General features: G+C 31.5%; 6 protein-coding genes and 1 pseudogene across 7 annotated transcripts; 5 read left to right on the top strand and 2 right to left on the bottom strand.

Moving 5' to 3' along the window:
• The first annotated feature begins 2353 nt into the window (after nucleotides 1-2353).
• On the top strand, nucleotides 2354-14906 carry LOC114398076 (kinesin-like protein KIN-14L). Its single transcript, XM_028360213.1, has 20 exons — nucleotides 2354-2493; nucleotides 2589-2685; nucleotides 2866-3023; nucleotides 3190-3342; nucleotides 3447-3687; nucleotides 4273-4379; nucleotides 4567-4638; nucleotides 5011-5118; nucleotides 5340-5414; nucleotides 10754-10835; nucleotides 11213-11308; nucleotides 11417-11590; nucleotides 11694-11800; nucleotides 11997-12178; nucleotides 12301-12462; nucleotides 12562-12812; nucleotides 12999-13162; nucleotides 13355-14007; nucleotides 14313-14497; nucleotides 14607-14906. Exons 2-20 carry the CDS (start codon nucleotides 2622-2624, stop codon nucleotides 14675-14677), a joined length of 3105 nt encoding a protein of 1034 aa, XP_028216014.1. The 5' UTR covers nucleotides 2354-2493; nucleotides 2589-2621; the 3' UTR covers nucleotides 14678-14906.
• A 1981-nt stretch (nucleotides 14907-16887) lies between these two features.
• On the bottom strand, nucleotides 16888-19569 carry LOC114399374 (beta-1,2-xylosyltransferase XYXT1-like). Its single transcript, XM_028361563.1, has 3 exons — nucleotides 18877-19569; nucleotides 18721-18798; nucleotides 16888-18411 (listed from the first exon to the last, which is right to left on the bottom strand). The coding sequence occupies exons 1-3, from the start codon at nucleotides 19085-19087 to the stop codon at nucleotides 17108-17110; spliced, it is 1593 nt and encodes a 530-aa protein (XP_028217364.1). The 5' UTR covers nucleotides 19088-19569; the 3' UTR covers nucleotides 16888-17107.
• A 16547-nt stretch (nucleotides 19570-36116) lies between these two features.
• On the bottom strand, nucleotides 36117-39012 carry LOC114399248. Of its 2 annotated transcripts, XM_028361395.1 has the most exons (6): nucleotides 38749-39012; nucleotides 38538-38626; nucleotides 38119-38386; nucleotides 36794-36854; nucleotides 36477-36538; nucleotides 36117-36385 (listed from the first exon to the last, which is right to left on the bottom strand). In XM_028361395.1, exons 3-6 carry the CDS (start codon nucleotides 38200-38202, stop codon nucleotides 36311-36313), a joined length of 282 nt encoding a protein of 93 aa, XP_028217196.1. In that variant the 5' UTR covers nucleotides 38203-38386; nucleotides 38538-38626; nucleotides 38749-39012; the 3' UTR covers nucleotides 36117-36310. The 2 variants fall into 2 exon arrangements, with proteins under 2 accessions (XP_028217196.1, XP_028217197.1); XM_028361396.1 differs by lacking the exon at nucleotides 38538-38626.
• A 3738-nt stretch (nucleotides 39013-42750) lies between these two features.
• LOC114400258 (disease resistance protein RGA2-like) lies at nucleotides 42751-45821 on the top strand. The gene has a single exon (XM_028362611.1). It carries the CDS (start codon nucleotides 42811-42813, stop codon nucleotides 45418-45420), a length of 2610 nt encoding a protein of 869 aa, XP_028218412.1. The 5' UTR covers nucleotides 42751-42810; the 3' UTR covers nucleotides 45421-45821.
• A 3903-nt stretch (nucleotides 45822-49724) lies between these two features.
• LOC114400257 (disease resistance protein RGA2-like) lies at nucleotides 49725-52927 on the top strand. Its single transcript, XM_028362610.1, has one exon. It carries the CDS (start codon nucleotides 49840-49842, stop codon nucleotides 52459-52461), a length of 2622 nt encoding a protein of 873 aa, XP_028218411.1. The 5' UTR covers nucleotides 49725-49839; the 3' UTR covers nucleotides 52462-52927.
• Nucleotides 52928-56126: 3199 nt separating this feature from the next.
• Nucleotides 56127-58986, top strand: LOC114398470 (alpha carbonic anhydrase 4-like; the record flags this gene model as incomplete). Its single annotated transcript, XM_028360669.1, has 6 exons — nucleotides 56127-56345; nucleotides 56935-57041; nucleotides 57163-57265; nucleotides 57916-58074; nucleotides 58169-58222; nucleotides 58605-58986. Coding segments are annotated over 6 exons (732 nt in total), but the record flags the coding sequence as incomplete, so codon positions are not given.
• Nucleotides 58987-62589: 3603 nt separating this feature from the next.
• Nucleotides 62590-63045, top strand: part of LOC114399403 — a 2950-nt pseudogene continuing 2494 nt past the window's right edge.

Here is a 63045-nt window from a genome sequence, read left to right as displayed (position 1 = left end):
AAATCTTAAAAATATTTATATCATATAACTAAGTTAAATTCAATTTTCATAAAATCTAATCAATATATTATTTTAATACAAAGTTTTTTGTTTAGTACATAAAATTAAATGGCATTGAAGTATACCTTTAAACGTTTTTCTGTTATGCATTTAATTACTGGTGTGATGCCTCATATTAACCATTTTTAAAGTGGGTTCAAATTCAAAACCAGCATATCTCATTGTAATGCATTACACTAAACACGAACATCATTTTTGGGGCTAATAACTATCAAACCTAACACAACTGCGCAATTACAACTAAAGATGGATAATATATTACCTATAATGATGATCTGAAGCAACCAAGCATCTAACTGATCATGATATTTGGCTCAACTGAGCTTGCAAGATATTCAATGATGATAAATTGATAACGAGTCTTTCGAGATTTAAACTTTTGCTTAATATCAAGAACGGCCAAAGAATAAAATAATTAAAGTTTATATTTTAGAGATATTAATAAAAAAAAAATATTTGCTATTAATTTTTATAAGGTAAAAAGATCACATATATTTGACAAAAAGTCACATATATTAACAAAAATGTTTAATATATAACTTTTTCTTTTAAAATAAATAATTTTTTCTTTAAATTTATTTTAGATCTTCCTAATCAATGGGTTGATTCGGTTTTATATTCAAATGGAGAATACTATCGGTTGACTATTTTTTTATTCCTTTATATTTTGGTCTTTATTTTTAAAATGTGTGTATATATAACTTTTTGTTGATTAATTTAAAACTTTAACTTTATTCTTTGATCAATTCTAACATAAGACAAATAATCATGTTTAAACTGGAATCCTATAAATAACAAAACTATACTAAAGTTATATAGCTCTCCAACTTAATAACATTGATAAAATTAGAATAAATTTACATCAATTAATCCACTAATTCAATAGTTTTAAGTAACATTAACTTTTATTTTCTCCACCTCTCATGTTACTACTTACAATTATAAATTTTTATGGTTGAAGTTTTAGTAAACAATAATCTTGAGATAATTTTGTTATTAAAATATAATGTGGATTTCATAATAAATTGTATTTTCAATTACTAGTTTAATATTAAGTCAAAAATTTATGAATCAATTTTTTATTAAATTATATGTAAGATTAATCTGTTGCATTTTTATACATTTAATGACTAAATTAAAATTTTTCTTCTCTTAAAGATTAATTTGTCATCATCTTACATTTTTATAAAATGTATATTTACCCAATTTTTATAAATTAAAAAAAAAAAGAAAAAGGAAACTTAGATATATATTTTGAAGTTCATAGTTGCACATGGTAAAACATTTGAAATAAAATTAGATAATAAATACGAGAAAAAAAGTATTTTGATTGCACATGGGTCAGATGCGAATAATTTAATACCTATTTTCTTAATATCTAAATCTTTTAAAATTAATGTTCATAATATTAACCATCAATTTAATTTTAATAAGAGTGAATTAGCAATAAATAAACTTTATTTTGGGTTGAGATAATAAATATTCCAAAATATTCCTGCATGTAATACTATAAATAATAAATTAAAATAAAAATGAATAAAAAATTAAATTAAAGTAATTGAACAACTTTGACCCAATATTGATTAACAATATACAAAATTAATACTATAAAAGTCACTGAACAAGTTTGACTCATGATTTGTTTATATAATAATGTTTTTTTATTTGAGTATTTTAATACAAGAGACAAATATTTATTTAATATAATTAGTAATAATAAATAAATATTGTAAAATATATGTTATATTATAACTGAAATTGATAATAAAAATTAATTTTAAACATATAAAGTTATTTTAAATTGAAAAAATAAATGATTAAAAAATTGTGCATACTTATAAAAGTAAAAAAAAAAAAAAAAGCTAAACTGATTGAGATAACTTTTTTTGTTAGTTTCACTCTTTAAGTTATATATTATAAATATATAGTGTAAGAAAAAATTATTATAATTATTTCAAAAGTAATAATTAAATATACTTTACAACAGCCAGACAAACTAAAAATCATTATTTTTTTTTACCAATTTAACCCGAAAATACTTATATGTAAGATTTTATTTCCATATATACACCGCACAAAATCTGACCTGATTTCGAGTATTTCCAATCAGAGAATCTTCGCCGTTCGATAAGTTGACTCGGTATGCAAAACCGACGGAGCGTAATCGCTTTGCGGACCCAAAAGATGTGGCCTACCATTTTGAATTCAAAATGAAAGGTAACGTTACGATTCCGTAGCTGAGGTTCGGAGCCCAAAGCTAAGCCCCACTCGCTGTTATCTGAACCAAAGCAAAAAACCCCATTTCTAACTCCAGAAAACAACTACTCGACTACTCTCTCTCACTTTTCTGGGTTCTTTTTGAGTCCTTTGCAACAGACCCTCTTACAAAAAGATCATTTTTTTGGGGTACTCTTCTCTGGTTCTTCAACTTGGGTATGTGTTTTGGTTTCTTGAACAAAAATCCTAACTTGGGTTATGCCTTGTTTTGTGTGATCATTGGTTTTCACTCTCATTTTTACAACCCTCAGGAACCTGGTTTTTGTGGTTTCTTTTTATTAATCATGGAGGATGGTTCAAGAAATAGGACTCATTTCAACATGACTTCACGAAAAGCCGAAGAAGCGGGTTAGTCTGTGTTTGTTTTCTTTGGTCATTCATTCTTGTCATGGTTCACTTTTGTGTGCTTGTTATGCTTGATGATGATTATTAATGTTGATTTTTTTTTCTTTTTTTAAAAAAGAATCTTCTTTTCCATGTTCCTGTGTCATTGATTTGTCTGATAGAATGTTACAATAACTTATGCAGCTTGGAGACGCTATGAGGCCACTCAGTGGCTAGAAAGTCAAGTGGGTCCTCTTGGTATATCAAACCAGCCTACTGAGAGAGAACTGATTTCTTGCTTGAGAAATGGTCTGATTCTTTGCAATGCCATTAACAAGATTCATCCAGGAGCAGTGCCTAAGGTACTACATTACAATCCTATAAATGAATTTTGTTTACTTGTCATATATTGAATTGCCTGATCAATTAATAGCAGGTTCAAATTGGGAACTTTGAGTTTGCCATTTTTATTCTCTCTTTTTCTCACCACAACTGCTTATACCACTTTCTGATGATATTTTTTTTAAGGTTGTGGTTGTGGACAATCAAGTGCCTTCACAATCACTTACCTGGGATTCACAGCCTTTGCCTGCCTATCAGTATTTTGAAAATGTACGCAATTTTCTGTTTGCGATGGAAGAATTAAAGCTTCCAGCTTTTGAAGCTGCTGATCTTGAAAAGGTATGCTATTTATACCTGTCCACAGTGCTTGTTCTGATGTATGTGCAATTGGTGTCAAGCATTTGACTATAGATGAATTGTGTATGTTGGTTATTTGTTTTCAGGATAATCTCGAGATGGGATCGGCAGCAAAAGTGGTTGATTGCATTTTGGCACTTAAATCGTTTCAAGAGTTGAAGCAGATGAACAATCAGAATGGATACATTAAACACATAAAATCTCCTTTGCCTATGAGAATGCATACAAGAGCAGCTGCGTTCTCCTCTGATGCTTGTAGGCACTTGGATTTGTCTTCCAAATTGGAAAAAATGCCTCCCGCTGAGTGTAATTTTCCGAAAAGAGAAGGTTTAATCCCTTGATCTTGTTAATATATTTGTGTGAGCTGGTTTGTATCTGTGAGCTAATGGCTAGCTGCACAGTATAATGTAAACTACCAAAGTTTGCCAGTTGCACTTGGGAGGAAAATAAGTTTGGAATGATTGCTCTCTCTCTCTCTCTCTCTCTCTCTCTCTCTCTCTCTATCTATCTATCTATCTATCTATATATCATTCTAACAATAAATTATTCATATCATTAACAGTACATAAAGATTGCTTGAAAAAGAAACTAATTATATGATTGGATTATTTCAAAGCTTAAACTCAGTGAACAAAAGGCTGGATTGTTTTTTCTTCTTGTGTACATCTTTTGAGCTAATTTACTTTAAATCCTTGAGTGAAAACACTGTAAAACTCTAACTGTCCAACACATCATCGTTCATCTCTTACTATTAGAAAAGGAAATGTTATTCTACCTGTTGATGAGAAAAAACATATATTTTCTTTTTGTACCCTGTGATCAGTCAATTGTTATTAGTTTATCCATTTAGACTTTTTGATTAACTGTCCTTGTATTCTCTTGTGCACTTGGATAATTGTATTTTTCTTGCAGAAATTGTGGAATTACTTGCCAAGCAACTGGTTGACCGTATGTTTGATGCCAAAGAAAATATCGATGGAAACATTATTGCTTCTCTCCGTAAAGAACACCTGGTAGCGGTAAGTTACAATCATCATATAAACAAAGAAATTTAATGAAAGTATATCATTTAATTGAATACATTAAAAATTTAAAGGTTTTTACTTTTTCATTTCAATATTTTCTATGTTTAATCCTTAGCTGGTGCCTAGTTTGCATCTGTCTTAAACAATATTAACGCTATTTTTTTTTTTGTCTTTACTGTAGGATCCAATAAAGGTATTTAATCAGATAATGGCATGTTGTAATGGGGAACAGCCACCTACAAAGTTCAATGAGGTTAGTTTGAGTATATTCTTAGTTCTTAATTATGTAGGATTATGATAAATAATTGCAAACAATCATACTTGGTTTTTTATCCCTAGAATCAATATTGTGGTCAGAATGATTTTTTCCCAACTGAACAAACTCATCACCTGTCGCTCCCATTGTTATAGCCAACCTGACCACTATGCAAAAAGATGACTGAAATATGCTTTTATACTGAAATATAGGATTATTGGCTTATTTAATTATGTTTATTTGTCTTGCTAGCCTTGCTTATTCTTTTATGATGATTTTGAAGATTCTGAAAAGGACGATTTCATGTAGTAATGTCAATATTTTCTTTTGCTATGATATTCAACAAAATGTCTTCTTGACCTTATGCAGTTGCCATTGCTTCCAAAGGATTCTGCAAAAGAAAAGGATAACTTACCACCTCATTCCACTTCAACACCTATGCAATCAGATGCTTTATCTGCTCCTGACAGTTCTAAGGTACTTTTGTTTTTTCTGTAAGAATATGGAATTTCAGTAAATTGATTATCATAGTTTGACATGTTAATGTATTTCCCATTTTTTATTTTCGCTAATATTTCCCCATCTGAAAATTTTGATTTTTTGTTTTTTACCACATTTAGATCATCAATATTGTTACAAACTTGATATACCTTTTGTCACATTTGGATTTTAACTTTCCCAATGTATATTTCATACAGCATTGCCAAGCTTGCCCCAGAAAGTGCAAGTGCAATCAGGTGCATCTTTTAGACAGGCAGGAAAAAGAACTACTGGTAGGCATTTTTTCAGCTTGTTTGCACTCAACCAATGCATTGAATTTTTTTTTTTATTAGAAATAAGGTTAGAGCTATGTTCAGTTGAGGAGGGGAGGGGGGGGGGGGGGGGCAGTTTTGTAATGCCCCTAATTGCTGACTTCTCGGTGGCAATTTAACAAGTAGCAGAAAATTTTATCACAAAAATATTGTGTACTTCACTACTTTATATGTGGTCATATTTATCTAACTGGAACTTTAATTTCTTTTTATCGTATACACATTTATGTTCAATCATAATTAGAGAACAACAATATTGTATACACGTTGTTTATGTTCAGTTGAGGACGGGAGGGGGGGAAGTTTTGTAATGCCCCTGATTGTCGACTTCTCAATGACAATTTAACAAGCAGCAGAAAATTTTATCACAAAAATATTGTGTACTTCACTACTTTATATGGTCATATTTATCTAACTGGAACTTTAATTTCTTTCTATCGTATACACATTGTTTATGCTCAACCATAATTAGAGAACAACATACCAATAGATTCTCATTACTATCTTGAGAATCAAATTAGCAAGCCAAGAGCTTCTCCATGGAAGTCATACAAGATCTATTTCAAGAATTTATAAAATTTGCGTATTAAGAGAGATGAGAGAGTGAGGTAGAGAGAAGCAGGGGGTGGGTGAGAGAGAAAAACAAAGGATGCGTGAGTGAGAGGTTATGTCTCAACTACGTCAAGAAGGGGTACATGCAATTTGATGCGATGACTACAATGGCACGATGGGGGAAGGGAAGGAACAAAAATTGGAGGGATGCACCAGACATATACTCATTCTACTTCACACGGTTTCCAGAAGACATAGGGGAAAAGGACCTATGGTTCAAGTTCAAGAAGTGGGGTGATGTCAGGGAGGTATTCATCGCAAGGAACAGAAACAAGAGTGGTTGGAGATATGGCTTTGTGAGATTCAAACGAGTCAATAATGCCTGGAAATTAAAGAGACAATTGAATAACTTGGTCCTCGGGGGACTGAAATTACACGTGAATCTTCCGAAACATGGAAGGGAATGGAAACCGACAGAGAGAGTTAACAAGGAACATCAGCATAAAGAGGAGGTGGTCATAGAGAAGTTGCCAGTGAGAGACAAAGGTAAAGGAAAGGAGATAGCAGAGCATATGTCACTGGCTAGAGGATTACAGAAGTAGAATCCCCGACAAGTGACAGCATTCGGATCGTATGCGAAAGTGGTTGCAACAAATGGCAATAAAAATATGGCAAAATGATGGACATCGAAGTATGTGCAGGCATCAAACATGACATCTCGCTTGTTTGTCCAACTAACAATATCAATGGAAAAGAAGACATGGCTAAGTAAATGTTGGGTAGGTAGGCTAGGGAACCTAACAGCATTTGATAGACTAGAAGAAGAACTTATGTAAGACGGAGGCAAAGATATCAAACCAAAGTACCTTGCTGGCGATATACTGCTACTCACGGGGCTCAAAGATACAGGAGCAGAAGATTTGTGTAGAGAAAGACTTGAAAGCGGGCTATCTATGTTCCATACCCTGGAGAAATGGAGCACAAGTCTAAGGCTTGGATTTAGGATGGTCCAGGTTATGTGCTGGGGGATCCTGTTACACGCATGGGATGTGGAAAACATCACAAAGATCACGGAGGGGATTGGCGAGGTGGTGGACGTTGACGAGGACGAAGATGATCTCCAAAGACTGGATAGAACACGAGTTTTAATCAAAACACCATGGCCTCCTACAATCAATCACATTGTAGCAGAGGGAGCTATGTAGAGTCCTCTGAATCCTTAGAGAAGAGTGAGGTTGGGCTGGACCGAATGTCGAAGGAAGCACAGGTAGATGACGAGTTTCTGGTGACCAACATGGAAATGGGTGCAGATGGAGACGAGCCTGACAAAAACATCGGGTTGCAGCAGTTGCTCATTGGTTATTGCACAAACTCAATAACCTTGGTCAACTCATTATGGGCTAGGCGAAGAAAAATATGAACAAAAGGCTGACACATTTGGTGCTTTCAGTGGAAGCCTGGCCCTAATCCAGGAGGTCATATAGAGATGTGGATAGGGAGGATAAACGAAAGCAAGGCCAAACAACAAAGGATGAGGCCATAGAGGTGGTAGGTGTTGCATGTTTTGACGAGAAGGGAGAAAGGAGTAATAAAAATAGGAAGATTGGGGAAGAAAGGGGCCAACACTTGAAGACAAAATTTGAATTAAAAGAGATGCAGAGGGATGCACGTGAGTTAGTACAAGAATAGGAAAAGGACAACTCCATATCGGGTCCCATCGAAAAAGCACCTACTGGAAAAATGCACAATAATTTGGGCCTTAAATTAAATGGGCCTAAACATATATGGTAGGTTTATACAAGAAACAGGGGGTGTAAAAAATAGATTGGGCACAAAGAAAAAGTAGGCCCACAAGAGGGACAGATGATATAACTAAATAGCAATGAAGAAAAGGAGATCAATAGAAGCCCAAACAATTATACTCAGGCAGCCTTTCCCCAATTAAATGGCACAACAACAGCAAATTCAGCTTCAACACCCAGAAGCATTGAGATGGTAAAAGAGGTTGCAAGTAATTGGGACATGGCAAAAAACATGGGAGTAAACTTCAACAAGCAAAAGGGAAAATGATATCCAAAATGGTCAGCATAGAGGAAAGGGACAAGGGTGTAGTTCAGAGGATGGAAAGCAGTGAAGGTGATTGATGAAGATAATTACCTACTATGTAAGGGGTTTGGGGAGAGGTTTATAATGGGCTTCAATCAAAAAAATGGTGAGGAAAGAACAAGTAGATATGTTTTGCTTACAAGAGACTAAGAAGGAAGTGATAGACAAAGCCCTATGTCAAGCTCTGTGGGGTGATGCTGAAGTCAGAAGGGAAATGCAGCCAACAATTAATAGTGTTAGGGGAATCTTGTGACTTTTGAGTAAGGAAACTTTCAAAATGGATAAGGTGACTGGTAATGATTTGGAAGGGACATGGGCTGGTGATGGTGAAAAATTGACAATAGTAAATATATATTCACCATGTGATACAGCTGCCAAAAGAATTCTATGGGATCAAGTCAGGAAGCTCAAAGCTACAAGCAGAGGGGGTATCTAGTGCATTTTAAGATATTTTAATTGTATTAGAACCATCAGAAAGAGTTGGAGTGTGTTAAAGGGTGCAAGGCAGGGGTAGCATGAAGAAATTTAATGATTGGATTGTTGAGTTAGAGGTTGAGGATGTGCCTTGTGTGGGGCGAAAATGTAAAAGCAATCAAGGTCATGTTGAGGAGCTTTGAGTCGGTGTCGGGCTTAAAGATAAACTTTGCCAAAAGCAGATTTGGGGTGATTGGGAAGTCTTATCAACGGGTACAAAATGCTGCTAATTATTTAAATTGTAGATTGTTTATTGTACCCTTTTTGTATTTGGGTATCCCTATTGGGGAAAATCCTAGGAGTAATGAGACAGATACAATAGTCCAGAGATGTGAGAGAAAACTATCCAAATGGAAACAAAGGTACCTCTCTTTTGGGGTAAGGGTGACCTTGATAAAGTCAGTCTTAACTCAATTTCTATCTTTTTCTTCTCTTTTTTCAGGATCCCGAAGAAGGTGGTCGAGAGATTCATGAGGCTGCGCGTTGGTTCTTGTGGGGGGGGAAACTCTGACCAGCAAAAGATTGTCTAGGTGAACTGGGAGACAGTTTGTCTCCCAAAAGAAAAAGGTGGATTGGGCGTCCAGGATTTGGTGAAATTCAATTATGCTTTACTTGGAAAATGGCGGTGGAACCTCTTCCATCACCAAGGAGAATTGTGGGCGAAAGTCTTGGATTCCAGATATGGAAGCTAGAGGAGTTTGGATGAACCAAGAAGAGGGTGGTGGGATTTAAGCATTGTTTGTGATTCATGTGAGGAGAGGGTGGTTGGTTCAAAAGTGGGACAAAATGAAAGATCGGATGTGGGTCAAAGATGAAGTTTTGGGAAGATGGGTGGCTGGAAAAAGTGTTTTCATTGCTAGAGAAATATCCACGAATGTACAACATTTCTCAACAGCAATAACAATACATCCAGTAGATGGGGGGGCATTAAACGGAGGATGGGAATGGCAGTTCTAGTGGAGGAGACTATTTATGGAGGGGGAGATAGAAATAACTACAAAATCTATGGAGGACATAGAAAGCGTGGTAGTACAAGAGCAACAAGATAGTTGGAGTTGGGGGGCGGATCCAAGTGGGAGTTACATAGTGGGGAGTGCTTAGAAACTGCTCAGTAGACATACAACAAATGAAAATGATGATGGAGTGTTTACTGATTTATGGAAGCTAAAAGTCCCAAGTAAAGCATCAGTCTTTGCTTGGAGGTTGATTCACGATAGATTTCCAACAAAGGTTAATTTGAAGAGGAGAAACGTGCAACTGAATGATGTATACTTCCCATTTTGAAGAAATTACAAAGAGGATGCGTCCCACCTTTTCTTCAGTTGTTTTAATACCATGCCACTATGGTGGGAAGCGCCATCCTGGCTAAACATAGTGGGTGTTTCCCCAGAAATGCAGAACACTTCCTTCAACATTCCCATTGCTACCTCAATGGTATCAGACTTCAGCGATGGCAAAGTGGGTGGATTTCTTTCTTTGACCTGGTGCATATGGTATCATAGGACCAGGATTGTCTTCTCAAACGAAAGCTTCAACGGCCAAAAGCTGATGGATGACGCGATATTTTTCTGCTGGACATGGCTTAAAAATATGGAAAAAGGATTATTCCTTTTCATTCATGGTCTAGCTAGCAATATCATCAGGGTTGGGTTTTGTATTCAGGGGGGAATGTTCTATAGTTTTCTTTTTGTGGTTGGGAATCTAGTTATATTCAGATTTATGGCTGCCTAGTTCTTGCACTACAACTTGTATTAGGACACCATAGCTCTACACATAGTCAATCAAGGATGTAAATACACCAGTACCACTTGTACTGATTTTACTATTATAATACATACTACTATTTTGCTGATAAAAAAAAAATTCAATCATAATTTACATTATGCAATTCTTCACATTCAACACAATAGATGCAATAAACAAGAGTGATATTTGATGGAATAAACTCATTGCCCTGATGGTTAAGGAAATGTGTACTTTTGATGCCAGGTCGTAGAAATCTGGTTATTTCTGATATTCTGTTCCAAGTAGTACCTAGAGAGTAGTATTGAGATATCTATGTTACCAAAGGATGTACATATATACATCTATGGTAAAATGCATAACACAGCCTGCAACAGAGGTCTATTGCATTTATAATGTTTGTAAAATCGTGTTTTTATTTTCAGGATCTCAAGGCTTTGAAGTTGAAAATTAAGAAAGAGTTTGAAGAGATGCAGTCACAGTTTCAAGGATTTTTTAATGATATTGGTATGAATAATTGACCTTTTCCAGTTTATTGATTTTTATCATAATTGTTTGCAAAATAAGATATAGTTGTTTTTCTTTACTTACTTTGAGTGGTTATATCTTCATCACTTTTAAAGGGGATGCCATGCTTAAGTTAATGAGACAGGCATTCAACCACTTTATATCCCAATGATTTTAAATTTCATTTTTCTGTTATTGAGCTTTTGGGATGTCTCAGTAGAAGATAAAAATTAACAAGATTATAATCAAGTTATAGAAATGCATTGGTGTTTTAAAAGATGAATTTCTTTTGTGTACCTGTTTCTATAAAACAGCATTTGCCTCAGAAAACTCTGTTGATATTGATAGTCTGGAGTTGTGTTGCTTCATGAATTCAGGGAGTCAAATACAGGAGATGTCAACTAAAGCTCTTGGATATCACAAAGTAGTAGAAGAGAATAGGAAACTATACAACATGGTTCAAGATTTGAAAGGTTGGTGTACTTTTAGTTTTGATTATGTTTAATTTAAAGGGTCGTTTTCTTTTTGAGTACTCTTGACCATGAGTTGATTTTGTCATCCTTTTCAAATTCAAAACTCAGGTAATATTCGAGTTTACTGCAGAATCAGGCCCTCATTCCGGGCTGAATCCAAGAATGTTGTTGATTTCATTGGGGAAGATGGTTATCTATTCATTTTAGATCCAACAAAAACACTAAAAGATGGAAGGAAAGTATTTCAGTTTAATCGGGTTTTTGGTCCAACAGCTGACCAAGGTAGAGTTCCACAAACTAATATTACTGAAATTTTTGCACCATTCTGACTACCTTTTTCTCTTTCTTTACATCTCTTTGTTCAATTTTACTGTTTTGTACTCAGATGAGGTTTATAAGGATACTCAACCATTAATTAGATCTGTGATGGATGGGTACAATGTTTGTATTTTTGCTTATGGTCAAACTGGATCGGGGAAGACTTACACCATGGTAAGATTCTTAATATCATCTCAATTGATTTTAAAAGAAGAAAAATCAGTGTAAAATTGCATTTCAGATAGGAAAGATACTATTATTGCACTATTATCTTGGCTGTTGACCAATGCAAGAAACAGCAATGACTGTCTATTACATTTGCAAATTGAAAGCCAGGATGTTTCCATCTAATATTTCTTTCTTGCTGCAGAGTGGTCCTTCAGGTGGAGTGACATCAAAGGATATGGGAATCAATTATCTGGCACTACATGATTTGTTTCAAATGTCTAATGAAAGGAAGGACATCATAAGCTATGATATTTATGTGCAAATGGTTGAGATTTACAATGAACAAGTTAGAGACTTACTTGCAGAGGACAAAACAGACAACAAATATCCTTTTCATAGGGTCAAACATTTTCACACTACTCATAAGAGATTAGGAAGAGAAAGTTTTATTTCTAGTCTGTTGATCTTAATATTTGCAAATAATTTATCTCCTTAACTAACCTCAAATTAGAAATCCGGAGCTGCAATGATGACGGGTTGAGCCTTCCTGATGCTAGATTGCATTTGGTGAAGTCTCCAACTGATGTTCTGACCCTCATGAAACTTGGTGAGGTTAATCGTGCCGTCAGTTCGACTTCAATGAACAATAGGAGTAGTCGATCCCACAGGTGAAATTCTGCTTTTCAGGAGTTCTGCTAACTGAATTTTCTTATATAAAGTAGTTGGGTTTATTTTAGGCACTGATAGGGCTGCTCAATGTGTCTCAGTGTACTTACTGTGCATGTTAATGGTAAAGATACATCTGGGAGCTCCATTCGCAGCTGCTTGCACTTAGTAGACCTAGCTGGAAGTGAACGAGTTGACAAGTCTGAAGTTACAGGGGAAAGACTAAAGGAAGCACAATTTATTAACAAGTCTCTTTCCTGTTTGGGAGATGTGATCACAGCCCTGGCTCAAAAGAATTCTCACATCCCTTATAGGAACAGCAAACTCACACTTCTTTTGCAGGACTCCTTAGGTGCACACTAGTATTCTATCATTTTCATTCTCTCTTCCACTTTCTTCTCTATTGTGGAATTCCAATTCTCATTTTTTGGCTATGAGATTTGTCACAGAAAGGCCTTGAAGACTCTACCTTGATTATTTTTCCACATGACAGTTTGTTGTTAATATATGTGTTTTCTGTTGGAAATTTCTGAATTAGGTGGACATGCTAAAACATTGATGTTTGCTCATGTGAGTCCGGAAGCAGATTCATTTGGTGAAACAGTGAGTACTCTAAAGTTTGCTCAGCGGGTTTCCACTGTGGAACTGGGGGCAGCCCGTATGAACAAAGAAAGCAGCGAGGTTATGCATCTTAAAGAACAGGTTAGAATGTCTAGTTAAGCCACAGCATTTTTTTTACTTCATGCATGCTGACTTAACTTTTCTTAAGCCTGAGAATTGGACAGTCATTCAGTAGCATAGCCATACATAAGAATTGAAATTTTGAGAGTTTGTGTTCTAAACTCAAATGGAGTTAACCTTATTCAGTTTTCCTCTATTTTACATGAATATTAGGTTGAGAACCTTAAGATTGCATTGGCAACCAAGGAAGCTCAGAGAGTAATGTTCCAAAGAATTAAAGAACCACACACTCCATTAGAGAAGCCAAGACTGGTGTCTGAGAAAACTCCATTGCGCCCACGAAGACTTAGCATTGAGAACTGCAGCGCTGTAAAGACTGATAAATCCGTGAATCATGAGGATAGAAGTGGAGCCAAATCACCACTTTTGTTACCTCGTTCGAGAAGATTAAGTTTGGAAGGAGGTTCAAAAACTATCAAGAAAGATAGTCTACCAAAAGTATCAGATGATACAGTAAGCAAAGCTTTACAGTACGAGTCAGTGTCTCGACAGAAATATCACCCAATGCAAGATCCAGAATCAGTATCAAAACTAAACGGCCATTTCAGCAGTGGCAATTCCAGGTCAGAGTTGCATACCAGAACCCCTCGAAGTCCTACAAGCATTTCCTATCAAACGAGATTGATAAAAGTAAAAGGTGGGATGCAAGTTCATCCTCTTAAACTGCCTCAAACACCTGAACCACCAGTGCTGGATGGAAATGATGCACATGGCACGAAGGTGATGGGTAGCACAAATGGAAAAGGATCCCAGATAAGAAAATCCTTGAGAACAATTGGGAAACTGATAAATGGCCCTGATAAGAGGTGTGTTTTAACTTTATTACTCCTGAGCCCTATTTCGATAAATTACTCCATAAGTACTTATAGAAGAAGAAATTAAAAAGGTAAGACAATGGTTAATTAGTTAAATGGGAAATCTTCTATAAAATTTATGTGCATAAGTTGATTTTAATTTATGGGAGCAACTCGATTCGTTTTTTCTTATTTCCTCTTCCTATAAGTACTATAAATATGTTTATCCCTCAGAGAATGTTAATCGTAGTGTTTTAAGTTTCATTTTGGTAGTGATGGAGTGTTTTACTCAATCTTCCACTGTGAAAAATATGCAGGAGCCAACAAAATAATATGGTTGAAGTCAAGTCACCCATCAAGGGCACTGGTCATACAAATCATGTAAAATCACCAATTTCAGCTGCTGAGAAAACTAAAAAGAGGCAATCTCTAACGGGGACTCAACCACCACTGTCAAATAACTCCCGTAGATCTTCACTTGGAGGGAAGCCAGTAGTAGCATGTAAGTTAAACCTGTAGAACTGCCATTTCCCATTTCTCAAGTGATATGAAAGATAGATATTCATGATATAGCAATATACTAAGTCCATAGTTTTGTGTCATACCTGAAGATGACAAGGACGGAAATGCTAGAACTCCTCCTTCCCATTCAGACACCAAGACTGCAAAACGGTGGCTGTAGATCATTGCTTCGACTCAAAGCACGCCAACATTGCTGACTTAGTTTAGGACAAGCAGATTTTGGTTTAGGACAATGTACAAAAAGGGCAACAAAGTATTTGTAGAATACTCAGATATGATATTTCAGTGAGGCTATCTGTCTTTTCCAAAGGGGCATTCTTGTAATAACAAATTCAAGAAACAGAAACAAATTAAAAAAATTCATGTTCATTCATGCAGCCTTAAGTTCACCCTTTATATACTCAAGCAACTTGCAAGGTTGTTTAACCAACAAGTGGTGATAACTAACTTACATCATGGATTCCAACAATATTTATCAATGTAGGGGATAATTAAATTTATAACATCATAGTTTTTAGTTATTGATTGAACCATGTAATGGTGGGCAAGTTTTGTACGTAGTTTGGAGCCCAATTCCAGTTGCCCACATGCTCGAATCTTGCACTAGAGGTTTTTCACCATTCCCATGCGATCAAATCACATGATGGTTCGAAATTGAGTCATTTTCCCTCGTGAATAGTGAAAGTCTGAACTCTGAAGTAAAATAAAAATGGACCATTAACAACCTAATTTCAACAATGGTTTTATTTGTTATACACCATTAATCATCACTGTAATTCATTAAGTTAAACTGATAGATATTACATAAAACAAGGTAAATGCGTGGAACTGTCGTGTTTATTGAGTAAATTGTTTTTCTTCTTTATACTTTGTATCACATTATTAGCATATAATATTTATCTCGAAAAAACACTAGAATTGTGTTTAAAATTCTCCACTCTTACTTTGTGTTAATAAATGATGAGAGAATAGAGTCCAAAATTCATTTGTTGCAATACCTTTTTTTAATTCCCTGGTTTACCAGAAAAAAAATTGATTAATCCGAAATTTAATTAAAAAATAAATAAAATTTAACCAAAAATTATTTTCAGATAAAATACTTAAAGCATTCAATAAAGGTCAATAGTGTATTGTTCACAGTTTGTTACAAAGCACCTGAGTAACGACATAGTTAACAAATTCGCTAATCCGGATAATGTTTTGTTTTGATATTAATCATAGTACAAAAAACTCTTAATTAATTTTATAACAATAGAATCAGGATATGGTGCGATGTGATATCTAAGGTAATGTAGCGTGCCATCCCTTCATAGTTTATTACCGTTAGTGGTCCCCACTGAATCTGCTTAACATGTCGCATGTGTCCACAATGAAATTGCCATACTGAGATCCAATAATGCCTGCAACAGAAGAATCATCACATGCACACAAACGTAAGTACACAACCCTCGAGGATAACCTTGGCACCATACAAAAGTGTCATATGAGTTTCAAAAATGTAGTTGCTTGTTGGTACAAAATACTTGTTCTGGTGCATTTCTTAAACACCATGAACTGAAGCACCTTCAAAAGAAATTAGTTCATATTCTCCTCATCATAAATGAAAGCATCAGATAGTTAGTGTGGCAATTTTAAAAATGTCACTATAGGTCCAACATTTAAATGGGTATCGGTAGTTAATTTTCTCGAATATTGATTAAAAAACTAAAAAAATATTTATTCTAAAAATAATTTTAAAAAATCATAAATAATATAATTGTGTATATCTTAATAATTTTTTTATTTTTGAATCACTATCCTAAGACATTGGCCAATATTTGTCCTCTTGAATTCATAATTTCATATGCACTTATTACTTAACTTGCATGGTTTAATTGCATATAGCATATAGGTGGCAGCTTTGCACAGTTGTTATAAGAGCTTTCTCATATTCCCCTGTGCCCTTTTAAAAAAAATTAATTAGAAAATGGAAATAATTTAATTTGCATAAATCACTCTAGATCTTCAATATTTTTTGTCACAACCTAGTAACACATGAATCCGAAACATGTAGGTCAAAGCGTCAATAGCATATTTACTATTTAGGTCCGAAAGGAACATGCATATAGGCCTACCCAAGAAAACACCTTCAAGAACAGATTCTAAATAACGAAGCATTTAGTTTGTTACAAAAAAAAAATGTACATAGATATAGCTCACATGAATCGGTTTAAAACCAAAGAAGAAAAAAACTTCCTCTTCTCAATTATAGTTGTCAATAATTTCAATCAATAACACTCTATGTTTGGCAAACTGCATTATCAAATTTAACCTCTCAATAAAATTTGAAACTACTACAACATTGGAGGATTGAATCTGAAGAGAAAAATGTAACACAATTTCTTTTTTTCACACACAAAAAAAATGAGAGAATCACAAGTTGTAGCTTTTACTTACACATCCCCTAGTATACATTTCTATATGCTTGCTATACAAAACATATCGCACTAAGAACTTTTCAGGTTGCCTTTATATGCATAAGAATGTTCAACATTTTAAGAAAATTATTTTCACATGATGAATATCGAGAACCAAATGAAACCATTGGAATTCACATTTGTTGGTGTTGGAGACTCAGTTTTGATTTGGAGAGTGTATACTCATAAGCTCGATGTAACCTTTTTCTGAATCTCCTGAGGTCTAACATGACATTTTGGCTGTCAAGATAGATCTTCTTTGTGTATTCCCACCCCTTCTTGTTAATGCTTGTAGGGTCTCTCAGAATAGGATCATTTTTATCATATTTTTCATACAAAGTGCTCTCTCTAGGCAGAATTTGATAGCCAATGTATTTCAAGCCAAGCTTCCTTGCAGGTTCCCCATAATAAGTTTCTGCAGCCCATGTGGTACCAAGAGGAACCACTTGAATAAACACAGAACCAGGTCTCAGGAACAGAAAATGTGTCATAGCTGCTCCATGAACACCAATCATGACATCACTTGCATTAAGAGACCTATAAACCTTTGCCAATTCTGTTGTTCTGTCAGGCTTCAAAACTTGCACCAAAAACCCAATTTCCTCTGCCATCTTCACAAGCAAATTCTCATTAGTTATAGCTCTTGACCCACTTCTAGAGAGAATAACCAACGTAGGTTTCTTCGTTGGATTTTCTTGCACTTGTTGCCTAATTATATACTGTTGTTGTGAGGCTTCTGATGATTCAGATGATGAGACTTGTTCTCTCAACTTCTCTTGTGCTTTCCTTTCTTCGTCTCGAATTAGCCCCTTGATCCTTGGCCAATAAGCTTTATCCAAAAGGTTTCTAAAATCAGCAATGCTCTTGTTACCCCTCATCAGTGCAGAATCCACAGTTAGCTCATCATGGATTCTGAGACCAACTATGGCTTCTGGGAAGCAATGAGTCCTATTGTCTCCTCGAAAATCAATTGGTGGAAAATCCGATAGACGAGAAAGGACGTCTCCATACTTCATGATCCACCAATTATGATACTCAAGAATCACAAACACAACCTTCTTCTTGAAATGCTGAGAAGTAATGTACAAAGGTATGATTCCATCATTGAATTCGTGATAAACATTGCCAGTGTAGCCCCCATTAGAGAAGAAAACTGCTGGAACATCATGTTGGACATCACAACCACCAACACCTCCCAAATTCAGATTCTTCGGGACGAGGCTTAATTCATCAATGGTGTCCATAACACTTGTCTCCCATTTTCTAGTATAAGGCTTGATCTTTTCATGTTGAAGTTCCTCTTCAAAATTTCTCGAAACATTGTTGTTGCTCCTTGAATTGTAGAGGAAAACTGAAGAGGAAGCAGAGTGTGTCCTTATATCACCTTTCATCACACAAACATCGGAACGATAACCACTTCTATCACAACATATAGTTCCTGCGTCATCAAAGAAGCACATAATATTATTTGGAGCAAATCAAACAACAGAACAAACTTAAATTTCTAAAATTTATTATTAAAAAAGTAAGTCAATTATTAAAACCAATCAATCATAAAAACAACTTCCACATAATTTTGTTATCTATAAACTAATCCAAGGAAAATAAAAAATGTTTACCCTTTTTCAACTATTATGTTTGGTAAAACACGTAAAAAAAAATTTTAAAAAATAATAAAACAACAACAACAACACAGGTGAACAAAAAGAAGAAGAACTAGTTAGAAAGGAACATGAATATTACTTACCAGTAGAAACAGAAGAGCAAGGAGAATCATTTGCATCAACTCCATCTCGGTTCACATCATTTTCGGTTGCAGGAGAGTCTGAAAAGCAAGAAAAGAAAATCAGCACAAATAGTAACAAAGACAAACAGAAAAAGGAACATGGAGTAAGGTACTTACACAAGAGAGATAGAGGGAAAGAAGGGCCAAGGAAAAGAGGAGCAAAGACGTAGCAGCAAGAGAGGAAGGTGATGAGGAAGAGGAAAGACAACAACTTGGGCCTGGTTCTCTTGTAGTAAGCAGAGGTTGAGCAATCCAACATGACGGTGTTCTGTGACTCTTCGTCAGTGTTGGTCTTTCTGGGTTGATGGGAGCGATGGTAGTGGACCATGGTGGTGTCCAAAGTTGCAATATTTGTCACTTTTCACGGTGTCAGGTTGAAAGAGAGAGAGAGAGAGAGAGGGACAATTTTAAAAAGTAGTACAAAAGGGGTGCACCACAAGAACTGGGAAGTGTGCAAAGCAAAAACTCTGTTTACTCAGAGTGGCTCTAGAGAGCTACAGGGTTTGCTTGTTGAGAGAGATGGAGGTAGAAGAAAGTTGTTTGCTTTGTGATGGTTTTTAGTATATGTATTTATTTGTGTTACTTATTATGAATGGAGGAAGAGAGAGAGAATGTTAAGGAAGGAATAAAGGAAAGGAAATGAAGAAGAAGAAGAAGAAGAAGAAGAGAGAAGAAATGAAAAAGAGGTTTTCCCTTGCTTGTTTTCTTCAAGTTGAAGTGGCTGGGCTGGCTGGCATGACGAGTAGAAAAGAAAAGAGGTGTTTGATTTGGTGGGGGAACTAACAGGGTTGCTTTATTTCTATGTTGTGCTTCTTATTGGCAAGGAAGAGTTGATTGAAAAATTAAATTTAACAAATAAAATAAAATAAGATAAATGATAAAAATAAACTTTTTTCAAAAATAAATGATTAAATTAAAAAAAATACAAATTTAATATTTTTTAAAGATAAAGAATCAAATTAAAAAAATAAAGAAAAATAAAAATTATTAATAAGATATTTGAAATATTGAGATATCAAAATAGTATAAGAGGAGAATGCCAACAGGAAAACAGGTAACAGTCGACTTGGTCAGCCGCGGTTGAATGAATGAGTAGCACGCGGCTAACCAGCCTAAAGATCGCTAGCTACAAATAGAAATATACTATACCTGTTAAAGCAGACAATTTATTACATATTCCTCAACCACCATAATTTCCATTAATTTTTACATGATATATGTAATTAAGTGTAATTACTTTTTTCTTATAAATTACAACATATACTTGTTCTATATAAATGTTAGTTGAAACTATAGATACTTATTGGCCATGAACTATTTGCTAATTTTTTATTAAATCATTTTGAAGTTTATAAAGTTGATAACTTAGTTTAAGACTAGTTGAAATTTATATGCTTTTAAGTTATTTAATTGAAGAAAAAATATTTAACAAATTAGTTGATGAAATAGTTTGTAAATAAAAAAAAAGATATAAAAGAATATGTTTATATAAACAAAAAAAATTGTGGATTTTATTAGCTTTTGAATATCAAATAATTTATTAGAATTATAAATATATAGTGCAATAATTAAATTAATAATATTATATGAAAAATAAGCTCGAAAAATAGTGGAAAGAGAAATAGTAAATAAAATAATTTACCTTTATTAAAATAAAGAAAGTAAAAACAGGAATTGTATTAACATAGTAAAAATAACTACTTAACATGCGAATTAAATAATAAAAGATTATTTCAACTTAATTAAAAATTTTAAATTCAAATTTTGACATGTATTTATGTTAAATACTTGGAAAAATAACTTTAATTAATACATGTAGTTTATAAAAAAAACGTAATAAAGATTAAAAAAAAGTTACAAATTCCCTTTAGTAACTTATAAATTACAAACCAATGAAATAAGTTTTAGTTTCTATAAAAGGTTACCAAACACCTTAATTTGATCAACCAACGAGATTGTGAGTTGGTCAAAAGAGTTAAAAACACTTATTTCTCATACCCTCAATCTTAAAAAAAATGTTAAGACATCATCATAGAAAAATGAATCCTATCTAGAGCCATACCCTTACACTCAATTATGTATGACATACCAAGAATGTATTAATCAAAAAATCAAATTCAAGGAATCATGAGAGAGCATCAACCAAACCCATGGAAGACGGAAAGAAGAAAACAACTAAGGAAACTTATAGGATGGGAGATCAATTATTCCAAAAGAAACCTTCAACAATAAATGAGGGGATTAAGTCCCACCACAAAAAACTCTCTAAAATGTTCAATCTCTTGCATACTTAGATTATAAAAAAATTATTTTATTTTAGGACAACCATTTTTTTATGTGATTTTTTTTAAAAATAACAAACATAAATTATTTATTTATTTTTTTTAAATACGACTTGCATACTAACCAATCATTGATTTAGATGAAACTAAACTCATTTCTCTTAACTAAAATCTTAAAATTTAACCATATGTTTTTAGTTAAATGTTGAATTATATATTTTAATTCGTGATTCATCATATTATTTATTATGTCTATCATTTTCTTTCTTTATTTACTTTTTTCGTTATTCTATTTTTCCTCCACCTCAATCCACATCAATTTGGGTAGACTTTTAATTTATTTTTTTACACTTAAAAAATAGTATGCTTACCGTACATATAGGTTGGGTCCTCGGCATAAGAGGTATGTAGCACCGCACTTACAATAACATGGTACAAGTACTTTTATGATATAGAACTCAAAATTATAATAACCTATTAATCAAGCTACCATGCACTGTGATACTCTTAATCATCCAATTTGTAAGTATAGACGATTTTTTTTTTTTTTACTGAAGTATCAATGAAATTTATTATACAGAATTTTGATTCTCGATAAAAAAAAAAAAATAAAACCTTTACGTATCTTATATTATACGTTAAGTTTTTTTTTATCAACTTATATTATTATTAGCTTAGTGTCCCGTGTGATTTACGAGTACTAATTTTATAATTTATAAATTTTTTATATATTGTAACTTTTTAATCTATTTATCTATTGTATTTTAATTAATCAAAATATATATTAGTATATATGTATATATAAGCACACAAAATAGTTAACAATATTAATATACAATAAAATATTAGATATTATAAAAATCATATTAAGATTTTATATGGTGTATACTATATTTTTATATACATGCATCAAATTTGTGTTTTTTTTTTATAAAATTCCGTATTTCATAAAAATGTATCCCATAAATTGTTTTATATTTAATATATTTTATATATTTTCATATTATTAAAATTATATATTGTTAATCGAAGAAAATTAAACATTAGTCAAATAAGTTAATTTAAAATATGAAAATATTATTTAGTTGAATAAATAAGAAATAAATTGATTTGAACTAAAAACTTATTTTAAATGCGTGAATGTTATTATTGAAACTTCAAATGATTTTTAATATTTGAACATATTTTTATTAAATAATGTTTAAATATGATTCATGAATTTAATATTTTTATAATTCATTCTTATAAATTTTAATTATATTATGTAAATCATGAGTTTATCTTTTTGCTTTGCAAAATTTATATAACTTATTGCCTAAAAAGGATAAATTGTTACTAAAAAAATACTAAAAATGAGTTAAATAAATTGATTGATGATTTTTCATAGCATATTATTAAGTAATTGAATCGATATTAAAATTGATAAAAAATAAATAAAATAATTGATTAAGAATATAAATTTTAAAAATAGAATAAAAATCTGTTATTAAGAATAAAATTTTTATAAATAAAACTATTTACATTTAATATAATAATAATTGAATATAATTTCAATAGAATGAATAATAAATTAAATAGAATCTATTTACATAATAAAATAATATTGATTTGAATTAATAATTAAATTAAATAATATTATTTAATATTTTTAAAGAAAATGAGTATAAAGTTATTATGTAACTCATAAAATCAGACACCATCTATATATATATATATATATATATATATATATATATATAATAGATTACTGTTATTATATTATACGTCAAGTAACGCACATCGAATAAGATGAAACAGAAGATTTATTTTCACTCGAGAATTTGTTTCTTCTTGTTTAAATAATAAGAGAAAATCCTGCAAAAAGAAAAGGACAAAAATAAACGTGAGATATTGCATTTTATTTGTTTAAGGGCATAATAAGTACTATAGTTCGAAGTTCGAACCTTCTTGTTCTTGCGCAGTGGGATTCTCAAATTCTTTTCTTCGTGAACGTAATTTCTTCTCTTTGCAAAATGGAATGTTATTTATTGCGCCTTTAAGGGGCGTGAGCAGCAAATCAATATCCAAGTCAACTTTTTTTCTTATTTGTTCAAAATGGAAGGTAAGTCAAATTTATAATCAATAATTTATTTTCTACATTAATTATTTATGAGAAAAATAGTTATATATTAACATTGTAAAGAGTTTTCTATCATTATTTTATCATAATTCATTATATAAGATAAGTTTATTGATTTTTATGATAATTATTTTAAAAATTATATTAAAAATAATTATGATGGAATAATAGTATAAAAATATTTTATATTTTCAATACATAATCAACAAATTCTTTATTTATTAATTCAAATATGACTATTTTTTCCATTTAAGAAATAAATTGGTTTGCTTTTACTGCAAATTCAAACAAATCGGAGCGTTACAAATTATTAAAAAAGTAGTTACTAAAATTTTAAATTTAGGTTTTTAAGCTTTCCAATCTTGACTAAGCACGTGCCCATATTATCTTCAATAATCCTCTAGTTATTGTTTACTTTATTTTTATGACGTGAGATATATCTTTTATTATATATATATATATATATGGCTTACAATCAATAAAAAAAATGAAAATAAGAAAATGAAAAGATTTAGATCATAAGACGGATTGGGGGCGCGGGGGGGGGGGGGGGGGGATGGCATAACTACACCTGGAGGGAATGCCATTAATTGTCACACCCATCGATTCATTTTTTCTGCTATGTGACCATTTCGCTTCTTAGGTTAACGATGCACATACTCACACATTTAGGGTGTATTTGATTTGTATTTTTATTTTCTGTTTTTATTTCTTGTTTGCATTTTTAAAATATTAGAATTCTGAAAGTATGTTTGATTTGACTTCTTGAAAATTAGTTTAGGCATTTCATCTATTCAATAAGAATGTATGCCCTGAAAAATTGGTTTAGGCATTTCAACAAATACCTTATCAGCAACAAAAACCTTTTAACCCTAGCACACAAGACTGTGTCGTCACCACCCTCCACTGTGTTGTCGAAACATCCCTATTCGCCGGCGTTGCACCTCACCACCAACAAGTAGTTGAGGATGCCACGAAACCTACCCAAAAGGGAACAAAATCGTTGAAGCCCCAACATAACCACTAATTTAGGTTGCAATAGGATTTTGGTGTGATAGGTGGCGGTGCATGATGTTTTGATAGTGGAGGTTGGGTCACCGACGTTTGGGTTGATGATTGAGGAGGACACGACGGTGCAATCGATTTGGATTATGGTTTGTGTTTGGAGGTGTGGGTGGTGGTCGTTTGTGGCATTGATGATGGAGTTTGGAAGTAGGTGGTGGTGCGTTGTGGACTGGTGATGGTTTCAGGAGATAAATGTTGAAGGAGAAGAAGGTAGGGGAAGGGTGGGTCCAGAGTATCAGAGACGAGGCTGCTAACGAAGTTGGTAATAATTATGACTCATGCAACCACGTTTTCCTTTTAGAGAAAACATTGAAAACGACAAGTCCTTGTTTTTAGTTTTCAGCCTTTTCTTGAGAATGTTTTTACTGAAAATGTTTTCAAAATTTAAAACAAATACATTTTCAAATGCATTTTTTGTTTTTACTGAAAATGAAAACAGAAAATGGACAAACCAAACACCCCCTTAGGATTCCTAGTTTAACGATGCAAATACCAACACAATTAGGATCCTTAGATAAACAATGCACACACCAACACACTTAGGGTCCCAAGGTTAACAAAGAGAAGAAGTGGAAACGAAATCGATTTACGTGCACGTAAGGTTTGGAAGATAAGAAGTCGATGCCAAAGGCCAATTAGACGCACAAGAGGTCTCGATGTTGTCTTATGCGCACATGACATTTGGGACAGAAGTCGTGCCAAAGGCCAATTAGACGCACAAGAGATCTCGATGTTGTCTTATGCGCACATGACATTTGGGACAGAAGCCGGTAGTCTATATATATATATATACACACCTGTGTAAATTGTTTTTAGTTGTATTTTGGTCTTTGGGCTTTGTTAGTCCATTTTTCAAATTTTGTCTGGATATGTTTTTTTTTTTTTTGTAAAGTATTTTGTTGCGAGGGGGAAGTTTGGACAGCGACTGAATTGAAATTTAATGGCTACTATAAGAATTATCTATATTCTATAACGAGTGTAACAATTTTACCTAGCAAATGAGAAATAGATAACTAATTATAAAAAATTTAAGTTGTAATTATGGGTATTGGTATTGTAATATCTAACTCTATTCATACTCATAGAACATATTTAACCCTTTTTTGAATAATTTTTTATCATAAATATTCATATGAGAAAAAAAAGAAGATAAAAAAAACTGATTTTCTCTCCTAAATTAACATTAACTTTTTTTTAGAGGCAAGTTAAAATTAACTTATGCACTACCTTTTATAAAAATAATCTCATTTAATTTTATTTGTTTTCTTTTTATCTTTTATTGTTCAATTATTTATCATTTGTACAATAAAATATATGACCGTGTTTTTTTCAAAATTGATTTGACCAAAAATATACTAAATAGCAATTATATTCAAACAAAGAGGATGGTCTAGTGATCACCATTCACCAAACTAACTCGCAAGATAAGAATATTTATATACGAATAGATTATTATGTTCTTTTTTAATATTATCATTTTCAATGTAAACCTAGAAAAAAAAAAGGTGAATATACTACAATACAAGTAATACACACATAAACACTTAATAATGAAATTAAAAGAAAGATAAAGATACATTAGATATGCTATGAAAAATATATCGAACACAAGAAAAAAGAAATTTGAGTAAGAAAGACGACAAAATAATGGTAATCGGGAAAGTTAGAGCCGTCACCAGAAGGAGCAACCGCAGCTGATAGCAACTACTGGCCAACACGGAGACCGTTTCCAAAGCCAAACACTCAGGTCTGTCAAAACCTATTGATTATGCTATATATGAATGGAAGATGCATCATGATTATAATCTATTTTATTGAATACCTTATATTTTTAATATTAAATTATTTAAGAAAAGGTTATATGAATTTGAGGATTAGTGTTAATTAGAATGTGGATTATAATCCTAATTTAATCATATAAATCTGACTTATAAAATAAAAGATATCTTTTACTTATATTTATTATTTTTATTATATTATTAGTTAATATTGAATCTTCAACCACTGAATGAAAGCAAGTTAGGTCTAATAAAAGAGATTAATTCTAAACATCATGACAAATTAAAGTTTAAATCCCAGTTTGAAAAGCTAAAAAGAATCCTATAAATTTGGGAAACTGCATAAATTGTTCAAACTTCAAAAGCAAAGGAAAAGAAAGGACACGCTAATTGAGGTATCGATGCCGGGATATATGTAACGCGGTGACTACGGGACATATCAGTCCTCTTTTCGTCGCAAACTTTAGTTTTACATCAAAATTCTAAACTTTTAGGAATTACTTCTATATCTTTTCGTATTTGTTTAATATTTTACAAAATAAGTATTAAATAAAGAAAAAATATATTAATTAGTATCTTGGAATATTAATTAAAGAATTAAAAGACTTTTTTTTATTAAAATATGTAAAATTATATTATCTAATTTTTTTTACATTCTTCTATAATCTTCACAATAATTATTTTTCTTTTAATTTTTAACTAATATTCTAGAGATACTAATTAGCATACTCTCAAATTAAATTTAAATATATTTAATATCTTAAAATATAAAATGCATTTTATTTTTGTTTAATAATGAGTAAAATAGAAGAAAATTTAGAATTATTGATTAATTTAAGAAATAATCATTTAAGTGATTTATTAAATTTAAGGTTATCAAACTCGAGAGTTTACGAAGACTCATGGGAGTTTCATGAACTCGACTCGTAGATTCAACTCGCAGACTCGTAAGAGTTTACTTCATATAAAAATAATATCAAAATATTTATAAATAACATACTAATTAAATATTTCAACAATATAATAAAGCTAAGCAGTATCACAAAGTTCAGAATATTTAAATAATCAAGTCTAGTAATAATACATCACTAGTAGACAATAACTTGTAGAAGTTATAGTAGTGGTAGATCATTCTCATCGAGGATTTGATGTTATTAAGTTTGGTATTATTAAAGTTAAGAATTTTCTATTTGAGAATAATAGGCTAAATAAATATATGTTGAATGTTAAACACATAGAAAACAATAAAAAATTACTTACATTTTGGTCTAATTTTTTTAACTTGCTAATCTGTTGACTCGGTGGTAAAATCGAGAGTCTACAGAGTTTACTGAGAGTTTACAGAGTTTACTCATAGTCTATTAAAAAAAGAGTTTACTCAATAGTCAACTCGTAAAGTACAAGTGGACTCATAAACTCATAAGAGTTAGCGAGTTAACTTGAAAGTTTGATAACCTGATTAAATTAATTGACACCACTTTATAATTAACTAACTCATTTCTTTACGTAAAAAAAAATAACTATCTCATTTCTTTGAACATTATATTGACTCGTATTTTCCCCCTAGATATTAATGTAGAAGACCTTTTATTTTATTCAATAAAAAAAATGTCCGTGTTTCTTTGGCTCTGGCGAATTCGATGGATAGTTCTACATTGGACAGTGTTCAAATCCTAACTAGAGGAAAATATGTGCTTGACCATAGAAAAACCTCCATTCATTGCCAATTATATGTTGTTTTTTTTCTGGAACCAATAATATGTTGTTGTATCAGAAGAAAAAAAAGAAATACATATGAATAAACTTAACTAATATTCTAGTCAACGCATCGAAACAAAATGAATCTTTATTTTATATAACTAAAATTTATATAAATAAATTATATTAAAATATGTAAATTGTATTATAATTAAAGTATATAAAATAATATTAAAAGAGATAAGATGTTTAAAAATATATATCTAAACATGCTCTAGTAAAAAAAAAAAGAAGGTAAAAAAAAATCATTAAAGAATTACAACAAAAATGATCTTATTGAATAAGTATTTTAAATTAATTATATAAAGAGAGGGGTTAAAAAATAAAATTTATTTTAATATGTATTATATTTTGATCAGAAAGATTAATCTTGTACTTAGGCGACAAATATTCTTAATACGTGGAATCTAACTCAACTCAATTAGTTGAGCAGGAAAGTTAAGCATTTTAAATTCTTATTATTTGTTAATTTAGATGCGTGATTTATTATAAATAAATTTTTTCTTTCATTTTCAAGAACGAAAAAATATATATTCTTAACATGTGATAAGTTAAAAATTGAAGTGAGAAAAGTAATTCAAGATATTCGGAGCCGACGTGAACTAAGATCCTTCGTAATTTCCTAATAACGTGGGGGAGTGGGTAGTTTTATTTTATATAAATAAAAGTTTTTACAATGTAATTTAGCTCCTTGATCACCACACCAATCAAACTTAGTATTTCCAACATTTTTATCTTTCCTTTTTAGATTTATTTACCGCTTTCAACCATTTACAAAGCTTTCTTTACTGCAATATTAATCTCATAAAAGAAGTATAACGTAGCCAACTTCATTTTTATGCCAACTAGAAACAAATTTGGCGGAGTGAACTAGAAACTCAAGTGAGAAAAATAATCTCTTCCTCAAATCATTCGTCTTAAAAGGATAATCGCGTTAGTAATTAGTCGTTTTAACCAATGATTAGTTGAATATCTACATAAACAATTAATTATGTTTTAACTATAATTTTCCTTATACTTGCTTTTTCTTAACATTTTATATTTTATTTATAGATGAATTATTTTTTCGTTATAAGTACTTTTATTTTCAATTTTATTAAATATTTTCACATTAATATTTTTTTTTATTCATGAAAATTAAAGATAGTGTCAGGATATTTATAATAATTCACCGGTTTAGTTCATTCAATTGAATCACACTCCTTAACCATGCACTATACGGATGATGTACTAATACTAATATACTATATTCTCTTTGCTCAAGCTTTATTTTCTTTCTTTAATCTTTATATATATATATATATATATATATATATATATATATATATAAGGAAGTAGGTGGAAATATTTTTGAAAATACAATTTTTTGGATAAATGCTTGTTAATTAGTAATTCAATGAAAAAAATGTTTTATTTTAATAATTAATGCATTGGTGGTTTTTTGTGCAACAATTTGTGGAATATAATTTCTCTTATTATTATTTTCAAGTTTCAAACGTTTATCAAAATATTTGAGAAATGAATAGACACTACAACTGTGATAATAATGTTTCTGACGCATAAACAAAAGCATTATCTGGAAGTTCCTCTTTCTCGGTGGGTTTGGAAAAAACAAAAACCTAGGTTCTCTTCATCAATTTCTCTTCTTCCTTCTTTGATTTTGTTTTTTTTTCTTTGTAAGAGGTTTCATCACAAATCTACAGCATACATCAAGACCAAAAGCATCAGAGGACTAAAAAAAAGTTTGAAAAGTTTTCAATTTTGTATGAGTTTAGGGGTGTTTTTTCCATGGACTCTCCAAAACCTTAAACTTCAAAATTTTGAACACTTCTTATGTGTTTTTATGTTGGCAATCTGTTCCTATTTGTTCTTTTTTTTCAATAGTTTTGAGTGGAAAGTCGTGGTCTGCATTAAGCTTGAGTCATGTTGTAAAATCTTATGAGCCTTTTCTCGCTATCAGTGTACGTACGACATCATTGGAAGTTGCTGCTGCAAGCTAGAACATGCACGTCGATGACCACGGTCTCTTTAGACTGTGATTTGAAAAAATGAATCGATTATAATGCTTATTATCCTTTCTTCTATATTTCCCTCATTTTTTTTAATGTCTCTTAAAATTATTTGTTCATATAATTAATTTTTCATCCTTTTGTTTTTCAGCATTCATTACTTTGCATTGGTTCAACAATTCACTCTTTTCACGGGATGATGTTTTATCTAAAAATTAAAGAGGGATAATGATATATGATATTGAATTTGAAATGAGGTATTTTTGCTCTATTCAATGTGTTTGGTTACTGATACAAAATACGTTTCCTTTATATACTGCCTATTGATACAATGTTAGATATCGAAAAACAATTCATTTGGTGCTTCTCTTGATTAAAAATCGATAAAGGTGATATTAAATTTTCTAATATTAGGATTTTTTTTTTGTCTCAAGCAAAGGTCTCTTCTCTATTATAATCTTATTACACGTTGATATGGAAAGACAATCTAAATGGTGTTTCTCTTGATTAAAACTAGATAAAGGAGAACAGGTTGGAGTTTCTAAATTGATGAAACATTATATCCTTGAAATACGATTGTATGTTAATTTATAATTTTTAATGTCTTTTTATTTCATCTTTGTTTCTAACATAGAGGGATTGCCAATTCACTAATTGGTTTACATCTTTTGCTAAAAAAATTGAGTCACATAAGGGTAAACCTTTTTTTTTACTCAAATATTTTTTATAAATCTTGATATCAATTTTGTTATAAATGTATTGATGCATTTTATTTATAATATAATTATATATCTTTTAAAGCTTTGTTATTGAATTTGAAGGGGTGTATTTTTGTCCTATTAGATGTGTTTGGCTACTGATATAAAATGAATCTCTTGCTTGCCTACTAATACTAATACAGTGTTAATTATACAGTGTTTCTTTAGACTTAAATTACCATATAAAATATAACATACGGAAATAAATATTTTTATTCAAATAAGTTGTAAAATTTACTCTAAATTTATAGTGATAAAATTTTTTACTAAATATTTTTGTTCAGTCAAAATTAAAAGTTATTTTATACAATTAATACGAAGATAAATTTAAAATTAACTTACCATATAAATTATATAAAATATAACAAACAAGGATAAATATTTTTTACAAAAACAAATAAAAAATTACATTGAATTTACAAGAATAAATTTTTTACTATTTTTTGTTCAATTAAAGTTAATTTTTATTTTACATAATATATATATATATATATATATATATATATATATATATATATATATATAATTATAGAAAATATCAAATATCAACATAATTACTACATAAATAAAAATAAACATAATCACTATTATTTTTTTCATGCAAAATTAGTGTCTAAAAATTGACTTTTAAGCAAACAATTATTTATTTTTTATTTATTATCTTCTTACTTAAATAAATTGTTCATTATTTTCTTCTATCTAAACAAATTTTTAATTTTATTTTATACATTGATATGCATATATAAACATATTAAAATACAAATTATATATAAAATATAGCACTTATAATTTTTATTTATTTATTAAAACAAGTAGAAAATTTTTATTTAATTCAAAGAGATGCACATGTTGCATTATGTCACATTAATATCTAAGCTATTATGTTATGTTATGTGACATTAATATCTAAGTTATTATGGTAAAATTATATATATATTTTCAGCAAGAATGAAGATAAAATATAGCACATTACATACAATAAAAATCTAAATAAAAATAGTCCTAAAGTCTAAATCTAGTTAGGGATAATAAAAGCAATCCATCGCCATTGTTTAAAATTGAAATGTCCTGGACTAGCACCGAAGTTATTCTGAAAGTGTTTTAGTTTCTTTTTTCTGAAAAACATTTTCTCTGTTCTAAAATATTATTTTTTACTTAAAAATATGTGTGTGTACTTCTGCAGCAATGAACTACTGAGTTATAACTCCTTAAAAGTTAATTTGAAGATTTGGTACTGGCAAAGATGCCAAAGTGAGAGCTTGATTCCATTATATCATTCTTCTGGGCCATCATCGTTATTGTGATCGATGCCTTTTCCGATTAAACCAATGGAAAAGATCCAAAGGTTGTTATTTGTTGGGTGGTTTGCGTGCTAACATCTTAACGAATAAGATCTGCAAGCATATACACAATTTCTGCATAAAGAAAGTCACGAACAAATTGTTGGGTGGTATGATGAGAGCAAGTGTAATGCTTCGTGTGAGAGAAAAATGAATTTTAGGTTGCATTGCCAGGAATAATTGTTGGCGGGAAAGACAAAGAGAAAGGGATTTTGGATTATTTTTCTTTTCAAAAACTAAAATGACATGTTTACCCTTTTATTTACACTGATTTATATAAAGAAATGTGACTTTTTTTTTCAAATAAAAAGGTGTTATCCACAAACAAATACAACACTTATTAGTGGGTCTATGTTTAAAAAAATTATATATAGTGTGTTACCCACAATATACAACACTTATTAGTGGGTCTATGTTAAAAAATTGTGTTACCCACAATAAATACAACAGTTGTTACCTAAAATGAAAAGGATAAGCATGGATTGATGGAGTATATATATTATATGGAGTAGCATGCCACCGCTCATAAAGCGGCAAAATGTTGAAGACGAGAGGCGATGATGGCGGCGTCCTTTCTCCTACTCTTTCTCCCAATGTTTTGACTTCAAGACCATTTGTTATTGAAAGTTGAAACAACAATGGAACATTTTTATTTTATCATAATATAATTTGTGTTTCTAAGTAGTTTTTTGTGGGAGAAAAATTTGTTCAAGTAGTTCTTTGATGGTTTCTATCACACTTACTCATCAGTGACAATACAATATTTTATTTTATTAGTAATTTATTTGGGTATTTGTTATATCTACTTTTCTTCTTTCTTTATCCACTTCTTTTTTAAGTAAATAAAAAAGTCTATTTTTTGAAGAATAAATTAAAAAGGAAAGTTAATAAACAAAGAAGAAGAGGAGTGAACATAACAACTGTCTTTTTGCTGATTTATTTTTACAACTCCCATTAAGTTTTATTTAAGGTTTTCTAATATTCCAAGGCAGGTCCAAAAGGGTGCTTAAACAATCCGAGTCCAAAATGCACATTCAACGTCCAGCAGCTCCGCCGTCTGCTACCTTTTTACAAGTTAAATCTAGTTGTTGTATAGTTATATCATACAAGTATATTATATCATACGCATGTACAATTGCGTATTTGTCCATAGGTTAAATTCGATATGTAATTGTTGGAATAATTGTTGGAGACTCAAATGATAGATATACAAACATGATAACTTATATGCTGTTTTATATCTCAATAAATTTATGAACTTTTGCTTGCATTGTATTATTTGATCTACTTAGCGGAACTAATAACATTGAAAATTATGTAAGATTATATATAAAATATCTTTATTTAGCTCTCTCTTTAACCCTATAATTATTTTGGGTTAGCATCAATTATGTATCACATGGAATTAATTTTTAATCTAATGAATTAAAAAATATTATATAACAATTAATTTTCAGTATAATAGACTCACATTCATGATTATGGTTTCACAGGGACCTGAAATTCCAATTGTACGAAACACAAAGATTCAAGCACAAAACATATGTGCGCAGTCATCACATATCACATTTCTATCAAACCAAGCAATCAACCCAATGATATAAATAATAAGTTAAACAATGTTCCAATTTAACTTTTTTCCACCAAACTAGTTTTTACCCAATCAAATGAGGATCTTAAAGTTATAGCACCATGGTAATAGCTCATGTAGCCAATTAAAAATTTAAAAACTCATTTCCCCAAGTACCATGGTAATAATTTGTTATTATATCTTGTTAAGAGAATACTTTGTTTTGTAAAATAATCAGAACATAGTTTTTGAAAGGAAAGAAAAAATTATTTCTCACCATTGTTCTAATCTATATCTATATTAAATCCGTCCAAACTAATGTCACTTGTCATTGTATGGTGCACTACAGGTTCATTATATTTTCTCCTTTTTCACCTTTTTATTTTTATTTTCACTCTCTCTTTGCTGTGCAAAATACATGTTACTTATCTAGTTTTGTTTTAAACCCGGAGCCAGAAGTATACTGATTTTAGAACCAACGAATATGTTTTGTCATCATTCATTAAGAGAGAAGACTCATGTTATACTAGTTGGTCAAAATACAAGACTGGCTCCTCATGCGAGGACCATTTCCAAAACGGTAAATATGGAAAAAATAAGAGACTCAGAACTCAGCCTATTATTCCCGCATCACATGATAAAATATAAAAGCTTCAAGACTGTTATTATCTGACATCAGTGAGAAGAAGTTAAATGCATGACTTAGTGTTAAAATCAAATAACATAAGAACACTTAATTTCTAAGAACAAAACGGTGCAACCAACGTGTTAAGGCAGTGATAAATACTTAGTGTTGAAGACAAAAATAAGAGCTTGATTTATTTATTTATTTATACCAAAATCTCCTCCACCAAATAATTTTAAAAGCAAATGAATCATTTTTCCACCATGATTCTATCTATTTTTAATATAATTGACCATTGTATGTTTTACGAAGTATATAATTAGAAAAAATAATTGAAAAATCAAGGTCTGAATTGTGTTTTTTTTAAATTATTATATGAAATTTCACATGATAAATATTTTAACCAAGTATACATTCAATATATTAATAATTTTTTTACTTCACTTTTCATCAAAATTAGAAGTGATTAATTTGATGATTATTAAATAAATGTATAACGAAATTGTGTTTTCTGTTATTTTTTTTTCGCAGCCCTATATAAACAATCAAAATATAATTTCGTTGCACAAATATATAATGGTGGTGTATTTCCATGAAAATGATATTTTTGAAGAAGAAAATTTAAAAGTACTTGGAAGGTCAATAGCAACGGATTTGTGTTTTCATTGTTTCTTTTTTTTAAGACCATAGTATGTTTGACTCTTCTTCTTCCTCTCCACACATCACATCCTCAACCATAACTAACTATCATCAAACACCACCAAGAAGGGTTGGGGTGGCACTGAGAAGGAGGGGTCACAGCACAGGGAAGATGGAGGGAGAACTGAGAGGGATAAAATGATTTTTCTCAGGTGTAGAGGCCAACAACAAATGGGAAAGGCCCAATCAACTCCTAGGGTTGAAGGGAGAACTTAGCCCATGTATTTCCATTAAAGTTATTTCTTTTTACATTTTTTTAATCTTTTTTTCTTTTCTTTTCTAATGTTTTTTGTATTTTTTAGCAAAAGTATCCTTATTAGGAGCTAATTTCCAGAAGGCATTTTTTGAAAATCGTTAGAAGTCTCAAATTAGTTTTGGAAAACATTTTTATGGATATCTAGATGTCTCAACAAATTCTTTATGGAATTCATTTAATTCTTAATAAAAAAAAGCGTATTCATATCGGTTGATTAATCAACATGCATCGAACAAAATTACATCAATTAAAAAACATATGAAGTTTAGACAAAAAACCGGGGGTTTGTTGTAAAACCCATTCCAGACTTGATTAATCACTCTTTGTTCAAAATGAATATGATTTTGTAATTTTCTAATTGTTACAAAGTCATATAAATTGAATTAATTAGATTCAATTCTTCTTGTTAAATCTCATAATAGTCATTCACCCGAGATGGATCTGCTTCTGTTTCGACATTCCTTAAGTGGGCTTGGGGCCTTTTTTTTCAGCTATTCAATGGCCCCTTCCAGTAATTCTTCTGAGTTTTGAATAGTTCTCAAGATTGTTTGTTTTTTATTATCTAATAAATCACTAAATGAAAATAGACTCTTTTCATTCATTTCAAGATGTCTAGATGTCTTCCCGAACCAAACACTAATCTTCACATCATTTGCCTCTCACACTCAATGGGAAATTTACTCATTTTTTATGTAATATAATTATTACTTATTAGTATATAGTTCTCTTCTCCAAATGGATTGTTTGAACTAAAGAACAATACTTTCTAAAGAAAATATTTTTAAGAAAAAAATATTTACTTAAAAAATAGAAAGTTATCTTTTTATTACAAAAAAAAAACAGTTTAAACAAGAAAAAAAAAACAAAAATATCTAATTTTACTAATTTTTTTTTTTAAATAAGCTTGAACAAACCAGCTCAAACTGCAAAGTCATCAAACTATCATCATAACCACTTAGAAATGCTAATAAAAGTGTCCCATACAAATAATTGTGTTTGCATCCAAAAAGTTAGATGGAGAAAATTATGACACAGAACATGCTTGCTTTTGCGAGTACAAAAGATACTTGCACGATCAGTTGTTAATGATATGGCATAAACATACACAATGAAATCGTCATTGTTTCATTCAGTTTAAATTTTGACTGATTATTAGGTTTATGTTTACACACTCCCAAGTCTATATAACTGGCCAAAATCGTTCAAATTCTAAACAAGCACCAAACTCTTCTAAGGATATATTTTTGGAAACTTACTCACAATCACATACAACAGTTGGTTGATGGCCACTGTCAACTAGAAACCCTAGGTTGCTTGCATCCATGATCAGGCAAAAGGTTATCAGATGCAGCTCTTTTTGGTTTCAACTGAAAAAATACAAAAGGTTATGGGCATCAAGCATGTGCAAACCTAACTGCACCAAAACACATGTGTGTTTAACCATCAAGAGTCACTAACCTTCTCCTCAGCATGTTGATAAATGTGTCTCACGAGGATATTTTTGGCTTCTGTACTTATCACTGTTTGAACAATTTTCAAGCAAAACTTTCAATTACAAAACACCAGTCAGTCTACCCTAACAAGACTTGAGCTAGACAGAAAATCAGTTTAAGTAACAGGTTTAATGCATGTAGTTTGGATTTTCCTCCAAAAACATGATGAAGGTAATAATCCAAAGGAAAAATACATTTTTCCAAAAAATGATCAGTCAAGTAAATACGGGACAAAGCATGGCTAATTTGCTGGAGGAATCATAAGAAAGTTCGTCGTGTTACCTTGATCAGGTGCTGGAAGGGTCCTGCTGTGCGTAGGATGGTAAGTGGGTAGCGTCATTCTCTGTATGAAATTAGAGAAATTTCATCTTCATAACGCTTATAAAATTATATATCATTAGGTGACCCATGATGCACTTTAGAACAAGAATAGAAGTTGCATAAAAAGAAGTTGGCCTTAAATATGTTGGTTTATCCCAGACTTGATTAGAAAAAGGTAAGGAATAAATGTGACTCATTCAGTGTGTTAACCTCCAAGATCAAAGCTGACTCATGCTTGAGCTTCCTTCTTATCAAATGCAATGGATTAGAGAAGCATATCACATATCACATATTGTTAAACATAAAACAAGAATTTGTATGCACGGTGTAAGCAAAGGTACCAAATGAATCCAATGATCTCCTTCATTTTTTCAATTTTCAACCGCTAAATTTCATGGGTAATATGTATGTGCTTGTAAGTTTGTAGATTAGCAATTAGCAAATCTATGGAAAAGACAAGAACGACTAAATTTGTGTCAAGGTAACACGGAGACTGATTAGAAATAAAAGTAGAACAATTATGTCACTGAAGAATTAATTGTTGCTACAATATTGAACAGCAAAGTCAAGTTTTGCAGTACAATTTTCAGAGTCACAAATTAAAAGAGACAGAAAGGAAAAAGAAAACCACCCCATGCTGGAAAAGTTTCAAACTTTAAAATCCTTTACGGAAACTTTTGCAGAACCGCACAAAATAAAGAGGAAAAATAAAAAAAGAATAACAGTAAAGTTATTGAGATTAAATGGATATGTTCCCACATACATGCTACATATAACACCAATGGTGAAGAATTCAATCTCGGGCACAACAAATAGCACAATGCTGTTACTCTATTATGAATTATGATCATTCTAAGTAGTAGCAATAACATTTAGAATGTCAACAAATACTCTACCTTTTGACAACAAGAAGCAAACTTAAAATTCTGAAGATTGCAAATACAGGTTTTCTATTCTACACTTCTCTAGTCTAACTCTACCACTTACCATCTTAAAAAATGAAGAAATATTCTCAGATTTGAATGGTGGAATTCAAATATGCAAGTGTGTCAACAAGAAGAAGGTTGTTAACAACCAAATTTTGTCCTCAAGGGGGTTGGGAAATAAGGCAAATATCCCTTCCTTCACTGATATTTCAACGGGGGATCGATGCAAATAGAAAGCATTAAACCAAAAACTCAGCATCGCACAATCAGACTTTCAACAATTGAGAAAGCATACATTTGCATACTTGGAATGAGTAATTATTACTAGGATTATCAATTTCATATACAACAACAACTTACAGAAGAACTAGAAGGATCGGAAGGTCGAAGCTGACTGAAGTTGTGAGGATCAAAGGATGGCCAATTACCAAGCAGAGAATCCATAGAGTGCTGGCTGTTGCTCCAAATTCCAGAGAGAGAGAAATTAAGGCGTGAAAAAAGAGGAAAAGGATGAGGAATTTTCACTTCACATATGTGCACTCATTACATAGGACACCACACCACACCACTTGTCCAAACTAACTCCAAACCCCATTCTTCGTTCCCACTTGCATTTGTGGCTCATAAACTGCAATTCATGGAAAAGGGACAAGTGAATAATACCCTTTTGAAAAACAATGAGAAAATTCCCTAAAACTATCTTTCCAATGTATGAAAATTCACTAAAAATTGGAACTTTAATTATCAAATTAATACAGAATACAGATTATTAGGCTCACCATGAACTCATCAAAATGAAAACACACATACAAGAACACTGAAACCAACAAATTGAAGATCCACTGTTGGTTGAATAAACCACCTGATACTGGTAGGAGAAACCAAATTGGAAAACAGCAATAGGGGCATATGTGGAAGCGTGAGAAATAATCAGAATCCAAACACAGTAAAAAAGTTGGCTGCAAAAAAATGGTGAGTGCGAGACATTACCTCGTGAAATTCTCAGCAGAGGAAATTTGAGATGTCTCGGGAACGTGCTCAACTCAAGTAATGATAGTGAAATGAAAGGAAAAGGTGGGGGCAAAATGAAAAGCTGAAAATTCCAGCCACCCTTACAACTTTTTTTTGTTGGGAAGAAGATATCTTGTAGTCGAAAATGAAATTAACTCATGATTATTATTCACTCCAAATTGCAAACTTATACCACCAAACCTATGGACTATAATATCCTCTACAGTAATGCCAACATTGTCCCAAACAATTTATCTGTGTGTGGGTTTTTTGGAGCCTATATAGTAATTCATGGGAGCAGAATATAGTGGGAAAAAAATGACACTGCAGTTTCATAGTATTACCATTGCCACACCAAAAATATTGTCTTACCACTGATTTTTCTTTTTTAATTTTACTTTATAACAGAAGTATTACGTTAATTATTAATAAAATTTAAGGAAAGGTCAGGATATTCTGCTGTAGTAATGTCACTGCAGAGGATCATTCCTAGTAATTCATGTATATCAAACATTGAAATTATCTAACTTACCTCAAGTAAAAAGGATAAATAATCTTATAACATCTCATTGGCGCAATGATATTTACAACAATCAAATGAAGTTGTTTAATTCTATTTTTACTTTAACATCTCTTATATTTTTTTTAACAACGTAACAACTCTCATATATTTACTTTATCTTTCATCGTGTTGAATTTCATTTTATTTCTAACTTTCTATTCTTTTTCATCACATTTGTCATTTTCTTTTTTTTCTTTTCTTTTATATAATTATATCTCTCTAAACCCAAAATAGAGTCTACCTTTGTCCAAAAGTTCGAATCTCTCCTTTTTCTTTAAGGAATATACTTTGAATAGTATACTTTCACTGTTGACTTATTTTTAGATTTAGGTAATGAGTTTAAAAGTTATGGCTAAAAATTTTCAATAGAAAAAAATAAAATAAAACTGATGGCCATCTATGTTCTTCAAACACCGCATGCAATTGATAACAAATAAAGCTCTTGCAAAGCTGTGGCTTATTTCCGCAATATGTTTGATGGATTGGGTTTCACACAAGGGTCACCAATCACCATCATGTTCGGTAAATTTGTGAACTAATAAATGAATACTTGTAAAACGTTAACAAACTCTGATCAATTCAAGCTACAACTATATTATTGGGCACCAAGATTTATTTGAGTTACTTTTTCTATAGTTATTCAAATTTTCTTTTCCAAGAATTGACTGTGCTTTATTTAATTAGTTTGAACCTGAAATTTTTATACTTCCTTCCTTGTTACTTATGTTCACCCCCAATTTAACGAAGTTGCTTAAATAACTCAATAAAATGTCTAAATTAAGTTAATAAAAATCAAACAAACTATTATCGGCCCAACTTTGCCAACTGATTTTGCCCATCTTAACACAGTAAGCCCAACTCACAAAGAAAAAAAAAATGTCACGATCGACTATCCTAATTTTTAAGTTTATCTAAATATTATTTTAAAACACTGAGACTCGTGAATTTATTTGTCATAAAAATTATTTAATCTAAGAGTATACTAATAAGAGATGCTTAGAATTTATTTGTCTAAAAAATTGAGACTCATGAACGCATGCATTTTTTGAGTAAATATTTTTCTACGCCATTTAGAAACTCATAAACACAGACAAATAATTGGAATATTTAAAATAAATACTTATGATTCTCGGTTATCAAACACGCCTTCATTGAAGAACCAGAAGAGCTGGAGGAAGAAGAGGAATAGAATGATTTGTTGACACATATAAGCATTTTTGTCCTTCACTCTGTTCCCTTGTCCATCAAGTTAATGCATGCGTGTGTTTTATTTTTCACTGCCTATTTTATGTTGTGCTTATTATTTTGTTGTTGTCTTTTACTCGCATATATTTACTGTGATCTCCACTGCCTGTTATTTTTATACCGTTATTTTGCTGATGAAGAACTGCCATATATTTTTTGTTGTTTTAGCATTTTATAAGATAATTCTGTTAACATTATATTTGGTGTTGTTGGTTCATAATATCATTGTTATTATATTGGTTGGTTAGGACTAAAGTGTTATTTCGTGGTTCATAATGTTGGTTCTTTGCCCATACAGCAAAAATAGTGGTTAATAAAATAAAAGACAAAATAATTTGGTAACTAACTAGCTAACCCTGTAATCACCGAGGCACTTGGGATATTAGACACTGCCATCTTGGTAAATTATAATGCAAAAGACATCCACAAACAATTAATATCCATTTTGGTAATTTTATTTCAAAATTAATTTTGATAGTTACTTTTCAAATATCATTAAATGTGAATTTTTTTTTTAATATATATGTATCAAAATAAAAATCACATTATTCTAAAATTACATTTAATTGGAATTAATTCTATAGAATAATCAAGTTGATCTCAGAATCAATTATAAAAATATTGATCCAATAACAAATTTGTTTGTTTGTTTCTCTCTGTGTGTATTTTCTTGTTGTTCTTGATGATTCTCTTATGGTATGTTTGGATGAAGTATTCAAAATAGTAAAAATAATTTTTAAAGGATTTAAAATTTTTAAGTCTAAATTTTTATATTTAGATATATCATGCTAATTGAAATTTGAAATTTAATCAACTAAAATTTTGAAATTCTAAATTCTGCCTATAGAGAGAGAATTCTAAATTCTATCTAAAGTGTAAAAATGATTTCTGTTAACATCTAGATAGAAATTTAATTAAAAAATATAATAAATTAAATTAAGAAAAGAGAATTATGAAACCATCAGTGAATAATCCAGAGATTTATAAAATAATATTTTGGACATGAAAATATGTTTAGAATATATGTGAGGTATTTTGTGGAATTTTGTTGGTCTATTTATAAATTTGCGTACGTACTAATGGATAATTGACTGAGTTCAATTAAAAACACTAACTAATTTAGGCCCAAAAACAGTAAGAAAATTGAAGCAACAAGGGTGACATGTTAGTTGTTAAACAGAAATGAAAAAATCATAAAAGATGAAGTAATAAAAGTACTGTTGTCTTAAAATGAGTATAAAATTAATTCGTTTAATTGCAGCAATGTATAGTATATATCAAATTTGCAGCACATTTGAGTGGTAGTGGAAACTTCATGGCCAATTTCACGAGTCTGTAACTATGTTGATGGGAGTTTTTTGCCGGATACTTCTCATATGTATTGCGGCCATATGGCCTCATGGATAATGGCAGTTTTTCAACCTATCATAACGTAGGTGATGCTTTCAAGGCGGAACTTTCACGCAAACTGTAAATAGTAAGTTTTGAAAGCTAATTACCATAAGCTAAAATATGATTTATCTATACCATAAATAAGTTAACAAATTTTATTTTGAGTACTTAATGAAAAAATTTTATTCTAAATTCCCAATAAAATATTTTTTTTTATTTTTTTTTCTTATATTTGATTTTAAATGAACAAAATTTACTAAAAACTCAAATTAAAATTTATGAAATTTATCAGCAACTAAAACAAAATATTAAAAATTTAACGATAAATTTTTTACTTTATCATAGATTTAATCTAATTCTTTTATTGAAGATCTAAAATAAAACTAATTTATGAAAATCTAAAACATATTTTTCTCTTGATTAAATTGATAAGTTCATATGATAAATTTGTTCTAGACATTAAGAGTTTAAGAATTTTTGTAAACTAAAAAAGAGTTTAAGAATGATTGTTTATAGGATATTGCGTATTAGAAATACAAATGAATCAAATATATATGTCGTGAAATGAAATTAATAGAAAATTTTCAAATTAAGAATCATGTTTAATTCAAAATTCACCCTTTTATTTTTGTATGCAAATATATATTATTTATATATTTATTTTTGATTGTCAAGTACCCCCACCCACGTGTTTTGTTTGTCAATTACATGAGCTGTAAATGAAATTATTGCTCCTGGGGACCACCTTAACCATTGGCCACAAAGACTAGAGTTGACGAGTGAAGACTTGTATTTTTACTTACTTCCGATCTCTGGTGTTGGAATTGCTGATAACACAAACCATGGCTGAATCATTTATCTTCAGCATCGCTGAGTCTCTCATAACAAAGCTTGCTTCTCATGCTTTCCAAGAAGCTTCTCGGGTGGTGGGTTTGTACGACCATCTCCGAGACCTTAAAAAGACTCTCTCATTAGTTAAGGCAGTGCTGTTAGATGCTGAGCAAAAGCAGGAGCATAACCATGTGCTTCGGGAATGGCTGAGGCAGCTCAAAAGTGTCTTCTATGATGCCCAAGATGTGCTCGATGAATTTGAGTGCCAAACACTGCGAAAGCAAGTGCTCAAAGATCATGGTACCATCAAAGACCAGGTAAGCCACTTCTTCTCAAGTTCTAATCCACTTGTTTTTCGTTCCAAGATGGCTCAACAAATCAAAGATGTCAGCAAGCGGCTAGACAAGGTTGCAGCTGATGGGCAGAAGTTTGGTCTCCGAATAATTGATGTTGACACACGAGTTGTTCATAAGAGAGACACGAGTCGCATGACACACTCCGGTGGCGTGAGTGACTCAGATGTGATAGGAAGGGAACATGATAAAGAAAAGATCATAGAGCTTTTGATGCAGCAGAATCCCAATGATGATGATAAAAGTCTCTCTGTTATCCCCATTGTGGGGATTGGAGGCTTGGGAAAAACTACAGTCGCAAAGTTTGTGTTTAATGATAAGAGGATAGACGGGTGTTTCCCATTAAAGATGTGGGTGTGTGTTTCTGATGACTTTGACATTAACCAACTCATCATCAAAATCATCAATTCTGCAAATGTTGATGATGCTCCTCTTCGCCAACAAAATTTAGACATGGTCGATCTGGAGCAATTACAAAATCAATTGAGAAGCAGACTTGCCGGTAAAAAATTCTTACTTGTCCTGGATGACGTATGGAATGATGACCGTGTTAAATGGATTGAGCTGAGGAATTTAATAAAGGTAGGGGTTGCTCCAGGAAGTAAAATTCTAGTGACTACACGTATTGATTCCATTGCTTCCATGATGGGGACTGTTGCCTCTTACAAGTTACAACGCCTTTCTCCGGAGAATTCATGGTCTCTTTTTGTCAAATGGGCATTTAAAAACGAAGGCGAAGAGGAAAAACATCCTCATTTGGTAAATATCGGAGAAGGAATTGTGAACAAATGCAAAGGGGTTCCATTGGCTGTGAGAACATTGGGGAGTTTACTATTTTCAAAGTTTGAGGCAAATGAGTGGGAATATGTGAGAGACAATGAAATTTGGAATTTGCCACAAAATAAAGATGACATTTTACCTGCACTTAAATTAAGTTATGATTTCTTGCCCTCCTATTTGAGGCAATGTTTTGCATTGTTTTCACTTTACCCAAAGGATTATGAATTTCATAGTGTTGAGGTAGCTAGGCTTTGGGAGGCACTTGGTGTCCTTGCACCACCAAGAAAGAATGAGACACCGAAAGATGTTGTCATACAGTATCTGGATGAATTACTGTCAAGATCTTTCCTTCAAGATTTTGTCAATTTGGGCACTATTTATCAATTTAAAATTCATGATTTGGTGCATGATCTTGCTCTGTTTGTTGCAAAAGATGATTGTCTACTTGTAAATTCCCACGTTCAAAATATTCCTGAGAATATTCGGCATCTGTCTTTTGCGGAATTCAGTTCTCTTGGAAATTCATTCACCTCAAAATCGGTAGCCGTGAGATCTATAATGATTCCAAATGGTGCAGAAGGAGCCAACGTTGAAGCTTTGCTAAATACCTGTGTGTCAAAGTTCAAATTATTGCGAGTTTTGGATTTAAGAGATTCGACATGCAAGACTTTGTCACGTTCTATTGGTAAGTTGAAACACTTGAGATCTTTCAGCATTCAGAATAATCCCAACATCAAGAGACTCCCCAATTCTATTTGCAAGCTCCAAAATTTGCAATTCTTGAGTGTTCTGAGATGCAAGGAGCTGGAAGCATTGCCCAAAGGATTCAGAAAATTGATTTGTCTTCGGCATTTGGGGATAACTACAAAGCAACCTGTTTTGCCTTACACTGAGATTACCAATTTGATCTCCCTTGAACTTCTGTCTATTCAATCATGCCATAATATGGAGTCTATCTTTGGAGGGGTGAAGTTCCCTGCTCTTAAAGCATTGAATGTTGCTGCCTGTCATAGTCTGAAGTCTTTGCCACTGGATGTTATAAATTTTCCTGAATTAGAAACTCTGACTGTTAAAGATTGTGTTAATCTGGACTTAGATCTGTGGAAGGAACACCATGAAGAACAAAACCCCAAGTTAAGGTTAAAATATGTTGCATTCTGGGGCTTACCACAGCTGGTGGCCTTACCTCAATGGCTTCAAGAAACTGCCAACTCCTTACGGACCTTGATTATTTCAGACTGCGACAATCTTGAAATGCTTCCGGAGTGGCTGTCAACTATGACTAATCTGAAAGTACTTCTTATATATGGTTGTCCAAAGCTTATATCTCTCCCGGATAACATCCATCACCTGACCGCACTTGAACGTTTGCATATCTATGGTTGCCATCAATTATGCGAAAAATGCGAGCCCCATGTCGGTGAGTTTTGGTCCAAAATATCACATATCAAACACGTCTTCATTGAAAGACGAATAAGGATTTGTTGACACATATAAGCTTTGAAGCTCCTTTGGCAACCCCTGGACGTGGATCAGGAATGGTCAAACGTGAAAAAAGAGGAGACCATGATGTTTGATTTATTCTGTTGGACGTGATTCACGTATTGAAAAGGTACTCTGGAGCTGCTTCCGCGTCATGGGAGAATCAATTCTCAGATTTCAATGTTGGTCAAACGTGCTGGATTTTTCGTTTTTGTCCTTCACTTTTTTACATTGTCCATCAAGTTAATGCATGCGTGTGTCTATATTTAGTGTGATTTCCACTGCCTGTTATTTTGCAGCAGAACGGCTAAATTTGGTGTTGTTGTAGCATTTTATAAGGTTATTCTGTTAACATTTTATTGGGTGTTGTTGGTTCATAATATCAGTGTTATTATGTTGCATGGTTAGGACTAAAGTGTTATTTCGTGGTTCATAATGTTGGTTCCTTGCCCGTACAGCAAAGATAGTGGTTAATAAAATAAAAGCAAAATAATTTGATAACTAACTAGCTAACCCTGTAATCACCAAGGCACTTGGGATATTACACACTGTCATTTTGGTAAATTATAATGCAAAAGACACCAGCAAATAATTAATGTCCATTTTGATAATTTTACGTTCAAAATTAATTTTGATAGTTACTTTTCAAATATCATTAATTAAATTGTAAAAATCAATTTTTTAATATATGTATCTAAACAAAAATCATATTATTCTAAAATTACTTTTAGTTAGAATCAATCCTATAGAATTACATTGATCTTAGAATCAATTTTTTGTTGTTTTAGCATTTTATAAGGTTATTCTGTTAAAATTATATTTGTTGCTGTTGGTTCATAGTATCATTGTTATTATATTGGTTGGTTAGGACTAAAGTGTTATTTCGTGGTTCATACTCATAATGTTGGTTCTTTGCTCGTACAGCAAAAATAGTGGTTAATAAAATAAACACAAAATAATTTGGTAACTAACTAGCTAACCCTGTAATCACCCAGTCACTTGGGATATTACACACTGCCATTTTGGTAAATTATAATGTAAAAGACATCCACAAATAATTAATATCCATTTTGGTAATTTAACGTTCAAACTTAATTTTGATTGTTACTTTTCAAATATCATTAAATGTGAAAATTAATTTTTTTAATATATATGTATCAAAACAAAAATCACATTATTCTGAAATTACATTTAATTGGAATCAATTCTATAGAATAATGACGTTGATCTCAGAATCAATTATAAAAATACTGATCCAATAACAAACTTATTTGTTTGTTAATTTCTCTTTGTGTGTTTTTCTTGATGATTCTCTTAATATGTTTCAAATTCTTCGTAAGCATACCATTTCACATCAAATTGTGCTAATTGAATGTTTGTTTGATGCATGCCTCTTCGATTATATTCTTTTTATCTTCCACTTTTTTTCTAACGAAAACTGAAAATAAATTTGAGATTAAAATTATAATTTTATCTTAAATGGTATAGTAATAAGAGATGCTAATAAGCACTGAGACCCGTGAATTTATTTGTCATAAAAATTATTTAATCTAATAGTATACCTATAAGAGATGCTTAGAATTTATTTGTCTAAAAAATTGAGACTCGTGAACGCATGCATTTTTTGAGTAAATATTTTTCTACGCCATTTAGAAACTAATAAACACAGACAAATAATTGGAAAATTTAAAATAAATACTTATGATTCTCGGTTAATAATGTCTCTTTTTTTTCTATTGTTTTAGAGAGGTGTTTTATGAATAAAATTAAATAAACAAATATAATTTTGAACATCCGTCACTTTAGTTCTCCTATCTTAAAATAAAATGATTTAGTTCACATGATTCTCGGTTAATAATGCCTCCCATCATAATACTTTCACTGTCAATGTATTTCGTCTTCTTAGTGAGGATTTCTTTCATGAATTTGATGTAGACTGGCATCTGCAATAAGGCTTCCCCAAATGGCATGGTTTTTTTCAGATAACATACATCACCTCACCACACTTCAATATTTGTACATCGGTGGTTGCCCTGAATTATGCAAAAAATGCCAGCCCCGTCTCGGAGAGCTTTGGTCCAAAATATCACATATCAAACACGTCTTCATTGAAGAACCAGAAGAGCTGGAGGAAGAAGAAGAGGAATAGAATGATTTGTTGACACATATAAGCGTTTTTGTCCTTCACTCTGTTCCCTTGTCCATCAAGTTAATGCATGCGTGTGTTTTATTTTTCACTGCCTATTTTATGTTGTGCTTATTATTTTGTTGTTGTCTTTTACTCGCATATATTTACTGTGATCTCCACTACCTGTTATTTTTATACCGTTATTTTGCTGATGAAGAACTGCTATGTATTTTTTGTTGTTTTAGCATTTTATAAGGTAATTCTGTTAACATTATATTTGGTGTTGTTGGTTCATAATATCATTGTTATTATATTGGTTGGTTAGGACTAACGTGTTATTTCGTGGTTCATAATACGTTGGTTCTTTGCCCGTACAGCAAAAACAGTGGTTAATAAAATGAAGACAAAATAATTTGGTAACTAACTAGCTAACCCTGTAATCACCGAGGCACTTGGGATATTAGACACTGCCATTTTGGTAAATTATAATGCAAAAGACATCCACAAACAATTAATATCCATTTTGGTAATTTTATTTCAAAATTAATTTTGATAGTTACTTTTCAAATATCATTAACTGTGAATTTCTTTTAATATATATGTATCAAAATAAAAATCACATTATTCTAAAATTACATTTAATTGGAATCAATTTTATAGAATAATCAAGTTGATCTCAGAATCAATTATAAAAATACTAATCCAATAACAAACTTGTTTGTTTGTTTCTCTGAGTGTGTGTTTTCTTGTTGTTCTTGATGATTCTCTTATGGTATATTTGGATGAAGTATTTAAAATAGGAAAAATAATTTTTAGAGGATTTAAAATTTCTAAGTCTAAAATTTTTTATTTGGATATCATGCTAATTGGAATTTGAAATTTAATTAACTAAAATTTTGGAATTCTAAATTCTGGCTATAGAGAGGGAATTCTAAATTCTATCTAAAGTGTAAAAATAATTTCTGTTAACATCTAGATAGAAATTTAATTAAAAAATATAATAAATTTAATTAAAAAAAGAGAATTATGAAACAATCAGTGAATAATCCAGAGATTTATAAACTAATATTTTGGACATGAAAATATGTTTAGAATATATTTGAGGTATTTTGTGGAATTTTGTTGGTCTATTTAGAAATTTGCGTACATACTAATGGATCCATTGACATAGTTCAATTAAAAACACTAACTAATTTAGGCCCAAAAACAGTAAGAAAATTGAAGCAACAAGGGTGACATGTTAGTTGTTAAACAGAAATGAAAAAATCATAAAAGATGAAGTAATAAAAGTACTGTTGTCTTAAAATGAGTATAAAATTAATTCGTTTAATTGCAGCAATGTATAGTATATATCAAATTTGCAGCACATTTGAGTGGTAGTGGAAACTTCATGGCCAATTTCACGAGTCTGTAACTATGTTGATGGGAGTTTTTTGCCGGATACTTCTCATATGTATTGCGGCCATATGGCCTCATGGATAATGGCAGTTTTTCAACCTATCATAACGTAGGTGATGCTTTCAAGGCGGAACTTTTACGCAAACTGTAAATAGTAAGTTTTGAAAGCTAATTACCATAAGCTAAAATATGATTTATCTATAACATAAATAAATTAACAAATTTTATTTTGAGTACTCAATGAAATTTTTTTATTCTAAATTCCTAATAAAATATTTTTTTTATTTTTTTTCTTATATTTGATTTTAAATGAACAAAATTTACTAAAAACTCAAATTAGAATTTATGAAATTTATCAGCAACTAAAACAAAATATTAAGAATTTAAGAATAAATTTTTTACTTTATCATATATTTAATGTAATTCTTTTATTGAAGATCTAAAATAAAACTAATTTATGAAAATCTAAAACATATTTTTCCGTTGATTAAATTGATAAGTTCATATGATGAATTTGTTCTAGACATTAAGAGTTTACGAATTTTTGTAAACTAAAAAAGAGTTTAAGAATGATTGTTTATAGGATATTGCGTATTAGAAATACAAATGAATCAAATATATATGTCGTGAAATGAAATTAATAGAAAATTTTCAAATTAAGAATCATGTTTAATTCAAAATTCACCCTTTTATTTTTGTATGCAAATATATATTAAAATATATTTATTTTTGATTGTCAAGTACCCCTGTTTGTCAATTACATGAGCTGTAAAGGATATTATTGCTCCTGGGGATAACCTTAACCATTGGCCACAAAAACTAGATCGAGCTGTAAAGGAAATTATTGTATTTTTCCTTCCGATCGATCTCTGGTGTTGGAATTGCTGATAACACAAACCATGGCTGAATTATTTATCTTCAGCATCGCTGAGTCTCTCATAACAAAGCTTGCTTCTCATGCTTTCCAAGAAGCTTCTCGGGTGGTGGGTTTGTACGACCATCTCCGAGACCTTAAAAAGACTCTCTCATTAGTCAAGGCAGTGCTGTTAGATGCTGAGCAAAAGCAGGAGCATAACCATGAGCTGCAGGAATGGCTGAGGCAGCTCAAAAGTGTCTTCTATGACGCCGAAGATGTGTTGGATGAATTCGAATGCCAAACACTGCGAAAGCAAGTGCTCAAAGCTCATGGTACCATCAAAGACCAGGTAAGCCACTTCTTCTCAAGTTCTAATCCACTTGTTTTTCGTTCCAAGATGGCTCAACAAATCAAAGATGTCAGCAAGAGGCTAGACAAGGTTGCAGCTGATAGGCATAAGTTTGGTCTCCGAATAATTGATGTTGACACACGAGTTGTTCATAGGAGGGACACGAGTCGCATGACACACTCCCGTGTGAGTGACTCAGATGTGATAGGAAGGGAACATGATAAAGAAAAGATCATAGAGATTTTCATGCAGCAGAATCCCAACGATGACGATAAAAGTCTCTCTGTTATCCCCATTGTGGGGATTGGAGGCTTGGGAAAAACTACACTTGCAAAGTTTGTGTTTAATGATAAGAGGATAGATGAGTGTTTCAAATTGAAGATGTGGGTGTGTGTTTCTGATGACTTTGACATCAACCAACTCATTATCAAAATCATCAATTCTGTGAATGTTAACGATGCTCCTCTTCGCCAACAGAATTTAGACATGGTCGATCTGGAGCAATTACAAAATCAATTGACCAGCAAACTTGCCGGTCAAAAATTCTTACTTGTCTTGGATGACGTATGGAATAATGATCGTGTTAAATGGGTTGAGTTGAGGAATTTATTACAAGAAGGGGTTGCTGCAGGAAGTAAAATTCTAGTTACTACACGTATTGATTCCATTGCTTCCATGATGGGGACTGTTGCCTCTTACAAGTTACAAAACCTTTCTCCTGAGAATTCATTGTCTCTTTTTGTCAAATGGGCATTTAAAAACGAAGGCGAAGAGGAAAAACATCCCCATTTGGTAAATATCGGGAAAGAAATTGTGAAAAAATGCAGAGGGGTTCCATTGGCTGTGAGAACATTGGGGAGTTTACTATTTGCAAAGTTTGAGGCAAATGAGTGGGAATATGTGAGAGACAATGAAATTTGGAATTTGCCACAAAATAAAGATGACATTTTACCTGCACTTAAATTAAGTTATGATTTCTTCCCCTCCTATTTGAGGCAATGTTTTGCATTATTTTCACTTTACCCAAAGGATTATGAATTTCGTAGTGTTGAGGTAGCTAGGCTTTGGGAGGCACTTGGTGTCCTTGCACCACCAAGAAAGAATGAGACACCGGAAGATGTTGTCAAACAGTATCTGGATGAATTACTGTCAAGATCTTTCCTTCAAGATTTTATTGATGGTGGCACTATTTGTCAATTTAAAATTCATGATTTGGTGCATGATCTTGCTCTGTTTGTTGCAAAAGATGAGTGTCTACTTGTAAATTCCCACGTTCAAAATATTCCTGAGAATATTCGGCATCTGTCTTTTGCGGAATTCAGTTCTCTTGGAAATTCATTCACCTCAAAATCGGTAGCCGTGAGATCCATAATGTTTCCAAATGGTGCAGAAGGAGCCAACGTTGAAGCTTTGCTAAATACCTGTGTGTCAAAGTTCAAATTATTGCGAGTTTTGGATTTAAGAGATTCGACATGCAAGACTTTGCCACGTTCCATTGGTAAGTTGAAACACTTGAGATATTTCAGCATTCAGAATAATCCCAACATCAAGAGACTCCCCAATTCTATTTGCAAGCTCCAAAATTTGCAATTCTTTAGTGTGCTGGGATGCAAGGAGCTGGAAGCATTGCCCAAAGGATTCAGAAAATTGATTTGTCTTCGGCATTTGGGGATAAGTACAAAGCAACCTGTTTTGCCTTACAGTGAGATTACCAATTTGATCTCGCTTGCACATCTGTCTATTGGATCAAGCCATAATATGGAGTCTATCTTTGGAGGGGTGAAGTTCCCTGCTCTTAAAACATTGTATGTTGTTGACTGTCATAGTCTGAAGTCTTTGCCACTGGATGTTATAAATTGTCCTGAATTAGAATCTCTGAGTGTTCAAGATTGTGTTAATCTGGACTTAGATCTGTGGAAGGAACACCATGAAGAACAAAGCCCCATGTTGAAGTTAAAATGTGTCGGATTCGCGGGTTTACCACAGCTGGGGGCCTTACCTCAATGGCTTCAAGAAACTGCCAACTCCTTACGGACCTTGATTATTAAATATTGCGACAATCTTGAAATGCTTCCGGAGTGGCTGTCAACTATGACTAATCTGAAATCACTTCTTATATTAGATTGTCCAGAGCTTATATCTCTCCCGGATAACATCCATCACCTCACCGCACTTGAACATTTGCATATCAGAGGTTGCCCTGAATTATGCAAAAAATGCCAGCCCCATGTCGGTGAGTTTTGGTCCAAAATATCACATATCAAAGACGTCTTCATTAAAGAACCAGAAAAGCTGAAGGAAGAAGAAGACGAATAAGAATGATTTGTTGACACATATAAGCGTTGAAGCTCCTTTGGCAACCCCTGGATGTGGATCAGGAATGGTCAAACGTGAAAAAAGAGGAGACCATGATGTTTGATTTATTGTGTTGGACGTGATTCACGTATTGAAAATCGATTTTGGGTGAAGTTATTGGAACTGCTTCTGAGTCATGGGAGTATCAATTCTCAGATTTCAATGTTCGGATTTTTCGTTTTTGTCCTTCACTTTGTTTTTCTCAAAGGAGATAATATGAGAGGTCTAACTCAACCCCCAAAAATCAATTCAAGAGGTGAGGATTGATTGTTCCTCCCTTATAAAGTTTAATGTGATTGTTATTTTTATACTGTTATTTTGCTGCGGCTATATTTGGTGTTGTTGTAGCATTTTATAATGTTATTCTGTTAACATTTTATTTGGTGCTGTTGGTTCATAATAGCAGTGTTTTTATATTGCTTGGTTAGGACTAAAGTGTTATTTCTTGGTTTATAATGTTGGTTCTTTGCCCGTACAGCAAAAACAGTGGTTACTAAAATAAAAACAAAATAATTTGGTAACTACGTAGCTAACCCTGTAATCACCGAGGCAATTGGGATATTACACACTGTCATTTTGGTTAATTATAATGCAAAAGATAGCCACAAACAATTAATATCCATTTTGGTAATTTTACCTTCAAAATTAATTTTGATAATTACTTTTCAAATATCATTAAATTGTGAAAAATAATAGTATTTTTTCCCTTCTCTCCTTTCTCCCGAGCCCTTCTTAAATGGTATAATAAATTGTGAAAAATAATAGTAATTTTATCTTAAATGGTATAATAAATTGTTAATAATTAATTATTTGAATATATTTAGTTTATAATTTATTTTAATTTTGATTATTATATTTTAAGGATTTAATTTTTTTATCCTTCTAATTTTCATTGTGTTTAGTAATATGATCTTTAAATGTACTTGACAACCAATTCTAATTTCATAAGCCCAGCCTATTTTCATCAATATACTTGACAGCCTATTGAAATTTCAGTTTTTATTAGAAAACAATATTAAAAATATCTAAGATATAAATTTTGTCTCATCTAGATAATTCTAGTCCTTTCTACATCACGGTGTAGATCAAATTAAGCTAAAAAAACACATAATTTTTACAGTTACTGGAATTCCTAAATTAAATTGGGGTAATACCTTTTATGTTATTTACAGGGAAGTCTTTTCTAAAAGTTTAATTAGTTAAAATAGTTTTTTTACATTATTGTTCAATAATATTTCAAAATAAATTTACATATTAATAATTACAAATTACAGTTTAGACACATCATAATATTTAATTTAGTTTAGGCACATGCATAATGTTAAATATAACACTAAAATATAATTTAATTGTAACCACCACGAAACTTGTTTTCGACAAAGTCATTGGCGTCTCTCGATTGTCAACATCTCTCTTACAAAGATGTTCCACACCGAGCTACCTTCCTCCATAAAATCACTAGGAGAACTTGAAAAACATTCCTAAACCTAAATTTTAACAATTATCAAATTTTAGAACCTCGATTTCAACCTTGCAACCAACATCAAAAGTTCTTGGCAAGAAATTAGGAATTTTTTTTTAGATAGGTCAAACCTCAAAAGAAAATTAGGGATTTATATTTTCGATTAAAAAAAAGGAGAAACAAAAGAATTTAAGCGAAAGGTTTCAAAACTACACCATCACCTCCCCAATGCTTCTTCTTATCACATTTTAAATACAGTTCCGTAGCATATATCTTCAAATAGGATTTTTTTTTTTGCAGACTATTTACACTATTTGGGTTGGGGAGGATGACAATTCCAACCAAAAAAATTGGGGATTTAGATATAAATTGAAGGGAAAAGGAGGATGATAATAGAGGAGAGGTACAAGAAACAGAGGTGGGAACATTGCTGAAAAAATTGGATGATGAAGAATGGTGCAAAGAAGATGAACGGGTTGAAAAGTAATTTTCTTTTCAATAACATGAGTTAAAGTTAGAATTAACGGTCAACATCTTAATTTGAATTGTATGTTGAATAGAGAGATTAAAATTATTAATTTTTTAAATACAATAACTACATATCTTAATTTTAAAATAAAGAAATCAAAATTATATATTAAAAAAATAAATGGACCTAAATCCCATTTTAGCTTAAATATAATTAATTGGCAGTTTTTTCCTTAGCGGGTAAATAAATCAGTATTTCTACCATAACCATACCATAAACCAACATACCAAACATACGTAATAAGTAACTAAAATGAATAACCTTGATAACGTGAAAATAGGCACATTGGATGACAACCCTTGAAATGAGATTAGAGGCTGTGAGCATATTATTATAAATCTTCAAAAGCACAAAAGCAAACAAGAGTCACTACATATATATATATATATATATATATATATATATATATATATATATATATATATATATATATATATATATACCTTCATTTTTATTTTTTTATTTTTCATGTTAGAGAAAATGAAAAAAAGGTGTCATTGTTGTGATTCATCATTTTTGGCAAATTGAGGAAACCAAGGATATTAGTAATATCTTGATGTTCCTCCCTAACATCATGTTTAGCCCGTTTTTATTTTGTGTTTATTCCCATTCTAAAAGCAGTTTTATGCAAAAATCTTTGATCATTTTCTTTCCAATAATTTTAATTTCTCTAGTATGAAGTTTGATTTTCCTTCTTTTCCAAACGAGTGCATTACACAACCCCCTATATGAAAAATTTGTTGGATGATTCACCATCTATAATTAATTAAAATTGTTTTATCTTGTGATTGAAGATCTAATTGATTTGACAATTGTTTCTTCGATGTTAAATATTAGTAATGAATATTTTCATAAGAAAGATATATCAATACTGAATGTCTAATTTTTTAATGATCAACCAGCATGAACTTTAACTTGTTTTTGCATACAGGAGCTAGATGCATTCATAAAACAACCAATTGTTTCTCCTTTAGTTGATTTTTTGATTCATATGGTTTACTTTTCATTTTTAACCCTTTCCTTATTAAATTAATGTAAATTAGAATTATGGAAAAAACATCAAAAGAAAACGCTTTACGTACGTTTCGTTTCTTTTATGTTACTGAACCTTAATTTTTTTACAACCTTATTTGGGAGTCACGAAATGACTATATCTCATTCACCTTTTCTCCGAGCCCACATCATAAATTAATAGTCTCTCCGCACATTTGTGAAGCTATATACTTTTTTTTCCTTATGTTTTCCCAATTTTTTTTTATCTTTTATCTTTTGTTACCAACCTTTCCTCCTGTTACGAGGCCAATTTCTTATGCCTTTGGGGGAAAAAAAATTAAAGGGTCCTTTGTCGATCTTTCCGAATTTGACATCTTTTAATTTTTCTCACAGTATTTATAACCTTCACTGGTTAATCTCTCAATTTGGACAATGCATGTACAATGCAGTTATTCACAGCTTTACCTGTTGTTGATGCAATTTTAAGGTTCTTCTAATTGTAATATCTTGTGGTCCAATTCAAAAAATCACGGTTGTAGAATAACAATTGAAAATTCAGCCAAAAAAAGAATAACAATTGGAATCATTAATGCCTCATTACTCTTTATTGAGCTTATTGACCTTGGCTTCTCCCTTGTGTGAACAGAAGATGAAGAATATACCTACGCTATAGGAAGTAGCACAGGGCCAGAGAATTGGTGGCGTATCAACCAAAAATGGAAAACATGTGGGGATGGAAAACTACAATCTCCCATTGATCTGCTTGACCAAAGGGTTCAAGAGCTTCCTCAATTGGGTAAACTTAAGAAAGCTTACAAATCAGCTCCTGCTGTCCTAAAGAATAGGGGTCATGACATCGTGGTAAGTCACTATGCGTTCGAGTGAAAGTATGTAAAATTAATTACCAAATGAAGTGATTTATATTTAAATGTTTTTATTCTTAAAAAAACATATTCAATGTATTCAAAATTAATTTTAGACTAAGAATCAGAATCAACTCCTCACTGTAGGGCCAAACATGTGGTGTTGGATATCTAACGTGTATCCAAACTCGCACTCCATCCTATTGGTTCATGAACTTCTTATTTTTCGGGTACCTTTGGATTATGTTCAGTTTTCTGTTTGGCGTGATCCTAACTAAATTTGGAGAATAACTCAGATTCTTGACATTTCTGGATATATATATATACGTTTACACATTAAAGTTTGGCTTGAAAACTCAATTTTGTAGAAACAAGACTTTAGTTGTTTTTGCAAACTTTTATCTGAACATACACTTAGTTGTTGCATCATATTTCACATTAATACATTGGAAATCTTACTTATTAACATGAAGGATAAAAATTTTCTAGTCGCATATATAGCAGTACTTATCAATGGATCAGTACTTCCTGAGAGCTGGGACAAATTTGCATAATGAACCTAATATTTGTGCTTAATGTTTTGACAGCTGGAATGGAAAGGAGATGCAGGCCAGCTTAACATAAATGAAACTTACTATAATCTGATTCAATGTCATTGGCATACACCTTCAGAGCACACGTTGAATGGAACAAAGTGAGTTTTCCATTTTTCATTTAGCTTCTTTAACTGCTTGATGCAGTGCTAAGGAAACTCTTTAGGCTTGGCTTTGCATGATTCTCCATATAAATATAGATGTCTTCTATTTGTTATTTAGGTTTGACTTGGAACTGCATGCAGTCCATACAACCTCTAAAGGAGAGTTTGCTGTTATTGGAATATTGTATAAAATTGGTTCTCCAGATCCCTTTTTTTCAAAGGTTTGCTCTTGACATCTGTGTACACTTCTGAGAATTAGTGTATAGATTACTACATGTTTCTATATCTAGTTTAGATAAATGTTTGCAAATATGTAAATTTAAGTACATATAGTTCTCTTCTCTTCCCTATAAATTGTAAGATAACTTTGCCCCTTCTGTGATTCTGTGAATCTCAAATTTTAGAAGAAGCAGTCTATAGATAAAAATGAAAATAAGGGCTCCTAAATTCTATTCAATGCTGAAACCCTGTCCTTTGCTTTATAAGTAAATAAATGTGGTTAAACTATTTTGTCATTTTAAAAAATGGTCCACAACTACAATTTTGACTGCAATGTCAAGGATTTTGTGATCTTTGCATCTACAATTATAGCCATATCAGCTGCATAGATATATTTATCCATACTTTCCTACAATATCAAGAATACAAAGCTATAGGTGTGACCATAATTTAAAACCTTGCTATTAACATTATTTAACGCAATGATTATACATAAGTCATAAAAGAGAATCTAATTTGATGCTGGAAATGATTATGTGGTTAATTTCGAATTTATGTATTGTAGCTGAGTGATTAATATGGTGCTGGAAATGACTGAGTGATTAATTTCAATTTGTTTTTTCTATAACAAAAACTTTATTCTCTCTGGCAGCTGCTCAATGACATAAAATCAAGTGTGGACAAGGATATAGATGTAGGACTAATCAACTCAAGAGAGATCAAGTTTAAAAGCAGACCGTACTACAGATATGTTGGTTCTCTTACAACTCCAGCATGCACTGAAGGTGTTGTTTGGACAATTGTGAAGAAGGTTCTGTACTTTATTCACATGATTTTCTTAACTGGCAAAGACTATATTTTTACTAGACACCCTTTTCTAAACTTATGTTGCATGTGTATTACAGGTCAGGACAGTCTCAAGCGAGCAATTAAGTGCCTTGAAAGGAGCTGTTCATCATGTAAGTAAATTAGCACCCACTAGATCTATCAAGTTTCCTAAAACAAATGTTTTTGAATTTATATATAACTGGAATACACCGAAAATGTAAAGATATTTTTTTATTTATTTTACATTTAATCATGAACTGACATATAATTAAAAACTACAGACTTTTATAAAAATGACTTTAATTAAAAGTCATATATTTACAAGTAAATTTTAATTAGTTAATTGTGTATATATATATATATATGTATATGTATATATATAAAATGTTTATAAGAAGCATGAATACTTCTCTTTTAGAACTATTTATCAAATCTAAAATTCCCATATAAGTGATCATACAATACAAGTACATCATCTACTTAAGCATTATCTAAATTGCAACTGTTCCACAGGGATATGAGGAAAATGCAAGGCCAACGCAGGAACTTGGTGGAAGACAAGTTTGGTTATATGGACCTATGGAGAATGAAAAGCCTACTTAAATATTTGTATAAAGATGTGAAGGGAAGTAACTGCTTCTACACTTGGCAATAAAGTAGAGTACGAAGTATGTACAAATAAAGGCTACATGAGGGCACGATCAAGCACCTGGAATAATGATCTTTATTATGTTTTAAGTCGTGTTTTTGGTGTGCTTGTTTTTTAGTATGTTGGCTTGATTTGTTTGTGCTGGTATATATGACAGAGTGATAATTTGTACTTTTGAGGAGGGAGATGGTGTGACAAAAACATGAAAAGGAGTTTTATTGTTTAAATTTAAATGAAGTTTGTTGCAAGCTAGCACCAATTGAATGACAATAAAAAACTTCGTACCCCATTGTCCAGAGGCTCTTCGCTATGCAAAGGTATGGGGGAGGGATGTTATACGCAGCCTTACCCTTGCATATGCAAAGAGGCTGTTTCCGGATTCGAACCCATGACCAACATAAAAAAATATTTAGTATAAATCAACATAAAAAAATATTCACACACTTTTTATACATGAGCTTAATGGCTGTAAAATAATTTTATATTATTATTTAATCATAAATTATTATTAATTTATATGATTTTTAATTATTATAAAATTTAACAAATTTACCGTAAGAGAGTGTAATTGAATGATTTCAAAAACTATTTTATACTTAAAACTCCGATTCAACCAATAGACTGTTAATCAGTGCCTCAAGGCCGGTTGAGTTACCGATCCAATTAAAGCATTACGTCTAATTCCGATTGAGAGGTATGAGGTATGATTGCATGGGATCTCGGAACCCTGTCATGGGATGGCATTTTAAAGTTCCTAATCAAAGTAACCATGACTTTCATCCATCATTCTGCTAAAAGAAGTCAAACTAAAGGATGACAAGGTCCTGGAAGCTGATATTGTTGTTGTTGGTGGTGTTGTAGGAAGGCCTCAAAGGGCAGGTTGAAGAGGAGAAGGGTGGAATCAAGGTCAGTGATACCATATTCGGAGGTTTGTAAAATGTGAAGCGTACGTATATAAATTAATTTTCATTTCTAGTTACCAACAATATCATGGAAGCTGATATTGTTGGTAACTAACTAGCTAACCCTGTAATCACCGAGGCACTTGGGATATTAGACACTGCCATTTTGGTAAATTATAATGCAAAAGACATCCACAAACAATTAATATCCATTTTGGTAATTTTATTTCAAAATTAATTTTGATAGTTACTTTTCAGATATCATTAAATATGAAAATTATTTTTTTAATATATATGTATCAAAATAAAAATCACATTATTCTAAAATTACATTTAATTGGAATCAATTCTATAGAATAATCAAGTTGATATCAGAATCAATTATAAAAACACTAATCCAATAACAAATTTGTTTGTTTGTTTCTCTCAGTGTGTGTTTTTTTGTTGTTGTTGATGATTCTCTTATGATATGTTTGAATGAAGTATTTAAAACAAAAAATAATTTTTAAAAAATTTAAAATTTCTAAGTCTAAAATTTTTTGTTTGGATATCATGCTAATTGGAATTTGAAATTTAATTAACTAAAATGTTAACAAAGCATTGATGCTGTACTAATGTGCCCTAATCCCATACTTTTCCAAAGGGATTGTTCATACAGAAAGTCAGGCAAACACAGCAAGGGAGACAATGCAGTTGTTGGACTTGCATACTTTCTCGAATGTAACTGGTGCTGTTGTAGTTATCTTGTATCAGTATTTTTCACCTGGATTGATCGAGAATCTTAATAGAAAGTGTGCTTCTGCCGATATAGAAAATATATTCTTTTGAATTGATTCAAATTACATATCCCTTTTCAAAGTTTAAATTTGTCTCTAATTTTTTCTCTTGGATTACAAATGAGTATGTATCTCTGGCTGGATAAGGAAGGTGTAATGTGTATCTCTTCTATATTTTATATAGAATTTGCTTACTTCACGATCAGACAATGAACCTACATCCACATAATTAAGAATGTGTGTTCACGTACTTACACGTATACATTTAGAAGATAAAGATAAAAATTGATACACAGATCATAGTTTTAAAAATCAATAGGTTCAATTACTGACCCGATAATGACACTAAGTCATTGGTCAAATCGGTGAATTACTAGTTGATCTGCACGATCTGATATGTAATAGAAAAATATAAAAAAATTATATTTGTCTTAAAATATTTAAAAATAATATCATAAATTAATATAATTTCATAACATAAATAATTAGATATTAAAATGTTAAAAAATATCATTATTCAAGTTCAAATAAATAAGTAACAAAGATCGCAAACATAAATAAATAACTAAATAAGTTCAAGTTTAACATATACTCCTATTGTACAATATATAATATAACGTCTATGTAAGGTCCAATATTTTATTGTTGGGACAAGTTCTTCGGCCGGTTTACATTTTTCCAATACATCTATTTCAACAATAATAATTATCATGTTCACAATAAATTAGAAAAACTAAAACATCAACTAACCTTGATATGAAAATAAATTCAACTTATAATCACAAGCAAAGCTGCCTCCCACCGAACAAAATAACACTCAACTAGTTCAAAATAATAAAAACTAACAAAAACACGATGAAATAACCTTCTCTTTTTATGAAACCTTACAACCATCACAAAAATAGTCACTCATATTCCAAAAATCAATCTCTTGGCGCATTGAAATTCACAAGTCTTAAAAAACAAATAAAATATAAATAACACAAGTTAAAATAATGATTATAATCAGAAAAAATGATAAGTGACTCAGTCCAGATTGACGGGTCATTGACTTAATTGCAAACCCGATCGAGTCACTTCGGATCAAAAACACACCTGATTGATCAGATTGGCCGAGTTTGTCCGAGTTTTGAAACTTTAATACAGACAAGTATAACTCATTATACCATGATATAAAATGACATTATGTTTTTGAGGACTGAAATGAATATTCGCTAAAGAAATGTGTCCATGCTCTTTACAGCTGGTCATTCATTTTAAAAAAACTTTATTATTTATTAAATTGCTTGTAATATTCCATTGATTGGCAAGAATTATGGATAGGTAGCGATAATTAAAAAAATATAAAATTCAGAAATGCACTTGGGTACATACAGCCTATGCGGCAAAATTACGAGTCAAAACCCTGTTTTAATTATGCAGCTTCCCCCAATTCAAACGCACAACCCTTTCCCTTTGTCTCATTTTCTCCGTATAAAATACCTTTCATATCCAGATTTTGTTTTGGTTATATAACGAATAAAGATCACTTAGCTTTTCTAATTTTTACTTTTTGAGTAAACTTCCGAACAACTCTAGAATAGGATACTAATCTATTTGGAAGACGCATTGGTCCAAATTGAGAAAAGAATGTCTTAGTTTTGGTTACAAGTTTTGTTATTATTATCATTTTTTATGATTAATTCAATAGGGAATCAGCTTTGAGAATAACGTGTCATCGTTCAAGTATTATGTTTCCTTGCTGACCGAGAGATGCTTCCTTACGAGTTGATTTTTAATTTTTAATTTTTATATATAGCTGATGTTATTTGAATTATTAAGTAACAGGTTCAAATTTCATCAATAGAAATTCATATTAATATTTTATAAAATCCTAACCATTGTAATATACAGTAGTGATGATAGTCATGAATTTACTCAATTAACCTTGATTCAACTCCTAGATGCTTGCCTTCTTTCTTTGATCCATGGTAGCAATAAAATTTCTTCTCTGCACATTGTTTGTCTCCATATTTTTCAAAAGAAAAAAAAAACTCAATTCATACATTCCTTCTTCTCCCTTATACTTTTTCATCTTCCTTTGTTTGCAACGAACAATCAAGGATTTTGAAAAAGTAGTGTTGACGATTAGTGAGTGTTTTGTGTTGTTATCTCTGCTACGTGTTCTGATTCCTGATAAGATAACCATGGCCGAATCATTTATCTTCAGCATCGTGGAGTCACTCATTGAAAAGCTTGCTTCTCGGGCTTTCCAAGAAGCTTCTGAGGCGCTGGACGTATACCATCATCTACGAGAGTTTGAAAAGACTCTCTCATTAGTCAAGGCAGTGCTGCTAGATGCTGAGCAAAAGCAGGAGCATGACCATGTGCTTCGGTAATGGCTGAGGCAGCTCAAAAGTGTCTTCTATGATGCCCAAGATGTGTTGGATGAATTTGAGTGCCAAACACTGCGAAAGCAAGTGCTCAAAGCTCACGGTACCATCAAAGACCAGGTAAGCCACTTCTTCTCAAGTTCTAATCCACTTGTTTTTCGTTCCAAGATGGCTCAGAAAATCAAAGATGTCAGCAAGAGGCTAGACAAGGTTGCAGCTGATAGGCACAAGTTTGGTCTCCGAACAATTGATGTT

The sequence above is a fragment of the Glycine soja genome, chromosome 19, assembly GCF_004193775.1.
Source record: "Glycine soja cultivar W05 chromosome 19, ASM419377v2, whole genome shotgun sequence".
Taxonomy (NCBI): domain Eukaryota; kingdom Viridiplantae; phylum Streptophyta; class Magnoliopsida; order Fabales; family Fabaceae; genus Glycine; species Glycine soja.
This window is presented reverse-complemented; position numbering and strand designations above follow the sequence as displayed.

Bases quoted from the DNA above. Each gene is read 5' to 3' on its own strand.
- LOC114400257 (XM_028362610.1), top strand. From the start codon at position 49,840: ATGGCTGAATTATTTATCTTCAGCATCGCTGAGTCTCTCATAACAAAG.
- LOC114398076 (XM_028360213.1), top strand. From the start codon at position 2,622: ATGGAGGATGGTTCAAGAAATAGGACTCATTTCAACATGACTTCACGA. The intron at 4,380-4,566 runs GTAAGTTACAAT...TCTTTACTGTAG, and splicing joins GTAAAGAACACCTGGTAGCG to GATCCAATAAAGGTATTTAA. The intron at 11,309-11,416 runs GTTGGTGTACTT...TTCAAAACTCAG, and splicing joins CATGGTTCAAGATTTGAAAG to GTAATATTCGAGTTTACTGC.
- LOC114399248 (XM_028361395.1), bottom strand. From the start codon at position 38,202: ATGGATTCTCTGCTTGGTAATTGGCCATCCTTTGATCCTCACAACTTC. The intron at 36,539-36,793 runs GTAACACGACGA...TTGTTCAAACAG, and splicing joins CCTTCCAGCACCTGATCAAG to TGATAAGTACAGAAGCCAAA. The intron at 36,386-36,476 runs GTTAGTGACTCT...GTATTTTTTCAG, and splicing joins ATCAACATGCTGAGGAGAAG to TTGAAACCAAAAAGAGCTGC.
- LOC114400258 (XM_028362611.1), top strand. From the start codon at position 42,811: ATGGCTGAATCATTTATCTTCAGCATCGCTGAGTCTCTCATAACAAAG.
- LOC114399374 (XM_028361563.1), bottom strand. From the start codon at position 19,087: ATGGTCCACTACCATCGCTCCCATCAACCCAGAAAGACCAACACTGAC. The intron at 18,799-18,876 runs GTAAGTACCTTA...CTTGCTTTTCAG, and splicing joins TTTCCCTCTATCTCTCTTGT to ACTCTCCTGCAACCGAAAAT. The intron at 18,412-18,720 runs GTAAGTAATATT...TTGATGACGCAG, and splicing joins TTGCTCTTCTGTTTCTACTG to GAACTATATGTTGTGATAGA.